At 27.2% G+C, this 72,089-nt stretch overlaps 1 protein-coding gene across 5 annotated transcripts; it reads right to left on the reverse strand.

Moving 5' to 3' along the window:
- Window positions 1–7,837: 7,837 nt before the first annotated feature.
- On the reverse strand, window positions 7,838–42,104 carry LOC135923462 (phosphatidylinositol phosphatase PTPRQ-like). Of its 5 annotated transcripts, XM_065458214.1 has the most exons (19): window positions 41,960–42,104; window positions 41,767–41,922; window positions 30,268–30,393; window positions 30,011–30,152; window positions 29,461–29,744; window positions 28,613–29,170; window positions 28,418–28,509; window positions 25,927–26,137; window positions 25,474–25,574; window positions 25,081–25,339; window positions 24,717–25,028; window positions 22,369–22,530; window positions 22,074–22,283; window positions 20,973–21,085; window positions 17,342–17,615; window positions 14,213–14,351; window positions 12,561–12,753; window positions 12,044–12,168; window positions 7,838–9,049 (listed from the first exon to the last, which is right to left on the reverse strand). In XM_065458214.1, exons 1-19 carry the CDS (start codon window positions 42,021–42,023, stop codon window positions 8,812–8,814), a joined length of 3,759 nt encoding a protein of 1,252 aa, XP_065314286.1. In that variant the 5' UTR covers window positions 42,024–42,104; the 3' UTR covers window positions 7,838–8,811. The 5 variants fall into 5 exon arrangements, with proteins under 5 accessions (XP_065314286.1, XP_065314287.1, XP_065314289.1 ...); XM_065458215.1 differs by lacking the exon at window positions 41,960–42,104 and having other exon boundaries at window positions 7,839–9,049; window positions 30,285–30,393; window positions 41,767–41,909; XM_065458217.1 differs by lacking the exon at window positions 12,044–12,168 and having other exon boundaries at window positions 8,883–9,049.
- Between the last annotated feature and the right edge of the window lie 29,985 nt (window positions 42,105–72,089).

A 72,089-nucleotide genomic window follows, 5' to 3' on the forward strand; every position in this document is an offset into this window, starting at 1 on the left:
TATTATTACTACAAGTGAAAGAGCATTTTCTTCTTAAGAATAAATACTTGAGAAGTTGTGTACTGGCTATTTGCCCTATAGACCTTTTGTCTAAAGAGCTCCAATATACCGGAAATTCGCCTATAAACAATTCCCCTATAAATATTTTGGTTGTCATTTCGATTATAGATTTTTCGATCTAATCAATGAGTGCCGACTGGCGTCAATGATTGCCGAAAAATGCCAATGAAATCCAACATGTACTAAGCCAACGAGCGCTAATGAGTGCCAAATCACTATACTTATTAACAAATCCGCATTTTTATTTATCATTCATTGGCGCTTGTTACCAATTATTAGCACTTACTGGCGCGAGTTAGGACTCATTACGTTTATTAGCATTCATTGGCTTTTGTTGGTCCTCATTGACGATTGTTGGTGGTCCTTAGAAGAGAAAGCTTTAGAAGCACTCCATTCCTGAGATGTAATGTTGTTAAATGGCAAGATTTGAGTCGATTTTTTAAAAAGAATAACAAAATTTTTACCAGTAACCCTCAATATTTCCTAATAGACATCAAAACTTATGCCATCTATAAGCCACATCTTCAGGCATGCTTAATATTTTTCTGGACAAAATATTGAGTTACACGTTTTTACAAATAGGATCTAATCAAGCTGTTTAACATTGTCACTTAGAAGTACTATCCCTAAAATGGATATAATATTTTAAGTCTTCTTAATATACATAGGGAGTTGACACCAAGCGCTGATGAAATCATTGAAAAATTAGCTCAGTTTCAAAGAAGATTGAATTTCACATTATAGAATTATAATATGCTTCTTAATTATACTTTTTACTATTTTTTAATTTACCATATTTTTATTTTCATGAATACTTTGTAAGTTTATATACATGAAATAATTCTTAAGAATATTTTTGTGCATTAATCTATATTTCCAACATTTTTTAAATATCATTTAAATTTTAAATGCTTAAAAAATTTATATATTTTTTTACAAAGTTCATTTTCAAGACATTTCCTTTAAAGATTATATACATGTTATCATTAATTAATATTTGATATAATTGCCAATATTTTAATCACTTTTCCTAATAAATTTCTGAAACTTACGATATTCTTAAATAATCCTAGAATGGTAAAAAAATTTATTCCCATAGCAAATTCCTGCGTATGTACTTATTTTTAAGAAGCACACCTTTGTCTTTATTTTTATCTCATTAATTTTCATAATACAAGTCAAAATTATTTTCTTAATTAGAATTTATTTTGACACCAAATAAATCACAGAATTTATTCTTATGAATTAAATACAAAAATAAAATATTGTTTCATATTGAAATCAGAGCATTTCATAAATTTATGATTTAACTAAAAATGGTGCTTATAAAAAATATATCAAATTTTGCATGAATATTTTTTAGGACAAAAGCTGCAAAAAACCCAGATCAAGTTAGTTTGTTTTTATTTAAAAGAGGGTCAAATAAAAGCAACATAGTTAACGAAGGCTAATATAGTAAATAGATACTGTTAAATAAATAAAATCTCCTTGACAAACCCTTATAACATAATAATATTATGTAAGCCAAATCTCCAGGCTCACATAATATTATTTTGGCTAAAATTTTAATCGGGCTGTTTTTAAAAATCGATCCAAATCTGAAACTTTAATATAAAGTTAATGAATATATCTTCATTTTTTTTCATTAAAAAAACGTTTTTATTTTTAAAAAACGTTAAATTGTTTATATTATTCTAAAAACATAATTGCGATTGGTTTATAACATATAAAACAGATTTATTAATCTAACTATAATATCAATAAATTTTTTAAAAATATATAGTAAAATAATTCAGTTCATCAAAGAAGATTCATATCTTATTTATAATCTTAAATTCGTTTTTCATTTGCCACAATCGTTTCTTAGAGCAACCTTCTTTTTCGTCCTTTTGGTCATAACAATCAACAAAGCCATCGCATAGTTTATCCATGTTAAAGGCCGAATAAATTATTCTATTTTGACTTCTTAATATCTCCGCATTTTCTTCGGTTAAACATGCAAATAAATTTCTATCCATATCAATCAATAAATATTCTTGATCCATTTTCATTGTGTATTTTTGAAGCAAGAGTATTAAGCATACCTTTTATCAAAATAAGAAAAGTATACACAATCTCTCTTTTAATAATTAAGAAATAATACTATATTTTAAGATTATCTCCAAACAGTCTCATAACTAAAATTCACTTAAGGGGCACTGATGGAGGAGGTCTGTTTAGAAATTTGCATATTTAGTTTATATATTTATTTGATTATAACATTTTATTAGATAAATAATCATACATACAATTATAAAGAAAATAAATAAGAAAATCACAAAAAATAGGCCAAAATTACTTGTTTTGAACTGTTAAGATTAATAATACCTAATCAATATTAGAATTAGAATTAATTAATTTTATTCAGTATCAGCATATTATTTATATGTTATTCATGATAGTAAATTTAGACAGATGAATTACAAATGATTAATTTGTGTAATATTGCCTAGAATTAATAATTTATTTTCGGATCATTGTTATTGCCAAATGCATTCGGTGGAAATTAGCCACACTGGAAAAAATACTTTTAATTTGCTTGAAATATGAGGTGAAACATATATTTTTCAAATAAACGAACCTTCGGACGGTCAATATATTTGACATCACCTGATACCGGGGGAAAAGGGCTTCTCTAATATCGAATTGGTTTTAAAATGAGATAAGAATAATCTTGAAGTGGAATCAAGCCCTAGTTTTAGTTAATATTAACAGGTTAATTCTAATCTTGCCATTTAAAAATTTATATATCATGATAAAAATGTTTCAAACGAGTGACCTGTAACATGAAATGTATGTATGAGTGGAGGAGGGGGGGGGGGGGTATAGTAGTTAAAATAAGGAATTTCAAAACAACCAAGTGACGGGTTTTAGATTACAAAGCGCGATGTATTTTTGAGCCACCCAGTATATCCCTATCTTTTTTGAACATATCTCTAGCCTTATCCTATATCTTTGTTTTAGACGAATAATATTTACTTTACAAATTTGAAAATGGTGGAATTGGTATCATACATTTAGAGCAAAACATTGGATCAAGTCTTCGCATAATCTAAAATATGGCTTAGTCCCAGAGTTTACCTTTTTAAACAAACACATGGTAACTTTTTTTAAAAACCAAATGGCCTCCTTTAACCAGGCTATTAACTAGATTGAAAAATAATATACTTTTTGAAATAAAATCCTTATGTGGCAAAAAAAGCAAGTAGAGGTATGCAAGGCTCGGCCAATTAAAAAATTTTGCACAAGTTGCCAGCCCCGATTTGTTAAATAATTTATCCAGCCTGGACCGTTATATTTCTTAAAAAATTTCAAAAAGTCAGATCCAACTCTATATTTAAAAATATCAGGCCATGCTTTCTCGTTAAATTTTGCTAAAAGTCTGTCACGGCCCTAATTTTTTTATACGAATTTTCCGCCCTTCACATTTTTAATATTTATATATCATTTTTTCCCCAACAACTGTTTTATAAGTCATTGTGTTTGATATCTGTTTCTGTATTGTGCTATTTAATTTCTTCTTAATTTACTATTTTAGTTAAATAGCTCTTAAAATACAAAGTAGTTAACGAAATATAATTTATTTATTAATAGTAAATGGAAATAAAAATATTAGCTTGAAATTAAAAAAATATATCAAATTTTATTACCCGGGGTGTATTCAAAAATTTACGAAAAAGGGTTTTGCGATACTCTGCCTGATTTTTTTATATATAAATTGTTGGGTTCGGCCCGAAATTTTTATCCTATTGCCCGGCCTGGCCTAATTTTCTTTTACGATTTACCCAGCCCATTACAACCTCTTATTAAGTCCGGTCAGTTGAATTTGTTTAAAAATTTTCCCAGGTCTGGCCCGTGGGTCGGACTTTGCATATCTTTAATATACACTATCTCTCCTAGCTCAGATAAGTCATTCTTTCAAATGTAAATTCCTTAATTGCTAACAACATCCATCTTAAATAAATTTATTATGAAAACATAAAAACTAGGACGGGACGAATGGGTATGCCTCCCGTCCCATCAAGTAAAACCTATTCAAACTCATCCCTTCCCAGGTATAGCATCTTGTGAGACGTTCCGTTCCGAAAATGAACAGGAGAGACATTTGACTTTTTTACCCCTAAACTAATTTTAAATTTGTGATTAAATTTTACCTGATAAATTTGTATACGGAACATGATAGCTTCTTTTAAAATTATCGTAATCTCAGATCAGGTCTAAAAAACGGGTAGTGTTCAAAAAAGCTATAAGTGATAAAAATAATTTGAATAAAAATGGAAGTTATAAATACAAATCAAATCGAACTATCAATGGTTATTAAGCTTAAATGATATTCAGGTGTTAAAGAGCCCTATTTTTTATTTAGACATGCTCAAAAAATAAGATCGGATAGAGTATCCGGATCCAGATTTGGGACTATTTTTCCTCAAACCTATACCGAACCGAGACCCCAAAATATTTAAGTATATGAACTTTTTATATGAATTTTTGTCATTATATGATTAATATTCAACAAAAATGAAAACCATTAGATTATGTTCAAAATATTCTTTGTTTTTTCTCCCCAATGATATAAGTAATAACTTAATTACCGCTTTAAAATTATTTTTACTAAAAATAGCTATTCAAAGTTTTTCTATCATTTTTACAAAATAAATCTATTATCGATTGATAGTTTCGGTAGGTTAATTTACCGGATCTAAACCGAACGAAGTTTGAGTTAAACATTCTTAAATAAATTTAAAGAAGGTGCTGGTATTATTATTTATACTTTTTATAAGCTAATAAAAGAATTTTATCTTGACTTTCCCCCGACACCCTCTTCTTTAAAATGAGCAGAATATCATTATAAACAATATTTCGTTTTTAAAATGCAACCAGGCCAAAGGTCTTTAAAGATAGACCCGAAAACTATTTAATAATATGGTGAAAAAAAAACTGGGATTTCACATTTAGGAAAAAATATTTACTTTTATTTTGTCGAGGAATTCCAGAACGAATATATAAATAAAAAAATATAATAGTTTTTTAGGGAGAGGGAACATTTAATTTTAAAGTATGGAATTGAATATTTGTATAAAGAAAGGTCAAGTTCGTGTAAAATTTAAGGTTATATAAAATATTTATTTTTTTATACCTTATATCATAATGAGATTTCGATTGTTAACCTTTTTATTTATTTTTTAACTATGTTTAATTTTTAATGTGGATATCAAAGAATGTTTAAAAAATGTATATATGATAAATTAGATTTTGTTAAAAACTAAGATATTTGAAAGAACGTCTAAAAGAGTCTCTAGATATTTTTGAAATGAAAAGATGACATAACCGATATTTAATGATACGTTTATGCTATAACTTTATATTTATATCATTAACTTTGCATATATATTAAATTTTATAGTTGTTAATTATTTAAAAATGCAATTCGTAATGCTTATAGTATTTGTATTTGCCGAAAAAGGCCACTTCGAAACTTATATAGGATCTTCGTTTGATAGCGGTAACATTTTTTTAAAAGATATATAGTTAAATTATATTTGCTAAAATCAAGATGGTTGCATTATTACAATGACCAATGACTGCGTTCTGTTTCAGCCAGGGCAAATACACCAACCAAAAGGAATTTGCTTGTCTTGTGTCTGTGTACAGGAAGGACTAACTTACACTTACTTTTGCAATGGGTAAAACATAATAAAACCTTATTTAAATTATAAAAAACCGGCGAATATTTATTACAGCAATCCAAATATTTTTACTTTATTTTAATTCTTTAGAATAGTATTAATCAAGTCGAATATTCGTTGTATTTTTAATGGGGGAGAGGGAAACCGGGGTAAAATGGTAAATGTTTAGCATATTGCTAGAAAAATAAAAAAACAAAGCGAAACAGAACAGAACAGATTATAAATCTGGTGTAGCTCAATTCATCTAAAAAATATTTAAAGAGCACTATAACTCTAATATTTTATGAATTTTAATCATATAAAATATGATGCTTTCATCGCAGACCAGGGTAAAATAAAATTTTACACAAATTTATTATTTTATTAAACGAAATATTACAATTTGTACTACTTAATATTTTTAATTATGAACTAATCAAAAGAAGGCATGAAAATAAATTAGCACATGTGGAATGTGACTATTTTGGGCACATTGTATATTTTTTTTAAAAGTTAAAAGTTCAAGTTATCAAAAAAAAATTTTTTAAATAATAAATTACAAAAAAATTCATAAAAATTAAATATTTTCTTCGCATTTTTTAAAATTTTGCTATTATAAATAATATGATAATAATGTAGCCTATCTCAAGCGCATAATCAAAGGGGGGGGGGGAGAAGTGGAAATCTCCCGATCGCAAATTTGATGTTCTTGTAAATACATCCGATAATAAAAATTCCCCCACATCCTCAACCCTCCTCTCTCCCAAAAATTAAGGAATTAGAAGTTAGTAACTTTAAAATAATGATTATAATTAAAAAATTTTAGAAAAGGGTATTATATTAAAAAAAGTGAAAACCCAAAATTAAAATTCTAATATAACCAAAGGCCTATAATAAATGGACCCAAAGATCTCCAATAAAATTTATGGGGTGAAAATCCACCTAATAGTGCCCCTCCCCTAGCAAAATGATGGATACGCCTATGCTTATCTTGTTTTTATATTAATCTTAGAAAGTGAAATATTGGAACAAAAACATAAAATCCGATATTTCTAGATATTCAATTTTTAAATTTAATTAAAATATATATGATAAATATTTTAAATTTTTTTCCTGGTAAATTATGTTTATATGGAGTAGAATAAAAATTATATTATATTATTAATATTGAGTCAGTATTTCTTTATATTCACCAAACTTTTTAAATTTTTAGCTTTGAACTAGGAACAGGATCGTTCTTTTATCAAAAAATTCCCATTCCTGCTTTTGCCTTTATTTTTCAAATTTTTATTCTATATTATATGACAACCATTTATTTATATTTAAAATAATTAATTTTTATATGGATATTTTAAAATTTCTTTTTACCGTTTTACTCATAGTTGTTTTATCCCAAAATTATATCGATTAGAGAACTGCAAATCCTGGCTTAAATTTAAAAAATGATTTTGGTTCGAGTTGGGCACAATATTTTAAAAAAAATTCGGGCCGGGCCTGAAAAATTGGGTTCGATGCAGTTCACTAATATCGATTATATAAATCGTTATTGCACAACTTCTATAAGCTATAAACTACTTAATTTTATAACTAGGACTTTTGAAGATGTGTAACAAATTTCATTTATTTATTCTAAATGATTTTTGAAATTTAAAATATTTTTAAAAAATTAATCAAATTTATATGTGGTTAAGGTTATATAATATAATTACTTAATTTGTTACATGTTTTATAATAAAAGAATGAAATTCAACCTTTTTTTCCTTTAGTTTTTGTTTTTAAAATATTTGGTATCAATAAAAGAATATAAATGATTAATTTAAAAAATCCAAAACGTATAAAAACTAGAAACCGAAATATTTATTTAAAAATAACTGGGATGTAACTAAGCCGTTTTAAAATTTCAAACTAAGAACGGAAATGAAACATAACCGTTATAGTTATCGGCTCAACACCTTTGGTATAAGCTTCCTAATTATATAAATGGATAAAATTTTATGCTTTTTTAATTTATTTGTAAACCACTTTCTTATATTATTTGGACATAATTATAGCAAATATTATATTTTACATTACAACATAGATGGCTGTCATTTAACATCCTTTAATAATAACATATGATATAATATAATGTTTTATATATAATAATATAAGTTGTCGTTAATAATTAACATACATTTGAATTTGAGACATTTTATTTAACTTTGAATGGTAGATGTGGAATGATAGGTTTGAGCAAGAATTCAAAATGTAAAATCGTTAGAAAAGATGACGCAATGCATCCCGAGTGTTGCCCACAGTTGGATTGTCAAGCTAATAATTCTACCATTTTCAATACAAAAATGACATTTGGGAAAAATAAAGATAATCGACCTCAAACTAAAATGTCCATCAATTCCATATAATATAAATATTATAATGATTTTATTTTAATATATTATAAATGAAAAATTATGATACACTAATAAAGCGTGGATGCCCTGATTCATTATTATATATGATATAAAAATATTTATTATGAAATGAATATATTATAATATTTACATTCTCTATAAAAACTATAGCACCTAAATGATGACTAAATTTAGTATTGCCATAGCGTTATATAATTATTTTATAATAATTAAAAAATTTTTAATTAACTCTTAGGCTGTATCCTTTTACTCGTTCTTTTTCTTTTTAAAATTCGAAATAGGTGTTCTGAATAATAATATTTAGATTTAAAAAAATAGGAATAAGTAGGCCTTTACGTATTTCAAAATGAAAAAAAAAAATTAATTTAAAAAAACCCAAAAGTGGTATCCAGGCTGCTTTCCTATTCAGAATTAAGAACAAAAATTAGATTGAGCTAGGACGCGGCCTTATTATATATATTATTATACATCAGCGATCTAAGATATAATATAACTAAATAAAAACGAATTTCTTTGTTATAGAATAAAGTAAACGATTATCGACAGATAATTAATAAATAATATAATTGAGCAATTGCAAATGACAGATATAATAACACTAATTTATAAAACTTTTTTTTATCGAATTAATAATATCAAGAGAGTGATCCTCCATATGAACAATGCGGAGAGAATTCTATATTTTTCATGGGAGAGTAGGCTACGGAGGGTCGACGAGACATGTTTACGGATGGAATCATCGAACCATAATCACTCAATTCATAATGCTTAGAGTCTTTACCCAAGTGTGATTCATTAACTTGACTCTCAAACACATAATCTTCAGTTGCTGTGGCCGCTTCTTTTTCGTCTATATTTTCAATATTTGGTTGGCTAATTCGTTTTAATACGTAATAAATTATAACAATCATGGTGTATCTAGAATTTAATTCGGAAAAAAGGGGGAGGGTTAAAATTTTCTAAAAAAATTAGAAACTAAATTACTAATATCCCGTATTTTAAAGTTTGGTATAGCAGATTTTAATAAATGTTTTTTAAATTGAGATGATTTTAAAATTATATATAGGAAAAAAAGAATTACAAAATAAAATAGTTGTAAAATAGATTTATTTTCTTTCTTAAATTTTTTTAACTCATGATTTCAAGTTTTTTAGTTCAGATAATATGTTTAATCCTATTATAAAATAAAAATATATTTTGGGAAAGGGGGGGGGGGTAAAATGTCCGAATCACTCTCCCTCAACCCATTAATGGACTTTTCAGCCGATAAAAATTCTTGATTTTTTAAATTTATTTTAGTCTAAATAAGAAAACATAAAAAAATCATCTAAACCGTTGTATAACTGGAACGTTGACCATTAGGGGTATAAAAATAAAACATATTATTAGAAAAAATCGAAATCCAATATAGAATTACATATTGATATATTTTACATTTATTAGACACAATTTTATGAAATTTTCTAAAACAATCAATATGTATTGGGATATACATATATATCTTGACTGGCTCTGACAAAATTTACACAGTTGTCTTTTGTTATCAATACTCGTAAAATAATATTCATAAAAATTTTCAGTTTTAGTAGGGAAATTGACTAAGAGGTCCTCTAATTGTAACACTATTTTCTTTTATAGGAGAGTTTTCAAGTGTCGTAGTTATTCCCAGCCGAAATGTAAGTACTGATTTTTGTCATCAGCATTAAATCGATTCCATAACTTTTACGAATGTACTAAGGCTACATCAATATAATTGTTACAAACAAACCAAATTATATGAATTTATTAGATTGTGTAATTTTTATTTTTGAGAGATCTTGACACAAGGGCTAAGAGCTTTGCATGTTGATGTAACTGTTCCACCAATTATCATTCTATCTAACTACAGATATTTCATTTATCCTACCAAATCGGTAATCGTAATAGCCCCTTTCCCTTTTTCCATGCCTTAATTGTTTCTAGAAGAGAATGACTTTAGAAATGCAAAATATTTATCGTAAAGTATAAGGTACTTGGAGAACTTTGAGTAAATTTGTAACAATCGTGCCTCCTAATCCAAGATTCAAAGCTCCACCTGAGGAAGCAAAGGTCCATGATTCATATAAACATTTTGCATGAATGTCAGCTTCGATAAGGTATCATATGCTCACCTTTACATAAATTGTGTAAAAATATTCCAAATTGTTGAATTATTTAGTAAATTAAAATATGGGTGGACTCTATAAAGATTATCCACCTTACCATGAGTTGAGTTGTTAGATAAATACAGATCATTTAAATATCGCGAAATACATGATGTATCATTAAAATTTCTAACGATTAGTTAGAAATATCATTGTTATTCGACTAATACAATCTTGCGGTAAGGAATGATATCCAGTCTGCAAAAGAATTCCTATAAAACTTTTCATTTCTGACTTTATTGTGTTAAAACTTGGTCTATTATTTTGTTTGGAATAAATATTTGATTAATTATTAAGTAGTGAATATATTACATTCTTGATCAAAAAATTATTCTATTGGAGTTTTTCCAATCAAATCTTGTTGAAGATTTGATAGTAATTCTTTTCCATTATCAGTAGGTCTAGATGTATATAATGGACCAATTTTTATCTTTTGAAATTATTTCGAAATTTGTTTTCTTGATTTGTCGATATTGAGGACTAAAACAATATTATTGTTTGGTGGATTATCGAGGGGAAGATAAGGTGTGTAGGTATGACCATTTTCATCGAAATCTTTCATAATTACTATAGCCAGCATTAGGAGGTGTGATTACAACATCGGTTTCATCATTAGGAACCCCATTGAAAAATATGGATGGGGCTTCATAAAATGTTAGAAATTATTTTGCCATAATAATATTCTAATATTATTTAAAAATAATAATATAAATATGATGAAAAAATCGTATTTATGTTTGCTAAAAATATAAACAAAAATATATAATAAAATAATATAATGGAAAATTTTATACCCTTATATGGTAAATGATGCATAAATACTACACTAAAGAAATGATTATAAATAGGTGAGTAGAAAAAGTGGTGGGCTAAAATTAATTGGAATGGGTTAAGGTGTCTATAAGAAATAAATTCATGTCTAAAAAAAACAAATGTTTCTTAAAAGGGGTCTAGAACATGTATAATTCTATTCGCCAAATTGTCGAACTTCAATGGCATCCAGCACACTCAAAAATAAATATTTTTAAAAATGTTTTTATGTTATACTACAATTTTCAAGCAATAAGAATCAGAGATTTTCAATGCCAGCCCTATCTGAAATTTTGACGGACAAGACAAAAAAAATAAACGGGTTGTGCCGAGCAAATTTTTTTTTGCATAAATATTTGATGAAATCTGATATTTCGAAGCCTTTGTCCTCGCAGGCAATAAAAATAGTGCGCGAATAGGTACACTTTGTTAAAATAATTTTGCACGTAATAATATGCGCGAATATTTGCTGACACTCACGTCTGTTTATATTGATTATAAAAATTTGCGAAAATAAATTGCGCGAAAGATTATAAATAGTTGTTTATTTTAGCGTTCAGCATACATTTTCTTTTAGACATTATATTTTTAAAAAAAATTGAAAACAGGGCCAGTCAACATTAGTAAAAAATTGAAACTGGGTTGGTATTAACTAAATTACAGGGCCAAGACTGAAAATTTTGCCAATTACAGACCTCCGTTAAGAACCATATATGAAATCATTTCAATTCAAAAAAATTAATATGTGAAAAATCAATAAATAATAATCATGGTACTTTGACCTTTAATGGGTTAAATAAGCCAATGACACTAGCTCACTTAGACTTATAAATATAAGCAATATAGCCAGTTATGAAAAAAATATAATTGAAACCTTTTATTCGAATGGTCAGAAAATGGAGTGATTTGGACGAAGGAAGGAGAAAATAATGTTTCGGATTGAGTGGGAGAAAATGTATTTAAGGCTTGTTCCGCTTCTTTTTCACTATTCATAATATACTTTGAGTAGAGTAACACAGTTTTTAGTGTAAAATAATAGAATTCATTTTGCTAAGGAAATGAGGATTAAATATATCTATCAATAAATTTATAATTTTTTTTATAAATTATTTAAAAATAAATTTTGGTTAAATTTTTATTATTTAAATTTAATGAAAAGACCTGCAGAGATATCGTTTATCTATTCCATTTTCTGATAAGGATTTTTTTAAATGAACATTTTACGGCCCGATTTTTTTATTTTAGTCTTGGCAATGGTTTGCAATTTTATTATTTTTGGAGCCCGACTTTATAAAAAAATTGATTGTGAGATCCCACCTTTAACCGGGTCTGCAGGTCTCTAATAAAATTAATAAAATTATTAAAAAAGCTTATAATTCATATTATTTTACCAAATCAATATTTGAAATGACTTGAAGTGTTTCAGGGTCGGAATCACCCCCGTGAGCATTAGTTCTAGCTTGTTTAAGTGCCTGACTGTTCGAATTCGTGATTCCGTAATAGTAATACTTTTGAAATTCGGCTTCGTCCCAAGGAAGCGTTGCTTTTAATTCCATATTCCTCATCCAGATCAATAACTTTTCTCTAAATATTTAATTTAAAAAATATATAAATTCAATTATTATATACAGTTCAATTTGATGAGAATGTATTATTAAAAATTTATTGACAAATAAATATGACAACTGGGTAAATTCGTTTATAAAATTTGCATACATCTATTTAATAAGGTATTCCTCGATAGTAACTTCTACAATTTAGTGTTTTTTCATTTAAATTATTATAAAATGCGTGATGCCCATCACCCATCAAGTCTAGGTTTCATATTTTTATTTTAAATATAAAGGATACCATCGTTTGAGTGTTAGGGTGAGGTCTGCACTATTTTTTTAAATAAGATAATCGAATTTAAAGTAGTATTCATTGCAGATAATTAATTAATTACAATTCCTTCTTATGCAATTAGTATCCATAAGTAATTTCTAATTCCCCTTTAAAAAAGGAAGTAATTACAATTAATTAGCATGTATTTAGTAATTATAGTTATATTCATAACAAATTTTCTTATTTAATTTATAAATTTATGAAAAAAGATTAATAATTTCAATCAGTCGTTCATATTATTTATTATAATTTGGCGATAATATTGTGAATCTTCAATTTTTATTAAGACCTCGATGACACCTCCGAAACAGAAATTAGTTCATTTTCTAATACAATCTCGCAATCATTGAAAGTTGAACTTAAATTGTCAATATTCAGTAATTTCACAAATTAATCAATGAACATAAATTATTTTGATTTTATACATTATTGTAGGCAAATATGTTCTTATCAAGTATTACTATGGAGTATTTCATCATTAAATGTTTCTTATTTAGATATATTTCGGTAACTTAGTTTGTTATCTTTTTTTCAATCAGTTTATTTTTAAAAATATATAAACATTTTCAATAAATTACTCATCATATTTTCAATTTTCTTTTAAAACAATTTATTAAAAAATACAGTCAAAATTATTTCAAATAGCTTAAATTTTGAAAATTCGGTAGCGTTAAATAATCAAAATAATTAAATATACATTTTTATTGATATTTAAAAACTAATTATCCGAATATCGTATTAATTGTTTATCCGTATTTGAACAAATCAAATAATTTAGTATTCATATTTATTACTATTCAGTCGGAATATTAAAGGCAAATATATTATGTATTTTGAAGGTTTGATTCAATCTAAAAAAAATTTCAAAATAACTTTTTAAAAATCGGGTTTTTTGCAGACATTAGACCTATTTTCTTTAATAGGTAAAAATATATAGGTAGTAGTATCTATAAAATTCTGTTCTTCATAAATAACACACATAGGGAGGTTGTTGTTTATGGTAAGTGTTAAACTAACATATTTAGGCATTTAATTGAATTAATATGAAGAGAAAACTATATAATTTAAAAACCTTTTAAAAGTTTAGTAATACAAGTGTTTAGGCCGAAATAATATTCTCCACCCAATAATTTTAATCATTATAATAATATATATGAACCTTTTTAGATTGATGGAAAAGTATAGGAGAAAGAGTATTAGGATCGTGCACATGAGAGATCCTACAATCACGTATAATTTGCGCATATAGCTTCCGCTTCCAATTATTATGTCCGATTCGTTGCCAACTAACGAATATACTTGATTTAAACATATTAAGAATATTATGTATATAAAAGAGAATTAAAGAAATTATTTTATCGCAAGATGGCAACTTATGACTACTTTCAAGAAAGCAGGACAAAACAGATAACTTCGAACACTTTATATTATTTTGAACAGATACGGCTAGTGAAAAACACCGTGCAGAGCAAATTCAGACGGGTACTATAGTGTTGTTAAATAGCTCGATTTAGCAGATTTCAAATTAAAATTTCAGTCAAAATAATATTACCCAGGTCTCGAGATTTCTTTAATAGTCCAAACTTTCTGCCTATGAGCCAAAATTTAGTGTAATATCTTTTGGCTATAATATTGGGATAGCCGTTTAACAAAATCGATATTAATTTATAGAGTGGATGGAAATTGGAACAAATTTTCTTCGAAAGATTTTTAAATTTATATTAAAACATTTTAAATATTTTTTGTCATATTATTTGTTTAAATATAGAATTCAATAATAAAAGAAATTTGGGTCATTAAGCCCCACCGATTTAACCTAAATAGTTATTTTTTTAAAATAGTTTTTTTTTTAAAAATAGTTTTATTTTTTATTATTGAATTTGAAAATAAAAATTAAATTGATATCAACAATTAAGCTGCAGTATTTCTTCTTTGGATACTCTATTTTTATTTATACATAATAGCTTGAATCATTTATTAACAATAGCCAGCCTTTGAAAATAGCAGTTCATACGGAACGATGTTTACTGAATAGCTAAATAATCTTTATTTTTAAATATTAACTGAAAAACAAGGCCGTTCTGTTTGCTCTCGACTGCAATAAAATATCATGAGATAAAAGTGGTTCGTTCAGGTAAGCTTGCAATTCCTCGATGCAGTTGTCAATAACAACCGCAATAACTCCTTAACTCTTCTGAACCTTAATCTCTTCTAAAAAGCTTTTAATGTTCATTTTTTGTTTTGCGGGTCATTTAGAAGCATTTTACATAATTAAAATATTTTTAATTAGTATCCCCTATGGAGGAAACTAAATAAATATTTTAATATTGAAGGATCTTCCTTTTTTAAAAACTTTTATTATAAAAAGCAGAATTGTATTTTTGAGTGCACAGAATTCGCGTTGAATCTCAAGATTATGAACTTGCGACATGGCTTATCTTGATAATTTTTTTCCTTTTCCTTTCAAGAGATGGATCTGGATATTCTATTTTCCCTAAAAATTGTATTTATTGATTTTTAAAATTTATTTTGTTGTACGGGTTTGCTACCCAATATCCCTTTCCGCTCATAGACGTTCCGTGATTGTTTTTTTATTCGAATTTAAATTGGCAATGTCACAAATTTAAAACAATACTATTCAATAATTCTATCATCAGTCTAAAAGAAAAACTAAAAAGTAGGGATGTACCGATATTTTTTTATCGGATCGGACAGATATTTCACCCATTTTAAAATATCGGTTATGGGCCAATATTGTAAAATTTTCCGATCCGATAAAAAATGGCGTTTTTAACAAAAATAAAATGTTATAAATTTTTAAAAAAAAGTTATATCTAAAATCATTTATTTTTATATATAAAATCGAAATCCATTTTTATGTTTATTTTTTTAATAATAATAATTAATTAATAAACATTCTGCCATATTGTTTTGCGCATTCTGTTTATAAAATTGTGCGATGATCTCTTCAGAATCTGTTTTTAGAGAAGCTGGTGATATTGACAGTTGCCATCGTCGCAAGCTGATCTCTGATAAATTGGAAATTTTGGTATTTCTAAAAAGAAATCTTCGATATATTAATGTTAAATATTTATTTCAAATTTCATATTATATTTGTTTATTACTTATTATGTATATAAATTAATGTTATTACTTATTACATAAAAGTAATTTAACAATAAAAATATTTTATATACTTTTAGAATTGCAATTGAATTGAATATAAACTATAACTGATTCTTATAATATATTTAAATGACATAAATTATGGTATAGTTAGATTTTAGATGTTATACTAATAAAAAGTATATTAAAAATTAAAACCATTGGTATCTTTACAGAATACAATGATATCGGATGGGTAATCGGCCTATATCAATTTAATATCAGGAATATCGGATCGGCCTCCTAATTACCTTCCAAAAATTAAAAATAGGTATACCCCTAGTTAAAAGAGTTTTCAATTTTAAAAAACAACTGTTAACCAAACATTAAAATAAACTGTAGATTGGTAAATGAATAGGTGATAAAGTTTTACACAAAGCTTTTTTTAATGTTGAAATGAAATATTATTATACTAACGGTTGTAAATTTCTGTAACTCTCCCGTTGCTATTCTTATCCAAAAAAAACTATTAAATATTTAGCGTCTATCGTTCTTATAATAAAAATCATTAAAAGGAGACTGATGAATAAATTTTGTTGTATTTGGTTCAAAGGATATAGAAAATGTATAATATTTTTTATAAAATAGTGTATTTTTTTATATTTCAAATATCTCAAAACAGTATATGGTCACCTTAGGAAGCTACAACAATAAAACTTTAAATAAATCTAGTCTTCAAAAAAATTTGAAAATATCATTTGATGTAAACACAAAAAAAATACTAAGGCTTCAAATATAATTTTGGAACACCTCAAGAATTATGATGATAAAGCCTAAGTTCTTCCGGTGGTTCCCACAAGTTAAAGTTGGGAAAGTTTTTCCACATCATATTTGTTTATAGGGTAGTCAACTGATCTTTTTTTAAACAATGGGTAACTATAAAAATTTGTTAAATGTATACCCTAAATTGTGACAGTTAACTGCTCTTATTATATGTAAGGGCAACATGATTGAGATTACCAAGTTTTGGGTTATAATTGAAAAGAATATTATATAAAAATAAATAATATTTGTTTTTCTTATTATTTTCTGCAGTGGATAGGGAAATTTCGTTGGGATTTAGAATTGCATCAAACTCAAAAACATGCATAAAAAAGAGGTTACAAAATAAAAAGTGAGCTACTTTCATAGCAAGCGTTAGAGATCAATTTGTAATGAGAGAAAGGTCCCGTTCTGTAGACTTGGTTGAATGGATCATAGTTGATGGCTCGAATGGCTACGTAATACTTGAGATCGTCCTTCCTTTTGTAGGGCGTCTCCGAACCTACTTGCCACGCAGTATCAAAACAATCCACCGATAAATTATAATTGAAATAAGATAAAGAGCTATTCGATATATACACTGGAATCACTTTATCTAACGAACGATTCACTACGCCTTTTAATTCTTTCATCACCTTAACAATATTAATGTTATTTATAAAGGCAATTAACTAAAAAATCAAATGAACCACTTGTTTAACATATTTAAGCCGTTTTGATTAAATATTTTGCCAAATTATATGTTTTTGAAACTTATTAATAATCAGGACTTCGCCCTAGTCCGACTTTCAGCCGAGATGGCCAACCATCTATATGAAAGGGGATGGTTATCGACCGAAAGTTCCCCTCTGTTCCTATCGCCAACAGAAAATCGGCATTCCCCTAGCCCCTTCAACCTCGCTATGTCAGATTTTAAAAGTATACTTGATATATTTTAAAAAATGAGCTCAAGCTTATTAAATATAATACAGAATAATAGAATTGTTTTAATATTTGTTTTGTTTCGTAACTTTCTTTCTATCTTTTTTCATTGTTAATTCAAAATTTTTACGATTAAATAAAAAATAATAAAGTAAGAAATATATTATATTCCTTAATATTCAAATTAAACTGGCAATTTAAAACATAAAACGTGTTCTGCGTAGAAATTCTGATAATTTTAAAATCATCATCGATTAGGTAAAGTATTCTAAGATTATTGACTGATACATGCTATTTTAAATATTAAAATCCATAAATTTTGCCAATAATTTCTTTGAATTATCTACCAATAGAGTTGAAGCGCTAAAACATACTAAAAATTCGAACTAAATCATAACCGATATCTATATAGATTCCAAATAGGTTTTTGTTTTAAATTCATTCAATAGGAACAATTATAATTTAATACATCGATACTATTTATTAGGGTTGGCATGAGGATTGCACTGATGGAATCTTGTTGTTAAAGGCGTGAGTATCACAATTTGTGTAGACTGAAGGTTTAAAAATTGTAGGAGAGTGGTAGACGTAAATTTAATGGAATATTGGTGATAAGAGTCTAAAATTGGCTAGCATAATGTGTAAATACAAGTGGGAAGATATGAAGAAAACCAGGTTGAAAACAATGGGGACGTCTGTGGATGGACAAAAGGCTGCCTAAGCCCAAGATGGTGATGATATTTGAAGGTAATAAATCTATGGTTGAGAAAATGAAGAGGTGTTATAAAATAAGGTGAAAGTAAATGGATAGATATACAAAGAAATAAGGCGAAATACCAAGAAATTAATAGCAAAAACATGAGAGGCAGGGGTTTGAAAATCAGAGTAGGTGGAAGGGAGCAAAAATATGTTATGGATTACAAAGCAGATGACGAAAAGGAGAAAGGGTGTTAAGTGTAGGTGTCTGAAATTATGGAAGAAAAAATTGTGATCTGAAGACTTGGGAATTGATTGACTTACGAGGTTATGCAATCTATTAGTTGGGAACTAATCCTTAGGATTGGGGAAGAAAGATGAGATCCTTTAGATTGTGAGTCTTAAATTTCAATTAAACTTTACCTATGAAATTTTATTTAAAGAAATACAGAAAAATATAAAATGAAGGAAAAGACATGTGCTATATTATGCATTTTTAGATGGCGCTGTGCGAAGTTACTAGATTGGCCTTGAAAAATTCAGGTGTAGACAGATGGCTGGTATCTGCAGTGATGGTAATGTAAGTGCGAGCATGAACCGCAGTCAGGACAGAGATATTAAATTTTTTGAAGTAAAGGTAGGATTAAATCAAGAATCCCTTATGAGTGCGTTATTATTTTTTCCAGAGGATAGAACAATGCGTGGAGGACTTTCATCGGACTCATGGCAAACAGTGATGCAAAACTAAAGGATCAACTCGTCAATTGAAGATGATAGCTATGGAGTATGAAGGTATAGGGTTATGTAGAAAAGACAGAGGTAATGAATGGTAGAAACATGTGTAGATGGGGAAATCCGGGATTTTTTCTTATGGTGCATGTCGAAAATCGGCTCATAAAGATGCGGTTGGTAAAAGGGAGCCTAGAAAAAGCAAAGGGATATTTAAAATGAATGCTGGTTGATAATTAAGATAATATTTAATTGGATATTGGAAAGAGACAATTTAGACTTAGGACTCATATCGATATCGGGTTTTTTGGTTCATAAAGTTAGCTTTAAAAAAATGAAATCTTAGGGGAAAATTTTTTAATATTTTTGTAATTAATTTCATATTCAATTTAACCACTAATAGATAATGATTAAGTAAGATTTAATAAACATAAACATTAGATAAAAAGTTAAACTTTTTATATTATATTATATGTCATATTTGAATAAGAAGAACAAACAAACACGTGTAAATACAATATTTTCAGAGATGCACCAATATCAATACTTATGATATCAGTATTAGCCGACACCTTAAATTTTCACCGATACCAGTTGATGGATACTCAAAAATGATAATTCATCTTAAAAAAATTTAATGAACATTATGGCTATGAATGTCATATACTGATTGAAAAAAAGAAAGAAGGTGATTAAGCTTTATTTCCTATTTCATTTTTCTCTAAGAAATTATAAATTACAAATAAATAAGAAATGATAGTATTGATAAATTATTCTTTGCTTTTTTTCAATAAGTATTGCTACATTGTTATTTTTGAAATCGGTATTGGGTATCGGTGGCATGGGCCGATATAGTGTTAGTACCAAAGTATCTCTGGTTTATAAATTATTGCCATAATATTCTTGCAAGGAAAATTCAAAATATATAACATAAATAAATTAAAATTTAGACTAATGATTTAATAACTAAAAATATATAAAATTAAAGAATTTAAATTTAGGCCAATAATTTAAAATAAATATAAAGCATTATGAACCGGTTTCAACAGATTCGAAATATTTTTAACAGCTTTGTTTGCTCTTTTTGTAAATTTTTATAATGATTTGGTTATGGTTCATAACGGTCTAAACCCTGACATTAAATGCTAGTTTTATAAAAATTTTAGGAAAATTATTTATTAAAGTATTATTTATCTTTATCGTATTAATCAAGCCAATATTTATTAAAACTTTTAAAAACTAATGTTTTGACCGAGGGAATTTTGTACTTCGCTTCGAACATTATATCCGATAAAATTAGAGAGATTTTTTATTGAATTTTATCAAAAATGCCAAAATTTTATTTTGTAATTTGAATACCTAAAAAATCACAAAAAAATATTCAAGTTCTAATCAAAACTACCACCCATGGTGTTCTTCGAATATTAAACCCTCAGTTTCAAAACAAATTTAAATGTAAAAATTTAAGGAAATATATACCGAAATATAAGTCTGATAAACAAAACATTAATTAACAAGTATACAAAAAAAATTTTTTTTTGGTGTAATTATTTTTCAGTCTTCCATAATTGGAAAAAGAAAACGAGTAATATACCAAAGACCAAGAGTTCATTCTTATTATTTCTTTCTTCTTAATAGTATTGTACCAATATATCGAAGCGAGCTAAAGGTCCATTGGAAAATTGGGGCGTTTTCCATTTCAGAGTGATGTGCGTACGATTGAGGAGAGTGTATTGAGGTATCTCCATCTTGGAAGGTTCTATATCAAAATAATTTGTAAGATGGGTTATGAATAACTAGAGATATGCCAGACGAATCCGAAAGTGACCCACTAGAAGATTTTAAAGATTAAGGTTTATATCTTCATTTAACTATTTAGATAAAGGAATACGTAGTCAACATACCATAAATAAAATATATCTTTAGTTTCTAGGAAATTTTACTACAAGGGGAGGGGGTGCGTTATATTTTAATTATGAAATAAATAATAATCCCAGAACAATTATCCATTAAGATTTATCCTCTTTAAGATAGCTCATAATATAATGGTTGGTTGTCATAAAATCAGGAATTCATGATTTACTGTAAATCTATTATTTTTTTAAATCCATATCCCCCCCCCCTATTTAGTAAAATTTTTAAGACTGATAGCTCCTCACTTATTGAAAAAGAAGAAAAAACCACACATTCCCAATTCTATATTTTCAGGCAAATATTTATACATCCATCCTAAAATTGTTCCCTCAAAATCTTTGTTCTTGGAAATTATGTTTTAATAACAGTAATGGTTGAAGGCGACTTCTGTCAGAGAAATTTGAAATGATATTTTTTTGAAAAAAACAAGAACTTTTAAAACATTAATTTTTGTAATATTATTTCTTATATCATTTATTACATTTTCGCAAATCAATATTATAAATAAAATATAGTCAATAAAAAAAAATTTATACTTTCAAAGTTTAAATCCGGTATCGGATTCGGTCAGGAAGAGAAAAAATGGAGTCCAGAATAGGAGTGAAATATAGTGGCATCTTATCAATTTATCTTATAAGCTATGTTTTCGCTAGCATTTAAAAATACGCATATTAGCGCATTTAATTTTGGAAAAATCTGTAAACAATATAAACAGATGAGAGTGTTTTAGCAAATATGCGCATTAATAAAAAAAACATTTTTTTAGATTGCCTGCGAAGATGAAGCTTATAAAAAAAAGAATTTTGTTTACGTTTATATTTAATAAAAAAAACCTTTAATAGGGGTGTCAAAGATGAATGGAGTGTTAGGGGGTGAGCATCCAACACTGTTGCAAGCAGACACGGTGATGAAATACCTCTGATCACCAATCCAATCCAAGCTTCTGTAAATGAAGTAATTGAAAGGTGTCTCAAATTTTTGAATCCTTCTATTTGATGTTTTACGTTTTATTATCGTGGATAACGATTTAGTTTTGGTTAAATCTACATAATTTTTATACATATAACACAATTATGACAAAAGCAATTTAAAATAATTTTTTTTGATAAATATTATAGGGAATTATACTTTTATCATAATCGCTTTCGATATCGATGATAGAGAGGCTGCTTAAGTTAATTCTGTAAACTACTATAATTCCATTTTTAATTAAGGGTCCATTCCAAGTAAATTTGATAAATGACTCGTTTTTAAAAGCTATTCTGATATTAGAACAGGGGTCTTCAGGCACTATACATTTAATTTATTTAAATAAATATAAATTTACATTTTATTATTATATAAAATAATAATTGCTAATAGTGTCGAATCAAACAGAGTTGCTAAAAGTAGCCCAATGGATACACCCTAGAAGCAAAGGGTCTAAGAATTAGTTCTTAAGAAACAAAACAAATGATTAATAATAGAACCAAATATACAGTATGCCCCGACCATGTGGAACTTGTTCCAAAAATGTTGAGGGGAATTATATTCAGTATCATTTATGTAAAAACTAGATTCATAAAGAATGTTCAGAGATTCAGGCTGGATCAGCATGATTAAAGTAGGTCTAAGTTAATTTAAATCGCGCTTTGAATCACGATTAAAACGATAGTATGAAGATTAGTTCATGCGGTTTGCATAGAAATTTTAATGCTATTTTATATAAAAATATTAACTAATATAATAATTTAAAAAAATTCTTTATAAATTTTATACTTATAAAGTATAAAATTAATACAAATAGGCAAAACTAATATTGATAATTTAATTATATATATGATAAAATACACTTTAATCAATTCAATATTGTTTAACATTTCATAAATTTCTTAGGAAAACAGATGCTAAATTGTAATAAAATGAATGAGTGTTTTTAATTAATAACTATATCCTCCAGAGCATATATTTTAATTAGGGATGTACCGATATTTTATATCGGATCACCCATTTTAAAATATCGGTTATCGGCAAATATTATAAAATTTTCCGATCCGATCAGATACAAAATGGTGTTTTTAACAAAAACAAAATATTATAAAATTTTTAAAAAAAGTTATATCTAAAAACCATTAATTTTTATAAATAAAATCGAAATCCATATTTATGTTTAATTTATTTAATAGTAATAATTAGTTAGTAAACATTCTGCCATATTGTTATTTTTTTGCATTCTGTTAATAAAAGTGTACAATAATCTCTTCAGAATCTGTTTTTAGTTAATTAGTGATATAGTCCCCATCACCTAAGACTGACCTCTAATAAATTGGAAATTTTGCTATTTTTAAAAAGAAATCTTCGATATATTAATATAAATATTTATTTCAAATTTTATAATATATTTGTTTATTACTTATTATGTAAATAGATTAATGTTATTACTTATTATATAAATAAGTGATTTTTTAATAAAAATATTTTATTGCAATTGAATTGAATACAAACCATAACTGATCATTATAATATATTTAAATGACATGTTATGGTATGGTTAAATTATAGATGTTATACTAATAAAAAGTATATTAAAAATTAAAACTATTGGTATCTTTACAGAATAAAAAATTAGATGATATCGGATGGGTAATCGGCCGATATCAATATAATATCAGGAATATCGGATCGGCCTCCAAAAAGTGGTATCGGCACACCCTTAATTTTAAAATAAAACAAAAATTGTGATTTAACCGAAAAACTAGATTTTAAAAAATTTTTTTATAAAAAATCATGATTTTTGCTAACCAGGTATCAACCTTACCCGCCAGGTGTTTTCAGCAAAATAATATCATTACCCAGTGAAAAATATATTCACTGCAGCACCAAAATAATTAAGCCTGGAACTTAGGCAATATGCTTAATACCCTAGGTAATACTGATCTTGCTATGATCTCAAGAATTAGATGTGGTTGGAAAAAGTTGCATGAGTTGGCTTCCATCTTAGCCCATAGACATGTGCCCCATAAAAATAAAGGATACATTTATTCAGATGTTTGCAGGCCATAACATATGGTTAAAAATAGAATGACAAACGGACTGAGGACAAAATAACGATGGTTGAGTTAGAGAAAATATGGCAAATGTAGCGAGATGGGTATGGGTCTAAAACAAATTCAAAGTTTATCGGAGAGCCATTATCTCCTTGCATCTAATAAATATGTTCAAGAGTTACAAATATATACCCCCGGAAATACTTATTACTATATCTATATATAGTGATGCAAAACCGCTCCATTTGAGGCAATTTTTAAAAACGGCTAACTCAATATTTTATCCAGAAAAATATTACGCAAGCCTGAAGATTTTGCACATAGATAGTAAAAAGGTTTGGAGATATAATAGCGAAATCTACTGGCTTAGGCAATATTTTTCTGGCGAGTTAGTTGTTTTTAAAAATCGGCTCAAATTAGATGATTTTTCATCATTATCTCTATATATACCATCTTGAAGGGTAGTAGCCTGTATATTGTTTGTATTTGCACTAGTTTTTCCGGCTATCGAGACGGATCTCATCCATATGAGGTAAGTGGTGTGAGGAGTGAGATTTGACAAAACGGCGAATGTGGCATTGGCGTAAGGGATACCCGCTATAACGGTAATTTGATTTGGTGAATGTTCAGGTGCATACGAGAGCGTGTAGGTGGCCACGGGACCACCTTCGGACTGGCACGTCTCTTTCCACCATTCCACTCTTAAAATACGAGAAGAGATGGCTGTCCAACTCTCGCTATTCAATTTCGGAGATTTGGGTTCTATATATATAAGTTATAAAGAGGAAATAAAATATATGAAACTGAGTGTTACCTTGAGAATATTTGAGCACGCACAAGCCCCACACGATGCCCTGAGATGAGAAGCTGGAGTGTTTGGGTTCGAAAGCAACCCCCGCAAGGAAATTGGTATCAAGAGTGAGATTAAAGGTCATAATTTGTCGGAAATCATTCAATGGGATCAGCTGCGATAGTATCATCAAAATTCGAGTATCATTCCTATCCAATCTGACCCATTTTATGTCCGGACCACAAGTGTAAGGAATGTATTGATGAATTTTACACCAATATATCTATCATTTTTTTTATTTTATATAAAAATATAAGTTTTTCAAAAAAGTTTAATGTTATAAAATTGTAAATAATTAGACTTCTCTTATTTAAAGGTAATGATTTGATAAATATCAATCAAAAAAATAGTAAAAACCGTGTAAGAGCCAATGAGGTTGGTAGATTTAGCATTATTCCATGCTATGCTATATGCTGTTTGTGAGTAATGAATTATTCTGACGTTTTGAGGGTTTGGCACTATAAAAAATTTAATGTAAAATTCAATCATTAATTATTATATATTTAAAACATTATAAACAATAATTTTCTAATTAAAATTGAATAATTTTATTAATATTTATAAATAAAAAATTTTGTATTTTATATATTCGACTCACAAGCATAAATTTAAATTACTAAGGTTTTATAATAAAATTAAAATTTCTTTAAAAATTACACAAAAACATTTTTATGTAATTGAAACTTAAAATGAATTTGAAATTTAAAAAAAAAGATATCTTTTTTTAATTTTCCTAGGCCTACTCTAATGAATAAATTATAATAACCAATAAATAGGTTTTACAAATATATTAAAATAGAAGAGATAAACGTATATCCTTTTGGCAAAAAGGAATTGGAGCAGAATGAGGCCCTTGTCCGATGGTGTTCCCCGAAGTTATGGTAAACTTGTGAGCTTTAATGTCCAATCTTTGCAGTTGCAACGAATAAAAATTATTGGTCAGATTGGACGCAACTAACGTATCCCAATCATACAGGTCGTAGTGAAAATTTGAACCGAATCTATATGCTTCTGGAACCGACTTTTTAAATATTTCATTAGTATTATATTATAGCGTTGAAATTGAAAAGGTAATTGTTAAACATAATTAATGATTCATAACTAGGCCTACTCAAAAAAGAAACGATTCGAGAATTATTAGTTCTGCTCAAATAGAGGAATAAACAATTATTCGATGTATGTATGAAACAATGGAGTTTACTTTCTTAGTATCCTTACCAGAGTTCTACAAGATCAGGTCTGGCCGATCGGCCGAAAGGAGTTTTAAATAAATTAAAACGGGCTCTGCAGGGAAAATATTATAAAGAGGCGGGTAGGTAAAATTTATAACGGGCTGGGCAGGGCAATTCGTACATAAAAAAAATTCGGGCTGGGTAATTAGATAAAAAAAATTCAAACTGAGATTTCATAAAATCTTTATACACATTTTCTAATTATAGGATTATTTTATAATGGCAAAAAGTTAATAAAATAAAAATGATATTCAATTCAAACAGATTATTTTAAAATTCCCCTTCCACTCCCCCACTCCTTATTTTTATATTAAAACATATCCAAAAAGTTAAAAATATTAATATAATGTTATATAAAAAAATTAAAAACTATGGAGATAAATAGTCTATCATTATATATGATGAAGGATGGTATGATAATTGAACATAATTTCATTCTATATTTTTATATAATAAAAATAATTTCATATAATTTTATTCCCTATTTTATAAAAAAAATTATAGGCCAGGATGACCATTTCGTAAATTTTTATGGCAGCCCGGACATTTTTTGATATATTACTTTGAATTTCAAGTTAATATTTTGATTATGTAATACTATTTAAAAAAATATTATAATATGCTTATTTATGTGTATTTTAAGAGCTGTTTAACTAAAATATTAATTTTATAAATAACAGTTAATTAACAAGAAATTAAAAAATAAGTTATTTATGATGTGATCCAATAGCAAATGCTAGAGATACCAAACACAATGATTTATAAAACGGTTGTTACAGAAAAAGATAACTACCCAGGAGAGATATGATATAAGAAGAACCTTAATTGACATTGAGAAAAAAAAATTAGATATTATTATATTATAGTATAGAATCGATATTATAAATCTGATGGATGAAAAATTTGAACTGTGGCGAACTTTTAGTAAATTATTAACGATCCAGATGGATCCTCTTTGCAAATTTTGGGCCATGCCGAACTTTTGGCTATATTTTTTATATTTTAGAAAATTTTGGACCGGACTTAGGGCAATATTTTTTAGAAAATAACAAAAAAAATTAGCGGTCGAACCAAGCAACTTATACAAATTTTTTTAAAGGCCTGCGCCTTGGAGAACTCTGTTCCTTTTGCCATTTTAAAACTTCATATTACCCGCTTTTTTTCTTTATTGATTTTATTAAAATTCAATACCTCAAAACCTTAAAAGGCTTTAACATTTTTTTAATAAATTTACTATAATAACTCCTGATGAAATAATTCGCCTTCATCAATTTAATAAAAATATCCTACAAAAAGATAGGCAATTTGGGAACATTATGAATACAGTATCAAGTAGTCAAAAGGCGCTTAAACCATTGCAAAAGTTTAAAATGAAGAGCAATATAGACTATTATCAAACATTATAAAAGGTTCTATACACACCTGAATAAAAAGAGTTGCCATAAATTGATTTGTTGAGAAGTTTAAAAAAAATTAAAACTCTTAATAAATAAATCTAACACTCTTTAAATTTGACATTAGGTGAAGAATATAATATTTAAAAATAATAGTCAGAATATGTCAATATATTTTCATATAAATTATTTTATAACATTTTAAAAAACGAATCATTCGAATCCTATAGTATATTTTATTAGTCGAACCAATATAAAACGAGTCGAATATTGAACTATTAGATTTTGAATAGTTCTATTAATAATTTGAGATTTGCAATATCTAAAAAACTTATAGAATGAAATATGACATAACTACATATCTTTATTTAAATATTTATATAATATCTTATGTTCAGGATCATTTTAGTTTTCGCATTATTATTTCAAATTGATATATTTGAATATTATATAATAAATTTTTTAACCTTTCAGTATATATATATACATATGCAATTTTTACCTTATTATAAAACAAATATATATATTGCTGGTCCTTATATTAAAACACAATATATAATTATTATAGTTAATAGAAATAAAGTCATTTAAAAATGGGACTTTAAGTTATAAAAATAATGATTTTTTTTAAACTGAAGAGTAAGTTTAAACAGATTTAAAAAACTAATTATATACCTTCCAGTAAAGGGTCAATTTATTGTTGTTTTCGGTGTAAATTCTTGTAAGTTCGAATCCACTTATAGATGTTTCAGGAATATATTGAGGAACTATTATTAAATAGTATATGAAAATAAATGTACAAATTTTTGTTATCCAAAAAACAGATATTAGAAGTAAAAGACTTAGTGCTAGGATGGTGATTGTACTTACCATCTTGAAGTGTCCGTACAGAGAATGTGTTGGGATCACTATAATAACCATTTTGAATGGGTTTTGTTTTTATCTCAATATTATAGGTCAGATAAGGATATAAGTTGGAGATAACGATCGTGTTAGTGTCGTGGTTGAGGGTGAGGATAACATTGTCACCTGATAAAGAGTTGGATGTAGAAGCAGAGACAGAAATGTTAGCCCGATCGATTTTGCGTGATCCATTAAAGATTAGATCAGCAATTTCATTATACCCATCACTGATATTCGCAAAAACGGTGTAATCTAATCTTGCATGCGAGTCATTTTCTTTCCGACTTAAGTGCTTGGTCTCGTTTAGACCTGCCCGTAGAAAGTCGTAGAAGAAGCCATCTCTTCGAGGCGAGAAGTGGAAGGTCCACAATTTCCAAAATGTGGGAAGGGCAGGACTCGTTAGATTGAGGCAAAAGAGTAGGGCTAAAGTATCGGGAAATATACTCACCGCCGATGTAACTTTTATAACTATACTGTTCTCCTTCGCGATCACTGACACCCTTGGGGGGTCAGGCTTAACTATATCTGTTCATCATAAAGCAATATTAAAAGTAAGAGAGACATAAATATTTTAAAAAAATTGAATTTTAAAAACAAAAAAAATTATTATATCAAAGACCTTTATAATTTTAAAAATCCAGGCCGGGAAAAATTCAAAATTTTAGCAGGTTTCTCAGTTATATTGTTGAATAATTTAAAACCAAAAATTCGTATTCAAAAATAAAATATTATACTGCAGAACTCAAAAACAAAACCGCGCCTTGTCTTTTGATTTTTTCCAGCCCCTAAACATGAGTATTCAAAGCTTTACAAACCTTTCGGTGTAACTGTAAAATTTTGAAGGATGAACCCGATCTCATTGTATGATTTAATGGTAAAGTAATAAGTCCAATCCGGGAAAAAGCGTATTTCATGATCGTTGGATGGTCCGTGGATATTTTGGAAAGGCTTGTTCTCAAACCTGCAAAATTGGGTGAGCGTTTTGACAGACGATTTGTCATACTTGACGATGTCCTGGGTTTGAGAGGGAGCTTCTACCCGCCAATTAACCTTCTTACTTCCTTCACTATATTTTTCGTCTCGGTCTGATGGGCACCGGCTAAAATATATAAAAAATTGTCCTAATGGAAAGGGCATAATTCTGTATTGGATATCGATTTTTTAATAATGTATAAAAGAGGCCCGATCGTTCGTTTTTTTTAAAGATAAGTGGGTTCAAGCCGTTATTTTAAAATGGGCAGATCCGATCCGATATATTAAAATTTATAAATGTATATTTATTTTATTCCAAAATATTAGCAAAAATTGGATAGAATTGTTGTCCATAAAAGGTTGTAGTATACCTTCGTTTTTATAAAATATAACCTTTTTTCAGAGATGACGGGATAATGATAAACGGCGTAATATAGAACGTGATGATCATAAGTGTCATTCATTTTCCAATGGCATTCCATTTGAATCCAGTTGTGGCTGAAACATTCGAAATCGTATACCGGAGTGGGAGGGTCTATCAAGATTATACATAGCATAGTTAATTATTATTACATTTGTGAGTTTGTTGATTCGCATTTATATATTATATAAAAAAATTGTTGTAATTCTGTACAATTCATAAGTCTTACTTAAAATCTTAATGTACCGTGCTCCCAGGAAAGATTTTTTGGTGGGTGACTCGTCGCAAACCATTTGATAAAAGCCTGAATCTTCAATTTGAGCATTACTTATATTCATGGTTAGTGACGACGAATCTATAATTATGGATATGTTTACGATTTATAAAAGTTGTAAAATAATACCAGGAAGAAGTATTTAATTTCAAATGCAATCATTTTCAAATAAATTCTATATAAATTATCTTTTAAATATTTAATTCTAATTACAAGAGTAATTTGTAGCTTGCAGAGTTGTTGGGATATTTTTCAAATATATTTAGATATAGATATACCGATAAAAGGGTATCCAGCAGATACCGATATGCTTAAAAATGTATCTAGATAACAATTTTTTGCAATACACTTTCGATAAAACTTATTTATCAAAAAATTTTTAAAGACTTAATGTTAAAATTTGGGATCTATTGTTAAACTCAAATTTTATGGTATATATTTTAGACTTTCATATTCGATTTCTTCAGTCTGAACCCACCCTAAACCCAGTGGCAAAATTTTTTCCTGGCTAAACCCGACTTTTAAATATATATTTCAAACTCTGAGCATTTATTTTATCGTCTATTTTAATGTTATGCATAAAATTAAATATTCATCAATAACTTTGATAATTTGATATAATTTATTACAATTATGAATTACATATACTTAGTGCTGACCGTTTAAAAAAATCACGGGCGCAGAAATTTCTTTCATATTTCATACCTTTTTATTCTAATAATTGGTCAACTTCACTGTTGTAATTTTTTTAATGTCAATCAGGATTTTGATGAATTTTTATTTTCTACTATTTTAAAATCATAATTATATTGACGTTATTATAGAATTCAATCAATCAAAAATCTAAAATTCCAAAAGTTACCATATAATTTTATATATTTTTAAAATGGATGCATCTACATTTAATAATTCTATGTTAGTATCCTAACTCTGGGTAATAAAAAATCCATAGTCTGGAAATTTTTTGCAAAAGAATTAGAGAAATCATTACTGCTCTAAGGTATAAAACTGCAGAGGTTGAATTTGAATTAGAGGAAGATCAAAAAAATGTCTAAGTACAATAGATTTAACATCAGACATGTTAGATCTTGACAGCATTGATCCATACCCGGGTATCCGTTTTCAAATTGGCAATTCCAATGATAATAATAACAATAATTCCACGCGTATGAAAACCTTAAAATTAAATGTCCCAACATGTTAGCATAGTATATTAATTATGCTAGAAAGCATATCTGGATTAAATAAGAATTTAATTAATAATGTTTTGAAAAGAATTGGGAAGCACTTTCTCAAATTATCAAATTATGAATCTGAGCTGGTAGAAAAACGATTAGCATTTCTTTCAAAATTTATAGAAAGTCGAATTTCTTTCAGTACAAAAAGGGCCTACTTTAAACTTGGCGTTAGTGAAATTGAAACAAATAGTAAATGATAGTGATAGTTCTGAAATCATTTCACTTAAGATATGCTAAAAAAACTTGCGTTACGATTTTCGGTGTGTAATATGCAAGTAATAATATATAAGTATATTCTTTTTATTTTTTATTTAAAATTATCTAGGTATTGGCTTCTCTTTTAGATCCAAGATTTCAAAAATTGACAATTATGTCAAAGTATTTAATAGAGCAAAATTGTTCAGCTTCAGAATATGTAATATAACATATTAAACTTATAGAGAATGATGATAATCAGGTAGTATTATAGCTAATGAGGATCAAGATGAATTATTATATTTAAGTTATTTGACAAAATTGACAAATAAACATTCAACAAATATAAATTATGATTCCAAGTTAGGTGACTTAGAACAAGATTGCCACAGTTTTCTTGGAAAACGATCATAAGATATGGACGTATAAATTTTTAGAGAAAAGAAGAGTAAACTTCCCAATCTTTCCAGGCTTGCCAAAAAATTCTTTGCATTCGGGTGACTAGCACACCTAGTGAAAGAATTTTCTCTACCGCTGGATTGATGTTAAATTCAAGGGGATCATTATTATCCCGAAAATTTAAATAAAATAATTTTTATACATGATAATTATAAAATTACGAAATCGATTTTGGATTTATAATGAGTTTTCTATTAAATAAATATTAAAAAATATTTCTTGATATCTGTAGAGTAATGTATATTCGTTTTTTTAAAAAATAATAAGCAATTAAAAAAATTTATGTTATAAAAATTTATAACTGCGCCGATTTACGCTTTTGTTGACGGCGGCTAAAAATCGGCGCGCCGCCGGCCGTCGATAGGATTTTTTGAAAATTGCGCCGGCCGCCGATAGTTTGTCGGCGCACAGGTCATAATTTTTTGTAATATTCAATGCTGCAAAAAAAGGAAGAATAGGAAGGGAAGATATTTTTTGGGCACGCGGGCCTATATTTTAATGCAATATCATAGTATGTACTTCATCCTTTCTGACTTTATGAAATTCTTCTGATCACTGTGGCAAATTACCTTTTTTTAGTAATATTTTTTTAATCATAAGGGAAGGATTAGAAACTTTTGAAAATGGTTTTATTCCATCTCTAAAATCAATAATCATAGAGAAAAATTTGAGTAATGTTTTAAGGGTTTTAAAAAAATCTTTGGGGTTTTGCTATTAAAGGTAAAGAGCCCAATTGATTATTTTCTTTGTCTTATTAGCTTTCAGGAGTTGAATTTCAATTAGAATAGTCCTATTTTTCTTATAATTTAATTATAAATAAAATTATATTATAACAAGAATATAATTTATTTCTACATGTTCCAATATTACATGATGAAATTGGCATTCTTCAGGAGAATTACGAATTGTTCAATCCATAATTTATATTTTAAAAAGAATTACCATATCCATTATAAAATTAATGCCTTATTTGTTTTAATTTCGTTGTAAAAAAATAAAATCGGATTTTAAGAGATATCTCAATCGAACTCGTACAGATATTTAATAAATTTAATAGAAAAACAAAAAATATTATTAAAACAACCGAAAAACAAAAATATATTGAAAATATATCAATTATTATATATAAATACACCCCAAAATAAATCTAAATAACGATAAATGCCTTTTGTAAAATATATCAAGATGTAGTTTTGCCTATCAGGTCAATTCAGCGAAACACTTTTTCATGAATTTCGTTTATTGGGAAGCCAATTCCTCGAATTTTTTTGAAATATTTAACGAAGACAGAATCGCGAATCCAACATCGTGAATTTATTCCGCGAATACATTTTAGCGAACCCTTTCTAACGAATTTTCTACTGCGAATGTAATAGCGCGAAGTCATTATCGCGAAACATAACCGCGAAATAATAAATATATTGCGAGTTCATTAATTTAAAGAAAAACAACATATACAATTTCAATTTATCCACCAAAGTTCCTTAAATGATAAACGCGATATGTTTTAAGGATACTTAGTTACATATTGTCTATGTAAGCATGCAACCTTTATCTAATGTGATAGAAAATAAATCAGCCAATTTCTTTCTGGTCTCTTTCACTTATGGTTGTAAATATGGTGGTGGGGCAGGCAGGGGGTATTTTGGTTCAAGTTTTTACCCCCCCTCCCCTCCTTAGCATAAATTTTAAAAATGTGCTTTATGCTATTAAAAGTAAATTTTAACAAATATTCTGAAATGCTTAGAAATTTTTCCAATTAAGAAATATCAAAAGCTAAGAATTTTTGCAATCTCAGATTATTTTTAAAAATCATAAAAGATTTTGCTAAGTAATTTTTTTAAATTTTCTCCGAATATTTTTTTAATTTTTCCGAGTTATTATGACATAGAGTAATGATTAATTTTAAAAGTCAAAAAATCAAGCTTATGCACTTAAAAATAAAAGAAATAGTAAAAATTTCTGTGCGATATATTATATTTTCTAAGAAATTTATGAGAAAATAAAAATTTTCACTTAGCAAAATCATCTTTTGAGAATTCAGTAAAAATTACTTTAAGTAGTTTTAATTCTGAGTAATTAAGAGAAAAAAATAATATAGGATGTAGCACTAATCTATATGTATTGTAGTTATTGGCTCAAGCTTCAGAATTAGTTCTTGCCAAAGTAGGGCAAACTATGCTTAAGGCTACGTCTTAATATTAGCAGATTCCTATCAAATTTTTAAATTAATATTTTATATCTATGTAATCAGAAGAGATATATATATAAAGATCGTAAAATCATAAAATATTTTGACTTAGGGACACCTTATACTTAGATGTAATTTATTTTTGAATCGCCATTCAAAATTTGATAAAGACAGTTTAATAGCTTATAACTCTGTTTCGGTTAGTGACTGGAATTAATAAATATTAAGTACTTTAGATAATAAATATTGACGCAACAATTTCGCCAATAAGGATCAAGGTTTAAGAATGGACTCAATGATTAATATATTAATAAAGCTTAGGAGGAAAAAATATTTATTCCAATGATAAATTTTATAAACCAAATAGTTTTAATTATATAAATTTATTAAGGCTAAAAGAAAATTAAAACTATCATTGATTCAATCTTGTACATATTTTTTTTAAATATTATTCAATTAATATGATCATAAAATAAATGATTCAAAATAAAATAGTCACTATTGGCAATTATCGCAATATTAATCTCGTGATATTAAATTCGCTAAAATATCTTCACGAAATGTTTTCGCTGTTATGACTTCTCTATAAAATATTCGCTGTAATGTATTCGTTTAAAAGGTTTTGCGATAAAAAAATTCGTGATATTTGTTTCGAATAGTAATCGCTAAAGTGGATTCGCAATAAAAGTTATTAGGAACATATACGTTTTACATTAATTATTTAATTATCAAATCAAATCAAATTTTATTGTTTAACAAACGAAGAAAAACTAGCATCAAAATAAATTTGAACAAAAAATTGTCATATTTTTCATAATAGTTTATCTATATAAATATGTTTTAAAAATAATCTCGATTAATACATAGTGATATTTTAGCCTTATAAAAATTAAGTATCAATCTATTAATATAGAAAATGTTAATTTATCTCAATATAATAAAATAAGATGTTGACCATCTTAACATGGGTTGTTCTTCCTTCTTGGTTGCTGAACCGTCTTCTCTTTGTTATCAAAGAGGATGCAATATCGTTTAGCCAGTTTTAGTTTGGTCTTTTTCTCTTGCTTGGTTCAGTTAAACGTTTGCATGTCATGTCGATGTCAAGCGAATACTGCGACTGTTACCGCTTCTTTGAGGTGATCGTCTTTGGCATCCGTAGCATCAACAATTGTTCTCGCGTCACCTCCTTCGGATTTTTTTCTCCACCCCAGCTAACATCGTTGTTCTTAGAGTGTTCGTTTTATCATACTTGGTACCCTCTACTAGCATCGCGGGAAGTGATTCTGAATCGTTTACCTTGCTTTGCCCTTGGTTAACAACAATTTTATCGTGTAGATCATCGACAACATTGGTATGTCCTGACCTCTTTCACTGGCATTTAGGCATCCAATACGGCCATTAGAATCACTATCAATGTTTTATATGGAATTGAGTTAAGTTATTTCTATGTCAACCGGGTACATTGAGGTGGCTTCTTTTGATAGTGCCATGACTATGTGAGCTCTCTTTATTCTTTATCTCTTCTACTACGATTCTTCTGAGGGTGAATAAACATTCTAATTGCATCGCGTATGATTTCCAGATGCCTCCACTTCATACTTTCCAAATGGAGGAAGTTCGATATGTAATATATCCCTACTCACATCATGTATTGTTTTATTTTCCAATAAACTTATTTTTTTAAATCTTTTGTCAAGTATTTTGTCCGGACTTCATTGGCAACCAATATTAGGAACTTATACGTTTTACTTAATTACTTTATTATAAAAATCATTTATCAAATTTTATTATTTAACAGACGAAGAAAAACTAACAACAAAATAAATTTAAACATAAAATTGTTATATTTTTCACAATCTATATATATGTTTTAAAAACAATGATTAATACAAAGTGATACCTTAGGCGTATAAAACAAAATATCAATCAATATAAAAAATGTTAATTTATCTCATTTAATAAATTAAGATGTTGACCATCTCAACTAGGGGTTGTACCGATACCACTTTTTGGAGGCCGATCTGATATTATTCCTGATATTAAATTAATTTCAATTAGGGGTGTACCATACCACTTTTTGGAGGCCGATCCGATATTCCAGATATTGAATTGATATCGGCCGATAACCGATCCGATATCATATCTAATTTTGTATTTTGTAATGATACCAATGGTTTTAATTTGTAATATACTTTTTATTAGTATAACATCTATAATCTAACTATACCATAACTTATGGCATTTAAATATATTATAATGATCAGTTATAGTTTATATTCAATTCAATTGCAATTCTAAAAGTATATAAAATATTTTTATTGTTAAATTACTTTTATGTAATAAGTAATAACATTAATTTATATAGATAATAAGTAATAAACAAATATATTATGAAATTTGAAATAAATATTTAAAATAATATTTAACATTAATATATCGAAGATTTCTTTTTAGAAATACCAAAATTTCCAATTTATCAGAGATCAGCCTGCGACGATGGCAACTGTCAATATCACCAGCTTCACTAAAAACAGATTCTGAAGAGATCATCGCACAATTTTATAAACAGAATGCGCAAAAATATAACAATATGGCAAAATGTTTATTAATTAATTATTATTATTAAAAATATGGATTTCGATTTTATTTATAAAAATAAATGATTTTAGATATAACCTTTTTAAAAAATTTATAACATTTTATTTTTGTTAAAAAAGCCATTTTATATCGGATCAAATCGGAAAATTTTATAATATTGGCCGATGACCGATATTTTAAAATGAGTGAAATATCGGTCCGATCCGATAAAAAATATCGGTGCATCCCTAATCTCAACAAATGTTTCGCTATAAAATCCATTGCGATAAACGACATTCGAGGTAAGAGTTTCGAGATAATAGTTTCACTGATTGACATGAAACCGTAGCATTATCTAGTAGTGTTGTTAAATGGTTCGTTTTGAGCCACTTTTTTAAAAACGGCTAACTCCATATTTTATCCAGAAAACTATTAGCAAGCCTGAAGATTTTGTTCATAGAAGGAACAAAGTTCTAGACATATATTATCGAAATTTCGATATTATTTTTCTGGTTAAAATATTGAGTTAGCTGTTTTAAAAAATCGGCTCAAAAAGAGCCGTTTAACAACACTAGTATCTAGTCAACAATTCTAGTTGTTTGTAATAGGATCGGGATTGCATCTATATCGAATAGATACAAAATTTGTGAATCAACATAACCCTATAATGAGAAATGACCAGTTAGTCTTATATATTTTATTTGCCAAGTGCGTTTATATCTCAAGATGCCAATTCTTTCTGGAGAAATTCTGACCTAATTTAAAAAAAACGGGCTAATTAGACCCATTTTTTTTAATTTGAGGCATTTAGCAGACAAAAATAATTTTATATTTTCAAATCCTCCGAACAAGGGTCTGCAATGGGCGAATTTTTAACATGCCCAAAATAATTGGCGGACGGTATAACAATTTTTAAACAACGGGCAGGACTAGAAGGGTGGGTTAATATTTTTAATTTTGTTTGTTATTTAATTAGCTAAATCTTTTTTTATTAAAAATTAGTGGCAAAATAATTTAATAAATAAAAACCTTTTTTTAGAAATTAAAATGTTGCTTTTGCATTTTCGTAACTTATTAATAAACAAAAACCTATTCTAAGAAGTGAATAAAGTATTCCTCTTTCTTTTTTGTTAAAAAATTTGAAAAAATATAATAACAACATTTTTCTCAGAAATTGATATTTTTTCTTTTTTTATACTTGCGTTTAATCAAGGCCTGAAAATTTTTAGAAAAGGACTAACTTTTTTTACATTTAGAAGATTATTTCTTATCTGGTTTTATTTAAATTATTGTTTTTTAAAAAAGGCTCATTTTTGTATGACCAGAGCTTTAAACCTTGAAATTTTCATTATCATTCTATATGCATAAAAAAATAGAGATGAGTCATACAACAAATATTAGAATAGACACTATTTAAGTTAATGGGGAATACTATGTAAAATTTGTGAAGAAACCCGATAAAATATTGACAAAATACTTTACCATGAAGCCTCGAGATTTGGCAGAGGTCCAAACCTTTCTGCCATACATGAGCAAAATATCCGGCTTACATAATATTATTTTGGCTAAAATCTTAATCGGGCAGTTTTTAAAAATCGGGTTTATTAACAACACTATCGAGTTGAATCGAATAATGAGGGGTACACCTGGTATTAATAAGTAAACACCAAGCTATCTCAGAAACAGTTTGTAAAATATTTTTTTCGCTTCCCAAATAAAATTATATCTAGTATCTGAGTTGTGGAAATAATAAAATATTTTGTGAAAATACAGAAATAATCCTAATTTTTAATTTAACTCTTTGGTGTGTCTTGTAAGCTTTTATAGAAAGAACGTTTTTCTGTTGGCCTAGGTTTATTCAAATTTAGAAACAGGCTTCGACTAGAAAAATCTGAAAATTTCTTTTTAAATATTTTAATGATAATATAGTATATACATATCATGTTTGTATTATTATATTTATTATTTAAAAATATATTTGAATATTGTTTGTTGGTATGGTATTACAAATATATATAAAATTAAATAAATTAATGCAAAATTATTTTTAATTTTTAAATTTCGGGAAAAGTCATTGAATAATTTTCAGTTTAAATAATATTCAAAAGGAATTTGTATTAAAATATCAAGTAATTTGTAGGAAGGCTATGAACCCGCCCTGAACCAGAGCCCTGATATTTTACTGAAAACCACAAACCTTTTTTAATTTTTTAATCTTATAAAATTTCTTTATTTTATTTTTATTTTAATATAAAAAATTTGAACAGTCTTAAAAAATCTATATTAAAAAAATAAAATGTAAAATATTTATAAAATATAAAAAGCATTAAATATGTATTTTTTATTTTCAATATTAAAAACGTTTTTGTGAAAATTATTTTTCGTGGAAGCGTTTTTTAGTATATCCATTTTATGTATAATTAAAATTCGAACCCTGAACCCACCTAAACCCGAACCTGATTCAGAGATTTTTCACTGAACTCTTTTTAGAAGGAGGATCCACAGTCCTGTTTGTAAGTAATGAATTGATATTTATCATGCCTAATTTTAAAAATGGTTTAAATCAATATTATTTCTAAAAAATCCCTTGATTAAATCGATTTTTATTTTCATTAATTTTTTTTTGCAGATATACCTATTTTTCTCAAGCATATTTTAACTAAAATAGTCATTAAAGATAGGTGGGTTTACATTTTATATGAGCGGACGTGGGTTAAAAAAGGTTTAAATAACAGGCAAACAGGTGAAACACTTTTAAGGTTGAGAGATAAAACATTTTTAAAGGGCGTAAATTTGTTTTTTCAAAATTTTGAGCAAGGGTAAGATCAACATTTTTAAGGCATTGGACATGCAGGCAGGTAAAAAAATTCAAAAATCCTATGGAGACTAATATAAAATTTTTAAACTATGGGAGTGAGTACTTGTGAGGTAGAAATCAGCCTATTACAGATTTCTAGTCCGGACTGCCAGTAATAGACTTATGGTGAGTGGCTCTTTATATTAAAAAAATTCAACATTCCTCATATACATAACGAATAAATCAATACATGTCAAATCAAACACCTTTTGGCAGCCCTCATTCAATTTTAATAAAAAAACAGGAATGTTATATGTATTCTAATTATATCAAAAACGAAATTTTTAGGGCTATTTTCAAAAAAGTATCGGATAGGGCAGATACCTGTATAAAAACCGATCGGATCTTTTATATTGTTTATTTTATTTACATTATTTTAATATTCTCAAAATGGGGTCAAATTAAGGAGTTGCCCAAATTATTAAAAGTCCACATTAGACAGTTTCGATTGCATATTGCAATATTTTTGTTTTAAATATAGTTTATATTAATCTTGTAATTATGGAATTAAATATCATTTGAAATGGATTTTATCTATAAATATTACTGATATTCTAGAGGAATAAAACCTTTGCAGTCCAGGATGCTAGCTTTTACCCTGGCTTCTAACAAAAATATAACTTGCAGTCACTATCATTCCCCTTTTAAATCATCTTTTCTCCATATATAAATATGTCATAACTTAAGTCTTGGAATTAATTTTTAGTAAACTTTGAAAATTTCATAAGTTTCAGAATACTAGCTATTCTAAAATTACATGAATACACATAAATACTAACACAGGATAACTAAATAATCTCTCTAGACTTACAAACAACTTATTAAGAATATTTAATATTCCAAAAATGTAAAAAAATTATATATATTATTCCAAAAATATAAATAATAATATAAATTTTTAATTTTAGTAACAACTCTATTATTATACATTATATGTTGGTACAGCCCTCTGGGCGAGGAATTATTTTTCATGCCAGACAAATTGTAAAAATATTTATACGAGTAGAGCCAAAAGTTTTGAAATGTTTTAAAGCTGATTATTAAGCATAAATTTTTCAAAGATCTGAGTCTTATTTTAACTCTTGTTTTAGAACTTGGTGTAAATCTAGCTCAGTTGAAAATTCTAAAATGAAGGCCCCATTAAGTCTGCTATAAATTTTTTTTTATTCAGTCTGTTCAGAAAAATTATTATGTGCAACAGCCTATAATCATATTTCAAGGTATAGATTTGTCTAATTGGCATGGCCATAAAAATATTTTGCACAAGATGTCTAGCTTTGAAATCTTTTTGGCAGGTCTGAGCTATACCAACTTCTAATTAAAAATACAACTTTAGTTAAAAAAAAATTTTTTATACAATATTATAATTATGTATTCGGTTTTATTTATAAGTCAAATTAAGAAAATTAATTAAAATTTTTTATCATATGATGTTAAGTTTTATGAAATTTTTATATAAATACAATTTGAGAAAAAAAAACCCAAAAAAGAGTTGTTGGTATGATATAAGATCAAAGGAGAATAAAGGGGAGAGTAGCAAGCTTGTTAATAAAAAATGGTATAAAAAACTGATAAACTATAGATTTATATTTTTATTTATCCTATTTATTATACAATATAAAAAATATAATTTTTAGGAAAAAATATTGTATATCACTTTAATAAGATAAAGCAGCTTCTTCCATAGCTATGTCATTAAAATTTATATATAATGTTAAGTTTGCTCATTTCAAAAGAGATCTTACATAAGTAAGCAAAATTAACAGTCTAAATTTTATATAGTTAATAAAGATCAAGTTGCCTTGAAATAGTAAATATAAAATAAAAATATATTTTAGTACTATACCATATAAACAAGATATACATAAACTAAGATATAAAATAAGTAAATGATCTTAGTATATATTTATAATAGTATTTTCTTATAAATAATTTACTGTAGATAGTTGCAAAATGAGTCAAATTTGTCCCTTTATTGTATATTTTAACTTTGTCTATAGTACATCCATTTTTTATCTGTTCTGGCTTTAAACTAACTGATATTTCTACTGATTTTCCAACTTGTAAGTGAATATCGGATTTTGGATATATATCTTAAGAAAATTTAATATTAAAAAAAAAATTAATAACCTGCAATATCAAATAAAGCTTCATGTGATATTCCAATAATTAGTATAAAAATAAATATCTTCATTTTGTACAATAAATTATAATATATCTCAAATTTTTATTAGAGAAGAAATACATATATACATTAAGATGTCATTTTTATATCACTTAAAAAATGTATATAGAAATTGGCACCTAATCGAATAGATATCAATCATTTGTAATTATCCACTTTTATTTTCAATTTCACAACGACACTATTATACAATTTTTCAGAGACATGCGCCTAGAAAACGACTATATGGGGGAGAAGGTCAAAAATTTAGGTACTTAAAATGATTATTATTTGATGGTAAGAACATCGCCCCTTTCGCTATGTGAAATATTACGCTTGGACTCTCTCAAATCACACCCAAGCAGTGTCGTTAGGGGAGGGGGGTGCGCAGGGGCTCGAGCCCCTTAAAAAATTTGAATAGCCCCCTGAAGCAAAAATTTTTTTAAATGGAATCTTAATCCCTTGAACTAAAAATAAATTTTTTTGATTGCCCCCTGAACGATTTCTTTTGTAATTCTATTTAGTAATTAATCGATTTAATTTTATTATTTAAAAATTAATAGGACTGTCTAAATATTTATTAATTGAATACTATTTTAAATATTAGATTAGATTAATACATATAAATTATATTTTCACACTGTCAGCTTGCAATCAAATTTTGTATTAAAAATATAATATCAATTACTAACTAAATATTAATTTAGCTTTAACAGTTGAAGTTTCTGACTTTTATTATTTAAATTATTATTTTACCCTAAAAAAATATAATAATATATTATTTGAAAATTAACAAATTTAATATTGTAATTAGCCGAGTTCAAAATGACTAATCAACTGTATATTTATTTAAAATTTTATTATCATACCTTAAGAATATTTTCAAGGTCCAAATAAGTATGAGATTTCTTTATAAAAAGTAAGTAGACCTACAGCTGCTGAGAGCATATGATAGCATATTTTAGATAAACAATAATGGTCAATGTGTAGTCCTTTATATATCATTTAAAATGGAAGATAATCTTTTAGAAATTTATATTCACCTCAATTACTTATTTTGCTTCCATCATGTCATCTAAAATGAAGCGCTAACCACTATATAGTTTTATGATTTGGATTGGTCGTTTATACTCTCTTCTTCGAGAATTGTTGATTTGGTTTAGACCTATAAATATTTCTTTATTAGTCCATTTAATAAAACATTGTCTAAAATGGTAACAGAGAGTTATAATAGTTTAACCTTTTGTCAATGTAATGCTAAGAATTATATTATTGCATTATCTGATTTTTAAAAACTATTATCAATTGAAGCATATGCATGAATAAATATTTTTTATCACTTGTAATTCTTTAGACGCAAATTTTTTTTATATCAGCAATCGAAAATATTTTATATTGTAATAAATAGATTTTGTATTAAAAAATATTATTTAAATGTCTTGTATTGTTTAATTATTTATATGCCATTTTATTTTGTATGGATAATATAATAAATGACAAAATATGAAATTCAGAACAATTGTTCAGAGTTAACAAATTTTAATTCACTTTTTTTCATATATAAATGCTTTTTTCCAAAAATGTATAAATTATGATGAATAGTTATAGTTTAATTTACATTCTTTCTTTCAAATTATGGTTTAAGATATATGCATATATTTTGAGTGGTCAGGGAGTAGGGGGAGGACTAAGGGGGATATTTTTTATTAGCTTAAAATGATATTCACAAAAAGTGATAAATTTCTGAAGGGGGGGGGGATTTCCCCTTGCCCCCCCCCGGCTACGCCTATGATTTAAAAGGAATAAATTTTATAAATTAGAATCTAACAAACATCCATGCCTCTTTCCTAAGACCTCTTTTGCAATACTAAATAGGCGCTCCTCAGGAGCACTAGAGGGAAGCGAGGTATTGTATTTTATAAAGATATATTTTAACCCTTCAATACTCTGGTGGGGTATATGAAACCCCAGGCATGCTAGAAAATTACATAAAAACGGTTAAATATTATGATCTTCAGTAGCTTCATCAAATATATCTTAGAATCTATTCCAAATTTCATATATTTCGGTTGAGTAGTTTTTAAGATATAAGTATTTTTTGACTGATTGGGGTTTGTGAGACCCCACCAGAGTAAATTTTTATATTCTATATTTTTTTTTATATTTGAATATATGTGTAATTTTTTTTTATATTGAAGAATAAAGATCCATATTATGAATTATCATGATTATATGATAGATAAATTATCCTCATCATCTTTAATCTAGGCTTAAGGAATAAAAATATTTAAATATTTTACCAAGCTTAAGGTTAGATCTATCTTATATCCAAATATCAAATGAAAATAATGAATATTACTTGAGATATATACATTTGAAATTGGGGTCTATTAAACCCCACCCGAGTACTAACGTCATTTTTTTCACCGGAGTATTGAAGGGTTAATTAAGGGAATTTCTTAAAAATAGTAATTTTGGTATCATTATTTTAAAAAAATTGCCCAATATATTATCTTCCTGATGATCAATTTCATGGAATCCAAAAAAATCTTCCAAATCATTTTGAAAGATTTTTTACTTTTTGTTGCTTTTTTAGATTGAAGCTGCTCACTAATTTAAATAGTTTTATTTAAACACAAAAGACATTTTGCCCTTAAATTTATTTGATCATTTGGATTAACATCTTTTAAAAGTTTAAAATATTTTTTGTATGATGGAAATGGAAATTCGATTTCTTCATCTATGATCTCTAAATCCATAATATCTAAAACTATTTTTTGTTATATATCTATAAAATGAATATTAATATGACTTACAAGATTTTCCAAAAAATTTTCAAAATAAAAAGGAAAAACTTTATGTTTAATATATAAAATGATTAGATGAAAAACCAATATAAAACTCGGCTAAACATTTAATAATGGATAAATTTAAATAAAATATAATTTCATTTTTATTGAATTTTAATTAACAAATATTATTAATATTTATAAAATAATTTAATTTATATATTAAATTTAAAGGAGCGGTGGAGCGGCGCTCCTCCAGTCCAGCCCTAAAAGGAGCTAGCTCCCGCTTCCATTCCTCAATTTTAAAAAGGAGGGCTCCAGGTGCTTTAGAAAAAATGTAGCGGCGCTCCTTAACAACTCTGCATTCCCTTTTCTCTTTTCCCTTTTATTTTTTTTCCCTTTTCCCTGTTCCCTTTTGTTCTTCTCCCCTTTCTTTTCTCTTTTTCTTTCCTTCTCCTTTTTCCTTTCCTTTCCTTTCCTTTCCTTCTCTTTTTTTCTTTCTCTTTCTCTTTCCATTTTACTTTTTTTCCCGCTTTTCCTTTTTTTTATCTTTCTCTTTTAACTATCTCTTTTCCTTGGCTTATTTCTTTCCCCTTCACTTTTTCATTTTCTTTTCCCTTTTCCTTTTCCATTTTCTTTCCCCTTTTCTTTACCTTTACCTTTCCTTCTTCTTTTTCATATCTTTTTTCTGCCCTTACCCTTTTTATGTTCTTACCTTTTTCTACACTTATTTTCTTTTACTCCCTTCTTTCCATTGCATTTTTTCTTTCCTTTTCTTTTTTCTCATTCCCTATACTTTTTCTTTCCCTTCTTTCGTTTTTCCTTTCCTCTCCCTCCACCTTTTCCTTTCAATTCCTATTTTCCTCTCTTCCACTAACTTTCCTCTTTTCCTTTTCCTCTACCTTCCATTTTCCTTATCATTTTCCCTCTCTTTCATCTTTTCCTTTCTTTTGCCTTTTCCTTTTTTCCCCTTCTCTTTATTCTTCTTTCCATTTCCATTTTATTTTATCTTTTTCTATTCCTTTCTCCTTTCTCCTTTTCCTTTCCTTTTTTTCCTTTCTCGTTTTCTTCCATCACTTTCCCTATTTTTTCCCTTTACTTTTCATTTCCTTTTTGTCCCCCTTCATTCCTTCCTATCTAGGCACACAGTTAGTAAAAATATAGGACGAGCGATTTGATTTATTTAATTAGTGAGTCTATTATATTCATTCTATATTTAATCTTGATACCATTTTCGGAAACTTTCTCATTTGTTAATATGTTTTTATTTCAATTATCAAATGGATTAAGGCATTAAAATGTTTACTAGTTAATCAATATATATTATTTCTAAACTTTTGAACTACTGCTTTAGAAAACTTTATGCTTAAGACTGTGTCTCAATATAAGAATATTCATATGAAATATATAAAAATATAACTTGATTCAAAATATTAACGAGATCTTAATTATCTTAAACCGAAAATAATAAATAATACTTATAAAGATCGTAGAATCATACAATTCAAAAATATTATAGTGAAAAAGGAATGTAGACATATTTGATTTTTGCATCGCATAATAAATCTGATATTAATAACTCAGGTTAAAGCATGGTTTTTATTTCGCTTATAACTTGTTTCTGTTTATTGACTGGAACTGATTGCATTACATATTGACGCACTAATTTTAATACATAAATTTTGTTCTAGCATGATGTCAATTTTGGCAATTTTTTTTAAATTCTGCCAATAATGCTTTTTTCTTTTAACTATCTACCGAATGAGTTGAAGCACTAAAATATAACAAATACGCATTAATTAATATAAACTTCAGAGGTAATGCTCCTAGAAGTTTGGCTGACATCATGCTTAAAGCCTGATATTCAAGTTTTTATTGGGCTTGTAATTCGATTATTGTAGCTGACAAAATTGATTTAAAACTAGGCACTAAATATTAATACAGACCAGTTATTTATAACTTTTATACTCTCCATTCTGGCATTGGCAATTGGTTACCAGTTAGAAATTAATTTTTTCATATAGATAATTTTTTTTTAGCTTTCACCTCTGGTGGTAAGCTCTTTCAATATCTCTCTCCACTTAATGTCATTCATGCTATCTCTTTTATCTAATTTATACTTCTTCATATTGGTTCTAACTTTATGGCTCCATTGAAGTTTCGGCCTTCCTCTTTTACGTTTACCCATCACTTCCAAACTCAAACTTATTTTCTATATAGTTAGACATGTGCGCCGTCGGTTAAATGCGCCGCCGCCAGTGATTTTGACTACGCCGACGCCGCGCGCCAGAAATATTAAATATTTTTTGAATTATTAAAAAATGCGATTTTATTTTTTAAAATTAATGAATATTATTTGCTATAAATTTGATTTGTAACAATCCATATTCGCACACTTTGGGCAGGTTTGTGACCAACATGATAGATAAAATAAGATTAGGACATTAAATTAGAAAAGGTAATTCTATATTTTATTCTTTTATTTTGATGCTTCAAAAAATTTAAAACTCGTTATATAAAATTTATTTTTATCATAATAGGAAATTTTAATTAATGATTTTTATTTTGTTGCCATTATAACATATATAAAAATACCAGGACTAAAACAATTATGATGGATGCAGCATTGCAATACCTTGCAACAAAATATAGTATATCCTTGCAATCAAAGCCTTCTTTTGCATGGAAACATTTTGGATCCTTTATTAAAAACTGACACAAATAATAAGAGAACCAGTGTTGCTACAGATAAAGTCTTTTGTAATATATGCTTGCAACTAGAACTTGATAAAGATGGTGAGGATGAAAATAATTATTCATTTTCAGAGTAAATTTTTTGATTATTTTAAAAATATTTGTAAATTTTTTAATTAGTTATCCAATCAAATCTTTTTCAAAAAATATCAGCACATCAAATATAATAAAACATTTACTTGACAAACATGATTTATCATGTAAAGAATAAATATCTAAACAAAATTTAAAGTTATTTTTCAAACCCATTGTAAAAGATACAACTGACCCTATAAAAGATAAAAAAATGGATTCTGGTAAGGAATTATGTTCTCATGTGTTGCAAGGATTTAATGCCATTCTCTTCTATAAATAATACTGGAATAGATTTTCTAAAGGTTATTTTTAAAATCATTATAATTTTTTATAGGGCAATCTTAATTTTTAACTGTTAAGATATTTAATTATTTTATAATATCCCACATTTAGAATTTTTTATGGCATAATATTTTTATTATTAACTTTTTATTTTGTAGATATATGGCATTATTTCAGATACCAAAGAATTACCAGATAGGACTACACTTAGCCGGAGTGAATTAGATGATGTGTATTTATCAATGAAAGCATACATATGCCAACAAATTAATATAGGTCCTAAATTTTGTGCTATAACTTTTGATATGTGGACCGATAAATATAGACGGCGAAATTATATCACCTTTACATTTCACAAAATATAATTTTAATATTGTATTTTATACATTGGCGACACATCATGTCACTCAAAAACATACCGCTGAAACTATTCTTTCCAAAATAGAAAAGGTTGAAAATTAATTTGATTTAGGGTCCAAGAAAATTCAAATGGTTACGGATGCAGGACCCAATGTAAAGAAAAGTGTTCGTCTAGGAGAATATGACCATCATTTATGTTTGGGGCATGGATTACATAATCTAGTGACAGTCGATGCAATAAAAAAAGTTAATAAAATAGAAAATCTCATTAAATAAGTGAGAGAAGTTATAGTTGCCTTAAGATTCAAAACAGCGGATTTTGAAAATATAAACGATATAGAAAATAGAAAATGTTTTGAATCGATATCATATACATCGGATATTTTAGATTTGGATGATAATGATCCTTTTTATGAAGATCGTTTGGGGTTTGATGATGATAGTGAAAATCAAAAATCATATGAGAAAAAACATAAAACCTTAAAATTCAATGTGCCTACACGTTGGTATAGTATTTTAATAATGCTGGAAAGTGTGACTGGCAATAGCAAAAACCCTATAAATATTCTATTAAATAGAATGGAGAAACCGTATCTCAAATTATTTAACTCCGATTGAGACTTGGTGCATGAACTTTTAAATTTTCTCAAAACCTTCAAAAAAACTGTTGAATTTTTATCTGTCCAAAAAGGAGTTACTATAAATTTAGTCTTATTATTTCGTAGTGAAATTATGCTTACTAAATTTGATCATAGATTTCCAATAACCGATCTTCAGGTAGTATTTTAAAATACATAAATTATTTTTTATATATTATTTCTCTTTCTTTTATTTTTTTTACTTAGGTGTTAGAAGCACTTTTGGATCCTCGTTTTCAATCAATAAACATAGTAAATGAATATTTAAAGGAAAAAAATATTACTCCGGTTGAATTTTTATGTCAACACGCTATCTCTCTACGGCCTTACACGGACGAATTAAACGAATGTGAAACGACAGAAGTTGCTTCAAAACTCGATTATCTTAAGTCATTGGCTACGAAACATTCATCTATTCAAAACAATAGCCTGGAACAACAACACTATTTAACTAGTTAGAAAAAGAGTGTTATTCATTATTTTCGCCTTATAATTTGGAGATAAAAGATGTCTTAATTTTTTGGAAGATAAGAGCATTAGATCTTCCTAAACTTTCAATATTAGCTAGAAAGGTCCTGTGCGTTCTAGCTAGGAACACACCCAGCGAGCGTGTATTTTCTATAGCTGGACTCACTCTGAAATCTTAATAAAATAATATTTATTCATGATAATTATAACTTAATAAAATCATTAAATTATAGTTATAAACATAATAAAGTATAAATTTTATTTTAAAAGTGTTTCCAATGAATTTATAAATTTAATTAAAAATATTTAAGTTAGAAAAATATTTGACGCCGCCGCGCCGCCGCCGATTTTTGTGGCGGCGTCTAAATCGATTTGCCGCCGGCGATCATTTTAAAAAAAGAAACGCCGCCGCCGAAAACGCTGTCGGCGCACATGTCTATATATAGTTCATAGGTTTCATTGTGTGCCCATACCACATAAGTCTATTCACCATTATCTTAGTCTTAATAGGCACTGCATAACTTCTTAGTATTCTTGTATTTCGCACCTTATCCTTTCTTGATACCCCATCAATCATCCTCAGCATTCTCATCTCCATAGTTTGTAGACTTCTCACGTCTGATTCTTTGGCTGGCCATGTTTTCGAAATTTTTCCCTTCAATTTGTGTGGGATTTTTTTGTTAAAGAGCACTCCGGATAAAGATCTCCACTTTAACCACCCTTGATTAATTTTACTCTTTATCTCTTTCTCTATTGTGCCGTTTGTTTGTGGAGCCCAAATATTTACAGATTTAAATTGCCGATATTTGCCATTCATTCTTTTCTCTGTTTACTTTTATTCCATGCTTTTCAAGGATATTTATCCAACTCACGAATCTTTCTTTCATTTCATCCTTGGATTCGGCAAGTATCACAATATCAACTGCAAATATCATATTCCATGGGACTGTTTGCTGTATAGACTGTGATAATAGATCTATCACTGTTATGAAGAGAAGTAGGCTAAGAACCTACCATTGATGAACTCCCTCGGCTATTGTGAAGCCTGTTGAAGTACCAGTTGTGCTACGGACCATTGTTGTATGGCCCATATACATATCCTGTATTATTCTTATATATTTTCTGTGAACCATTTTGTGGCATAGCGCCCACCAGATAAACTTTCTTGGGATTCTATCGAAGGCATTTTCTAGATCGAGAAAGACCATGTGTAGTTTTTTGTTCTTTTCCCTGTATTTTTCGCTCATTGCCTAATTGCGTGGATTGCAGCATTCGTTGATCTACCAGGCATAAAGCCAAACTGAGTTTCTCCTATTTCGACTATGTCTCTTCCTTTTTTCCATAATTTTTTCATAAAGTTTAAGACAGTGTGGCATTAGATTTATGCTCTTTTAATTTTGACAATTATGTGAATCCCCTTTATTTTTGAAGATAGGAACTAGATAGCTATGCCTCTATCTTTGAGGAATTTCTTCGTTTCCCAGTATTTTATTGTACAGATTTGTTAGGAAATGTATTCCTTTATCTCCTAGTGATTTAAGGCTTTCTATTAAAAATATCATCAGGACCCCTATCTTTGTTGTTTTTCATATGCTTGAGGCATGTGATTATTTCTTGTTCTTTTATTGGTTGTATAAGGTTTTGACATGGGGAGTGTTCATCTAGATGTAGTATGTGGCATTGGTGTACGCAGCGGGGGGGGAGCAGGGGGATAACCCCCCCCCCCCCAAAGCCAAAATACAGATGCCAGACATATTTTTCAAAAATATTATTTTTTATATTTTATTATAATTATTCATATCTATTTCTTTTTAAATTTTTATATTATTACCTTTTTCATTTACTAATTTACTTTATCAATTAATTTCATTTTCAAGTTATCTTTGTGGCGTAATATTTATCTATTATTTTTAAATTTCCCGGTATTATAATTTTCAAATTTCTAGTCATGGATATTAGACTTTTTTTAAAAAACGCTGAAGGGTAAATCATGCCAAAAAGCAAAAAGGTATAGTATGATAATTTAATAAACAAAAGCTGTGAACTGATGATTTCCTCAAAAGAATCAATTCAAAAGGGGGATATGATTCCCATTTCATCAATAATTGATAAAAATAGGGTTAAAATTGCAAAAGAAAATAGAGGCAAGATAAAACCAACTATTGAGGCTATTTTATATTGTGGCTTGCAAGGTCTAGCACTTCGTGGCCACAAGGATTCAGGAAGCTTAAATTTTAATAATAATGATAACGAAGGTAATTTCCGTGGACTTTTAAAATTTAAAGCATTAGGAGATCCTGTATTAATGGAGAGCCTCATTAGTACCAATAAAAATGCTACTTATCTCAGCCCTAGGATATAAAATGAGATAATTGATATTTGCAACAATATCATTTTAGAAAAATTGATTGTTGAAATCAATTCTACCCCATGCTTCTCAATTTTGGCAGATGAGACCACGGACATTGCTGGCATTGAGCAGATGTCGTTGTGTGCGCGATATGTAGATACTCATAAAAACATTATCAAGGAAATGTTTCTCCAATTTATTCCTGTTTCAAGCATAACTGGGTCTGCTTTAGCTGATGTAATATTTGTTAATCTTAAAAAATTAAAAGTAATAATTAATCTTATTATATAATTATTTTAAAAAATATAGCTAAATATAAATATAATACGTGGGCAAGGGTATGATGGAGCACGTGCAATGAGTGGACAATTCAATGGGCATCAGGCATTTATTTAAAAAAAATGCCCAACAGCTATATATGTCCACTGCGCTGCCCATTCACTCAACTTAGCAATATCGGATTCATGTTCTTTACCATTGATATCAAATTGCTTAAGTTTTTAATTATTAAAATAAAATTTTTATATTTATATCAGGTAAAATATCTAGCATCTATGAGATGTTTAGATACCCCAAGCGTCAAAATATTTTGAACAGAATTATATCTGAAACTCCTTGCCCAACAAGGAGAAAAAAATTGCAAAAAGCTTGTCCAACAAGATGGAGTCTTCGACATCAAGCAGTAACAGCTTTTATCGAGTTAGAAGAGCCGATTATTAATGCTCTTACAGAAATATCACAATGGTCTGAAAGAGATATTTCTTCAGAAGCAAGCAAGTTACTGGATTCAATACTTATACCAAATTTTTTTTCGCATTAGAATGTATTAATAAATTATTTAATTATACAACTATTTTATGTAATACTTTTCAAAAACCTGATATTGATTTGATTGAGATGATGAGAATAGCAGAGACAATTTTATTAGAACTCAAAGAAATTAGAGCTAATGCTGATGAGGAATTTCATATTTTATATGTTAATGTTGAATCAAAAGCAGAGCTATACGAGTTCAATATTTGTCTCCCTCGACTTACAGTAAGGCAAACTTATCGTCCAAATATTAATATAGGGTCAATAGAAGAATATTATAAAATAAATGTCTTTATACCTCTTTTGGATACATTTATAACCCAAGTAAATGAAAGGTTTTTAATTTATCAAGAAACACTTATCAATCTGCAGATATTACTTCCGCAAGAGCCCTCTGAACCTTTTTCAGATGGTGATAGAAAAAAAATAAAATATTTGGAAGATTTTTATCATGAAGACATTAATGTATCTCATGATGCTTAATTAGCTGAATGCCAACTATGATATAAAAGATTAACTATGGTTGATATAGTCCCAAAAAATGCTATGATGCTTTGCATCATTTCAAACATCTTTTAGATTATTTTCCCAATATATTAAAATTATTATATATATTAGCAACTCTTCCCATTAGTACTGCAACTAATGAGAGAACATTCTTTTCTTTAAGAAGATTAAAAACGTACCTAAGAAGTACAACTTCTGAAAGTAGGTTGAATGGTCTGGCCCTTTTGAATATTCATAGGCATTTGACGCCAAACACGGATGAGATAATTGAAAAATTAGCTCCCTCCCAACGAAGATTGGATTTTACATAATAAAAATATAATGTTTCTATAATATTTTTTGTGCTATCATTTTTTAATGTCTTATATATTTTTCTTTTACATATATTCATATTTCCAACATTTAGATTTTTTATACTTTATATATAAATTTTAAAAGCTCAAAAAAATTTAAATTTCTATTATGGATTATTTATTTTATAGTCATCATATCCTGGTTATATCCACTTAATATTTTATAATTAAGATTTATTTAAAGTATTAATAATAGTAAATTTCATTAATATGTCAATTTAAAAAATAATCACATTTGTTAGTATATCTTTTAAGGATAATTAATAATATATTTAAATAATATAAATAAATATATAGTAAATTAATATAATAAATTGAGCATATGATTTAAAAGAATTATGAGTTTTCATAGTTTGCCCTTCAGTTTTTCTTCTTCCATCTGAATATTCCTCTCTTGTTCTTAATTGCTTTTCTCATCGCCGATTCTGTGATTAGGGTTTGGTTCTTTTGTTGACTTCCATCTGAATATCCCTCTCTTGTTCTTAATTGCTCTTCTCATCGCCGATTCTGTGATTAGGGGGTATCAGGCATTGAGAATATGAAGCTGAGGTAATAGGATTTTATTATATTGAGGGCTAATCTTTGGCGTAGGTAGTAACCCTCATTGGGATCTTCGGTTCTAGTAGAGATCCGTTTCCCCAGCTCTTTAAAGAAGGCCAGGGCATGAGAGCCGAACGACGTTAGAGTCGTGGCGATTAGTGGTAGGAATGTGTGATTGGCCGGAAGCGATGGTGAATACTTAGCGAGTTTATTCGTTTCGGCGTCTACTAGAGCATCTCTATTTATATTGGAAGGGGCAAGGGGATCGATGCATGAGAAATCCCAGGTTAGGAATTCCCCCCTCTTCCAAGGGATCATGGTAGAGCCATCGAGACGCTTACCATCAGAATTGTAGAGTCCAGTAGGTTCGAGGGTTGATGGGATACCGGCAGATTTTAGGGCCCTGGCAATAGTATCATTGCATTTTGAATGTCTAATGAATCTGCCTCTACAGCGCTTGCAGTGTAAAGAGTGACGGCCTTTGGAGTTGACCGGCGTTTGACAAAGGATGCAGTGATATGGCATTACCATATCACAATTAAGTCTTAGACCGATGGCGTGACGTAGCTCATCATTGCTTAGGAGCTGGTCAAGGTTTCGCGATGGAAAAGCTTCGAGAAATTCATACCCGCTGTCTGCGGAAATGGAGAAGAGTAGAGAATGGTCCTCGGGTTGGCTCCTCGATTTAAGGTATGCAACGGAGTTGCCAACTAGAGGCTTATCCCAGTCCTTCTGCAGTGTCGATGAGGGAGGATCGACTAATGAAAGAGATTTCCATAGATCAATTGCCTGGGGAAGTAAAGGGTCAGGAGTATTTATATGCCGCCGGTTATATTCGTTTAATATTTTTTAAATCAAATTTATTTTTATATATCGGTTTATATATTTAATTTTTTATAATTCATATTAATTTAAATTTGTATATTAGAAATAGTTGTTAGTCCTAATAAATTTATGCTTGATATTTTTAAATAACAATAATTTTATTTAAAAAAATTTTAATTATCCCCCCCACACCAAATTCCTGCGTACGCTACTGGTATGTGGGGATTAAAGCTGAGAAGCATCTGAAAATATTCTTTACATCTATTCATTATTTCTTTTTCCTTTATTATCAATTTCTCATCTTTATTTTTGATTACTTTCGGAGCTCCGTTTATATCCCTAAAATTCTTTTCTCGCTGTTTGGCTAATCTGTATATTTTATTTTTCCCCTCTTTAGTATGTAGTTCTTCGTATATGTCATCATATGCCATTACTTTGGACCTAGCAACCGTCTTTGTAGCTATTCTCTTGGATTTTTTGTATTTTGTCTTATCATCTGGGTTTTTGGATTTGTACCATATTTTATATAGGAATTTTTTTTCCTGTATATTGGTTTGTACCTCTTCATTCCACCACCATAGTTCTTTGTAGTATTTGTTGCCTCCCCTTGTCAAGCCTAGTGTTGATTTGGCAGTTTCTATTATCTGGATGAAAAGTCTGTCCACATTTTATCACTGACTTATGAGGAATCTATTGTTTCAATGTTTGCATTGACTGCAAAGGCATCTGTCATTGATTTTAATCTACCCCATTTGATGCATGTTTCAAGTTTTATCTTGTTTTGAGTGAATATATTTGTGAGGTGTAAATCCATGACTAGTAGCTTGTGTTTCGCCGCATTTTGCAGTCTATTTCATTTTTTAATCTTCTGCGAGAGATAAGCATGTAATCTATCTGGGTTTTCCTTGCACCACTTTCATATGTTATTAAATGACTGTCCTTTTTCTTATAGTAGGTGTTGGTTAAGGCAAGGTCGAAGGCTTGTGAAAATTTCAGTACATGCTCTCCTTCATCATTTTTTTCTCCATATCCAAAACCACCAATGACTTTTGTAGCTGTCTCTTGCTTTTACCACATGCGCATTTAAGTCTCCACCTATTACTAGGTTATCCTTAGGGATTATTACAGCTTCATCATGGATAGCTCTAAAGTCATCCTTCTCCTCTTCTTTGCAACCAGTTTGAAGAGCATATACTGAAAGGATGTGTAGTATTGATTGACCAATGCAGAGTTTATTTTCATTAATATCAGAGATCCTGTTGACTTCTACCACTGAGGAGGTTAGATCTTGACTGAGGATAATGCCGACACTGTTCCTACTTCATACAATTCCATTATAGTTCAATTTATACTCATCTCCAATCATTAGTCTTTTCACCTTTCCATTTCGTCTCTTGTATGCACGCTATGTCAGCTTTTCCCATGTTCAACATTGATGCCAATTCTCACGCTTACTTTTAAGTTTACCAATATACCTTGTCTTCTTTGCTTTGACCTTTATTTACTTTTCACAGGATGGACGTCTACACCCTGCGCGTTGCTTGGAAGGAACGCACTAGCTTTCATATTCATATTTTCGTTTGTATCCTTCATTTGTTTGGTGGACAAGTATCCTAGCACCCGGCTGTCCAGGCCTGTCGGTGACCGGGGTGTCATCTCTAAGCTCCGAATTCATCTTACCATATGTCTTTACACATCAGTCATCGAAGAAAAACCTGAAAATTTTTACGTTTTCATATAGATAATATAGATTAATAATTATATTTTAGGATTTAAATCATTTAATGTAATTAGATTAAATAATTAAAATAAAATAATAAAATTTAATTATATTAAATTTTATCCGCAAGGTGGCGTTTTTTGTTATTCTATAATGTATTATAAAATAATATTAAGCTAATTAATTATGGGTCAATTTTGAAAAATTAGACATTTATAGTGAGTATCATGTATATTTTTATATTAAAAATCTCAAATAAATTATAAGAATTAACTTATTTTACTGGTAAATTATTTTTAAATATGTACTTATTTTATTCGTAATATAATTAAAATAATGGTGAAAAAATATATTTACTGACAAAATCAATTAAAGTACTGGAAAAAAGATATTTACTAGCAAATATAAATTACTTAAAAAAGAATAGTTTATTTATAATTTTATGCTGAACTCCATTATACTGACATATTATTTATTCTGGCAAAATTAAATAAATATAAATATTTAAAATTGCTAATTTCTAATAAAATGTCCACAGCCTTTAAAAATATTTTATATCTTTTAATTAGTCTCATGATATTTTTATTTTACATGATATTTATATCTGATACTTCTAAAATTCCATAAATAATGTATTTTTCTCTCTAAATTATAAGGAAATGGCTTTAAAAAAATAGACAAAATTTATTTCTTCAAATTCAATAGATTATCTGATTAATTAATTACTGTAAATACATAATTAATTAAATATTTAAAAAATAAAATTAAACCAACAAAACAGAATATTTGTAAAATGTTTTAGATTAAATAATCATTACTAAAATGTTAGTTCATTTTAAAACTTAAACTTGGTACTATAGCTGGGTAGGTAGGTTAGCCATCAATAAAAATATAATATTAATCATGTAATGCATACAGTACAGCGATTGTGGTATTTTAAAATCTAATTTATTATATTTGAGAGTTCATACAAACATTAGTAAATTATAAATAACATTTCCTAAGATTAAAATAATGTTTTCTTAAAAGCATGTATTTAAATATATATATAAAATAATCAATAAAGGAAATTCACAATGACAACAAAATTAATAAGTAATTTACGCAATCTATTAATATTCGTGCAATTACATAATATAATTTACCTCATTTTTTCACCTTCGATATTTGTAATGTTTATACCAAAAGGAAGGATATTATATTACATTTTTTATTTATATATAATATTTTATTAGTAAATTAATTTGGAATTATAAATGTGCAAGTATATGTGAATAATACATAAAACCCACTCCACTCTTCGTCATTTTTTGAAATCGATGAAAAAAAAATACAATTTTTATAATTGCGCTTGCTAATATAAAAATAAATATCGATAATCATTTTTAATCAGGTTACCTAAGGCGCGTAGCCGGAGAGAGGAAGGTAGGGACAAATCCTACCCAGAGCCATAAATGTATATTATCAAAATATTATGACGTCGTCACTAAGTAATCGTTAATTTTATGCAATTGGATGACAAAATGATCAAAAAATATGACGAAAAAAAATGATTCTCTCTAGAAGAAAACGATTGATTGAACTCTTTTTATTGAGTAAGAATGTATTTTCAAAATTACGTGATTGTTGAGCTAAAAGCAGAGCTTTTTTGTATAAATCGCTAAAATCGAGGTCTCAGACCCTTTTGGATGATTGTTAAAATCGAATAAAGGAGAGGTCCATGATTCATTAAGCAATCCTTTCAAATCTAAGAGTTATTTCTTAATTTCTTAAAATAATTATGCGTCACTCCTGAAGGGGCACAGGAGGTCTAGCTCCCTGAAAAATTTATAAGAGCCCCCTCAAAATTTTGAATTTTTTTTATTATATCAAATGTAATCTTGATAATGGTAGCAAAATTTTTCCTGAGATTGTAAAGGCTAGTAATGCCCCTGATTATAATATTATAACTTTTAGCACTTACACAAATTAATGGAATTTTCATTAAGAAGAGTAAAATTTATAGGAAATGATACCTCAGAAAATTAATTGAATGGAATATCCCTTCTACATTTACCTACATAGATGCTTGACACATTGATAAATTAACAGGGATCTTGAGTCAACTGGAATGAACCGTTAAACTGCTAGAAACTTATATAAATAGCTGAACCGTGACAGTAACTTACCAATATAATTATTTGAAAAAATGCATCTTTATAAATGAGATTAAACCTGTTTTTACCATAATAAAATAAATAATTCACATTTTATTTATATATTGGTCTTGGTGATAATTATCTTATAAATTTGGAAAATTTGCAAAATAATATTAATAAAATGGTAAGCAAATCTTTGTTAATATTAAAATGAAATAATAAAATTCGATATTTCAGCAAGTTATAACAGAGCTATTTTAGGTGCCATAATTTAATTTATATCAGAGACCTTCATGGGTTGGGCCTGGATTTAAAATTTTTTTTATAATGGGCTTGGGCCCTAAAATTTAAATTTAGATTATTTTAAACAGTTGTTAATTTAAAGAAATATTGCTTTTTTTTCTTCTAATAATATTAAACTTCATTATTGTAAACAAAATGCTAGCCTAAATATATTTAAATATTGTTTATTTTCATTAAATAAAAAAAAAATTAAATTTTTGGATATGGGCTTGGGTCGAGTTTGGAATTTTTTTTAAAACTTATCATGTTCATGGGCTGGGCTTGAGATATTTTTTAGCATTAGATATGAACCAAGCCGGGCTTGGGCCTAAAAATATTTTTTACTGAGACCTGGGCCGGGCTTGGTCAAAATATTAAGGCCCATGAAGGTCTCTGATTTATATCCGATGGAATAATATAATTGAGATCAATATTATATGAGAGAATTAGTGTAAAGTATACCTCGAAAAATATCAAAAAAGTAATTCTATACATATTTAAAACAAACAATATTAATATTAACAGGATCTATAGCATAACTACTGATAATGCCTCCAATATAATTAAGTTACTCTTCTAATGGAATATGAAGATATTTATCTGATGCTATCAAATAATAATTTATTAAATAATCATAATAATATCAACATTGAAACAGATAACAATATATGTAGGATAATAGGATTTTTGTTAGTTGGAGTTCAATGTGTCACACACACTTCTCATTTGGAAAATTAATGATTGTACCAAAATATTATCAGAACTAAAGTTTATTAATTAAGCTAGATCAGTATGCAAAAAAATTCGTAATTCTAACACGCCTAAATCTTGAAAAACCTCTGATTGATTACTGTACTAAATGAAATTCAATTCTATGCTAGAAAGATTGGTGGAATTAAAAAGATATCGTGATGATGGAAATGGATGATAGCATTGATCTATGTGAAGATAAATAAGTAATTATTAAAGATATTCTATGAAACCCACTTTTATACCAACAAAGATTCTTAAAACTGTATAATTAACACTGGGGGATTTTTATGCAGCATGTCTAAATTGTCTAATAGAAACACAAAAGGTACCAATACCCCTTTCTCACCATCTTTTTCACTGTATTAAAGCCAGATAAGCGAATAATTAATTTTTATGTGCAGCATTATACAAGGACCCAGAATATTAAATATTACTGACGAAAGATGAAAAAAATCTATGGTTAAAATACATTTTAATAACATGGAAAGCATTTTTGGTCAATTTTTTAAAAATCATTTAGATACATTTTTATTACTATCCAGATTATTTTAATGGTTATTTTTCATTAATATATTGGAAAATGATTGTTTAGAGATGGAGATCGTACAATCAACCCCTAGCTCCTCCAAAATATTCAGATGATTAATTAGATAAACATTTAATAGCCTGTGAATCAGAATCTAAAAGACCTTCTTCAAATATATATTGGGAACATAACAGAAATATTATTGACTCATTTGAAGGTGTTGAGATCGTTGATAAAAAATCATCGGGATTTTTATATATTGGGAATCCAAAAATTTGAATTCCCTGAATTGTACAAACATGCGCTTACATATAGTTCCCGCAACTCAAATTCTGTTGAAAGGATCTTTTCGGGATTAAAATTTGTCTTATCATTGCAATGAACATATATGAATCCAGATATATTAGAAAATATATTGTTTATACATTCAAATAATAGATTTAGAAATGAATTGTGATTCTATTTCATATGTAATTTTATATATTATTCATGGAATATTTGTAATAAAAAATTAATTTAATCTATTTGATAAGTAAATGGTATATTAGTTATGACAAAAATAATGATAAATAATATTCATAGATCAAATTATATACGATGGTGTTGCTTAAAAAAATAATTTAAAATTTTTTTAGAACTGCAATGAACCTTTATTAACCATTATCAATAGCCAAACCGAACCTTCATAATTTTTTCTTAAAAACCGTAACGGAACCGTAGGCATTATGATTTTTATATATTGAACTGTAATCTAACCAGACCGTTATATAATAAAAATTCGAGTCCCTGAAAATTAGCTAATCACAAAGGAGAGGCACAGTTTCTTTCATAAATAAATATCTTGCCGGTTTATTTATTCTTATAAGAATATTTTTGTGTATTAATCCTATATTTTCAACATTATTTTTTAAATATAATTTATATATTGGATATTTTAAATTAATTTATTTATATTTTAAATGTTCAGAAAAATTTATATTTTTACATAAATTTTTTTTTCAGCACTTATATATTTTGTTGTGATTCATAATAATTAGGTAATAACTCCATTTTTAGCCGATTGCAAAAATGGAGAAACTGGTAAGATGCCGGTTATATCCATTTAATATTTTATAAAAGCATTTTTGTGCATAAATTTAAATTTATAATTTATATTTGATATTATATACAAAAATTGTGAATTTTTTTTAGTCAATAGTCCTGAATCTACGAAATTTTAAATGTTCACTTTTTTTAGATTATTTTAAAAAATAATCCCCCTCTAAAGCAAATTCTTGGCTATGCCCCTGAGCTAGCCAAGGGGTTTAAACCAAGCCTAGAAAATTTAAAATCTCCTGAAGATCAAAAAAAAATAATCTTGATTTTTATTTTGAATATCCTCGCGTTGATCAAAATTTAGAATATTCTCAATGTACTTAACAAGGATATCTTTCGTGAATAAATCTTTTGATTAAATTTAATTAGATTCTAGTTTTAATATAATTTAACCATTTGCGTCTATATGTAGTTGAAAAAATGGAATATGTGGAATTTTTAAGTGGCATGGTTGAAGTAGGTTGTCAATATAATAAATGAAATGCAGACTTAGTAAAACTATGAGATGTTGCATAGGTGGAATAGATAGAAAAAAATGAAGGGAATATTGTCTGATTAGAATGTGTGAAATTCATGGAACTAATGAAGTACATTCTATGCTGGATATATGAAATATAATTGGAATCAATCGAATTAATATCCATAGAAAGAGTAGAAAAAATTAATGAATAGAATTAATAGAACAAATAGATTCAATAGAATGAGTAGAATAAATGGAATGATGACTATCAAAATATTGGAATAATTAAAATGAATGGAATGCGATTGTTATGAATATAATGTTTTATTTTTTAAAAGAGTGGAATCAGAAGGATTAGAATTATATAGTAACTGAAGGATTTGAATCAATAGAATGCTAATAATTTTTACGTTTCATATTTAAAAGTGCAATTGACTGAAGGAGAGGAATCAAAGGATAGATTAAAACTTATGGCAAGGGGAATCAATGAAATAGGTGAAATTTGTATTTTACATGGTTAAAATAAATGGAATCAGTAGAATATTTAAAATTTACTTGTAAATGATTGGCATGAGTGTAATCGGTATAGTATGCCATCTTAAAGATTATCTCAGTCTATTTACTAATGAAGGAGTAGCGTCCTCACGAGAAAAAAAATTGGACACAACAGGCTAATACTTACCCTCAACCTCTAATATATTTGCACTCTAGAGACCTACCTTCTGATAAATATACGGAGGAGCTCCTAATTTTCAAATTATGTAGTTATGTAGAATGAAAGCCTATTTCTACTAAGGAAAAAGAGTAACAAAGATCAATCGATTGATGAAATATTTTGTAAGAATTTATATGATTATTCCGATGATAAAAAAGAAGGTGTTGATCAGTAAGCAATGTCGAATTTTAGTGCCATCAGTTTTGATGGGTTGCTGAAACAATAATGAATTCTCGAATTTAAAATTATTTTTAGTCACCTTTAATCTCAAACTTGTAAGTAGCTAGAGCAAAATAACTGCATTCTGGAAAATTAATATATATAATATAAATGATGAGGTAATTATTTGTGATGACTATTTAAAGCCTCCAGTATTTTTTGATAATTAATTTTTTTCATTTTTATAAAATTAATATTTGCTTAATGCATATAGAATATCGGTATAAAATGTAAAATTGGTCAGTATTATTTATCAGTTAGAAAAATTTAATCAAATAATATCATCATTGTTCAGTAAAAATAAAGTTTGCAGCATAAAAAAATTAAGAATTTTTATAATTAATAATCAATTTGGTCAGTGATTGAGATTATACAGAGTCCTAACAACAATGGCGACGGCATTTAGTTGGAAACAATATATTAATACTCAGGTTTCAACAACCTGTTCATTCATAAACTCATCAGCTAAGAGTCCTAAAAACAATAATTTAGAAGGCTTTGATCAAACAAAAAATTAGCTATGATTACGATATTGCTTTAAATTATTTAAAGATTCCTGGTCATCCCTTGAAGAGGATGACTATATTAATTTTGAATTATTATTTATTAATATATATTTATATAATTGTCGTTTATGGCTCTGTTAAATTTGTATATTAATCATATCATTATTAATTAGCTTATCTTCATTTAAATTTGGAATGAATAATAATTTATATATATATATATATATCATAATAATAAATTTATAATAATTCTTTTAAGATGTATAGGAAACTGGGGATAGTGTTATCCCGGGGAAGATATCTCTTATCAAATAATTTTAAAAAAAATTTACCTTGATATTTTATATTTAAACCAATCATATATGCATTATTTTTCAATGATTCTAAAAATGTTTCACAGAAATTTGCTCATATAAAGTTTTAAATGCTAATTTAAATTTTAACACGTCAAAAGTAACTTTTTATTTTTTTTGGCCTATTTACTTATAATTTTTTTTTTATTCAGGCTAAATATAAATTCTAATTAATAAGTAATTTTAATTTGATCATATATAAAAATATTGACAATATTTATTAAATTTTAAATTAAATGTGAAGACCTGGGTTTTTGCAGACGTATTAACAAATTTTAGAAAAATCTTAAATTTTTATTTTTTTAAATTTTATTTTTAATTAAAAAATAAAAGATTTTTTTCTTAAAAATTAATTTCTATATAGAATGTAAAGAATAAAACTACATTCATATATTTTGGAAAATTTGCTTCGTCTATTTTTTTAACACTTCAATTTTTTATGGACAATATAACCCCGGCCTTCCTTACTTATTTTACCGGTAATATAATTAAAATAAGAATTAATAACTGACAATTAAATAATAATATATATTTTCTGAGAAATTTATTAAAATACTGAAAAAAAAATAGGGAAACCGGGGCTATACATCAGGTGGGTTAAAAAGGTAAACGTCTATAACTATTTTTAATCCTTAGTGATAATTTTTTCAAATTTAGTCAGAAGATGTATTTGTATATATACTATCTACCATATACTCATTTAGTATTGAGATCAATATTCAAAAGATATTGACCAAAAGGGATTGTTTTGCCCATATTCACCAATTATAATTTTTAGTAAGTACTATATTTCAAATTTCTCAATGTTTAAGTTACTGATTAAATCTCGTCTGCGGTTTCTAGCTTATCTAGAAAATATTCTAGAATCATTTAAGCCAATTCACTATCGCTAAGGCTATATGGCAAGGGGTAAAATATTATATTTGCGAAGCAATAATTTCCCAGGGTAACGACCCCCAAAGTATTTTAAGTTGGTTTCGGTATATAGAATCTACCCATTAAATCTTGATAGATTTGTCGATTATATTTGTAATGATCGTTGGATGACGTTATTCCAAATAATACTTAAATAGTTGATGCGTTGGATGACGTTATTCTTAATAATACTCAAAATGTTGATGCGTTGGATGACGTTATTCCTAATAATACTCAAAACATCGATGCGTTGGATGACGTTATTTCTAATACTCAAAACGTTGATGTAAGTTTCCAAACAATGAGTCAATAGCCGACTTATTTTTTTTAATCAAGATAGGACAGCAAACACTTCTGCCATGGGAGAAGGGGACGCTAGATCGTCAATGGGATATAATAGGAGTAGAAAGAGGTAGGAGGAAATAGGCATTGGAGAAGGAGGTATGGTTTTTTAAAGCTAATTTTGATGAATTGCCAAAATATAATTCGGGGGTAGGTCAAAATTTTGTAAATATATTATGACTGGTGACTAAAAAATTGGCAATTATTAATAATTTTATGCACAAAAATTATGTTATAAAATTAAGTGTATATAACCGGCTTATAACCCCGAGGTTAAGGATAGTTTTCGCGAAAAGTTTGGTTAAATATGTATAGTAAAAAATTTGTATAAAAATATAATTGAACATTTAAAAAGAATATATATTCATAAGAATTACTTATTAGAAAATAATGGCACAATTTCTAAAATATAAATTATATTTAAAAATTTTAATACACAAAAATATTCTTAAGAAATATTGCATATAAATTGCCAAGGTATTTATAAAAATATATATGCAATCTCCTTTGTAATTGAACTAATTATTTTTAATGATTTCATAAGTAATGGGTATCATTCTATTTTCTGAAATCACTTCCTATATAATTTCGATTCTTCAAGAAGTCGATGTCCTTTCATTTATGCAATTGCTAATGGATATTGTGGTCAAAATATATAATAATTGTATATCAGGAAAACACTATTTTTCAAGAACTATTAGGAATCTTTCATTTATTTGACTTAAAAAACTTGACTTGTCCAATATTTAAAAAGTGATGAATTAATTTTTCCAGCCTGGGTCTAAAACTACTTTTGGCTACTACTTTAGTAAAGGTGGATTGCAGAGGTCCTCGAGATTTCTGCAAAAATTAAGAGTTTGTCTCTTCTGGCGAAATCTCAAGGATTATGTATATTTTTTGCTTATATTGATTTTAGTTTTTTTTTTCAAAATCGATTGAATCAAGGTTTTTAACAAGATTAAAAAATGGGAATGAGATTATGAGAATTTTTTATAATATTCTTCCACTGCTCCGATAATATTTGAACGACGAGTATCTTGATGCGGGTATAGGTATGCAAATGTCAAATTCATATAGATCTACTTTGACTTTGAACTCAACAATGCAATATTTTATTCTATTTTTATAAATTAAATAATTTGTTAATATGATTTAAGGTAGAGAAATAAAGTTCTCCTATCGAGTATAGTAAGGCGTCTTTTTCTGAAGAGAAGTCGTTACTACCATTTCACTAAGCGAACTTATAATATTAACTCCTCTAATTCCATAAAATCAGTTATTACGTTGTGGAAGCGTTTTAAAATATTCTAATTATCTATATCTTTAAATTAAGAAGCGTGTGGGGGGGGGGGGGGTGTTATTCCTTTGCCCTCTCCCTATGGCTATGCACCTAATTATAATATGGATATTATTTGTTTTGCTATATATTTATATTCATAATTTGACATTATGCTATCTATCCTATATCATTAATAAGTGGTCATTCATGGGTGTTTCTGTTAATTAGGGGTAAATATTAATTATGACGGAATGGAAGGATCTACAAATGTAAATTTATAACATGTTACAAAAAGATACAACTTAAAGATTTTTTATTGCTAATGCTCTCCTTAGAATTTTGATATGTTAATTTTATAGAAATTGAAATAAACTTTTTATTATTATGCATTTATAATTATAATTTAGATTTCTGAGTATTTTTTATGGAAGATCACTTTTTTTATAAATATAGAAAGAATTGCTAAGATTCTTTAATGTGAGGATTTCACTTTTTATTTATAAATTCAATATTAAAGTATACTCATCCGATTTTGAATATCACAATTTGTCTAAACTATAAATTGCAAAAGTATCCCTCTAATTATGCCTAGAGAGGTAGTATTATATTTAGTTACAATAAATATTGATCAATTATCGTTAAGTAATATTCTATAAAAAGTGGGGTATCAATATTGAAATTCTTCTATATTGTTGTATTTAAACTTTTATAATGATCATTTAAAAGCATTTTTTTTAAATTTATCAAATCAACCCTGGATTATACAATACTATTACATTAAACGAGTTAATTTATATATTATATGCTGTATATTAATTATAAGATCTGTTTTATTAATATAAAACATTAACTTACTGACTAGCATGTTTTATTATCTCATAATAATCGAAGCTTTTAAGATTATGATAAGTATAAGTGCGATAAGTACTTGAAAATATGATTGTCTATTATTACTCATTTATTTTATATAATATGATTCTATTAACTCTTATAATATTAATGAATAAATCCTTATATTTTATTTTATCATAAATAATATTGTATAATATTCCGTCCAAACATTTAATTTAACTGTTAAATTTTTAAATATAACAACCTATTACTGGTTGTGCATAATTGCACTTCTTACACTACATTATATCTCTCTTTTTTAAAAAAATATAGCATAAAACTAAAATAAAAATATAATACTACTTATGTTAAATAAATATTTTTAATCATATTATAAAAAAAATAAAATATGCTCCGTTAGTAATAGCTCTCAAATATGGCCTAATTTGACTCTTTTTTTAAAAAAAAATATCATTCTTTATATTATATCCCATATCATATTTGCATTCGACGTTATGGAATGTAAATTAATTTTTTCCAAATATAGATTTCTGAATATTAACGGTCAACATTTCGATTAATCCTATTATAATTTCTAAAATAATTGATTGAATAAATATTCTTTACCCATTTATAGTTTTTAATATAATAATAAATTCTAGTGGAGCTATTAGCCAAGAAGTCAATTTTATTTAAGATTGAATTTTAATTTTAAGAGATAAGCTATAAAAAAAATTAAGATCTTGAAATTTCAAATATTTTCTTACCAATTATGTAAAACTAAAATTTTAACTTTAAACAATGTTTCACTTTTCACAAAATTGAATATTCTTATATTGAAATAATGTCTATTTATAAACATTTTTATATAATTGTTATATTATATTTTTTAAATTCAATGTTAAAAGTTGAAAATTAGGATTAAACTTGATTTGACACATTATTCGTTCACATTGTTATATAATAATATTCTTGAGTAGAATGTATTATTATGATTGTTTCATTGCTATGATTTAACATTGCACAAAATGAACAATAAAATATAGAATATAAAAATAATCGGATAAAATTGGAATTCTTATGCAAAAATATTTGAATCTAATAAACTTCAAATAAATGTCATAATTAATCATCATCGTATTATAATATATTTTTATATTTTAAGGCGTCACCTTAGTCAGCCCCTAGTTAAATATCTTATAATTTTTACGGAAAAATATTATATAAATGAATTAATTAAATTGATTTTTAAGGTTGATTTTGAAAAAATATTCAACAAAACTTATTCTCAATTTTTAGTCAAATCACATTAATTAATAATCTTGCAATTACTGGTGTGTATAAAGTAACATAAATGATAATGTGTAAATAAACTTTATAAAATACAAAAACCTATTGACCTGATGATTTACATAGGTTTGATTTTATATTAGATCATTGAAAATATTTTTTTATTTGAGCGAGCCCTTATTTCGAGAACACCTTAATCACCGAAGCTCTTTAGTATCTTGTAAATAATAAGCTCCAGCATCCCATTTTATAGGTTTATATTTCATGTTTATTATATAAAGTGGCGGTTCAATATCTAATTCAAATATTTCTTATGAATTTTATATTAATTAAAATAAAAATATTTATATATTATCATAATTTTTTTCATTATAAATTTTCTTAAAAAGCTTATGATTAATTTTAATTAATATTCGTATTATTATATATTTTTTCATTTTGTTATAATAAGCTAAATCTATACTATTATTACTATATATTTTACTATAATATTACTATTATATACTTTTAAATAAGCTGACAATATTTTATATTTTTCTTAAATTTTTTTAGTTAAATATTTATTATATATATAATAATATGCATTATTTAATAATTTTAATATATATTTATGAATCCAGCCAGAAATTTTAATTCAATATTTTTGACATTTAAAAATTTGCCCATAAGAAATTTCACTATTATAAAAGATTATATGAGGCATATAGGATTAGAAATGCTATACAGAATCTACTAGTCTATATATTTCATTTTTTATAATAAGACATTATAAATATATAATATAAATAAATTAGTAATACTAGTACTAATAAATACGTATATGTATATTGGGAGGTATAAGCTTTACGATTTTATAATACCATGTGGTTTCCGTTTAAAATTTAATAATGTATTGTTTTTTGACATTTTTTATTACCAAAAAACCAATTTTATTTGTTTTTTCGAGTGTTTTTATGTGATTATTTGCTAATAATTTATTAACATGTAATATTCAGCGCGTATAAATATAAAATTTTAATTGTAAATTTTTTTCTCTTTACAAAATGTTCAAATAAAAAGTATAAACGAATATAAATTAATATACTAAAATAGTTCCTCGTTTGTTAAAAGTTGGTTTTAATTTTAGAGAAAAACAACTTATAAAATTATAATAAAATTACGGCTTTTGATGTGAAAGTATAAAAAACATTTTTAAAATTTATTGTTTGATTTCCCAAATTTCATGTTTTTTTTACATAACGGTTTTTATAAAAATTCAATGATATTGAAACTGATTCATCAAAATTGTTTTTCACAATTCACATTTCCAGTTTCACACTTATTATATTTCTAAAATGATTTTTTATAAAAATTAATCAATTTTTAAGAATGTTATTAATTAATTTTTTTTTAAATTTAAATATATTATTACAATATTAAATACATTAATCATTATTTTTTAGCTTTAAATTTTTAATATTAAAATAATGGCAATTATATATTATAATGAATATGAATTTAAAAAAATATACTTATAAGCTGGTAGGTGAGAATATAAAAATTCTAGGCTTAATATAAAAAAATGGCAACTTGATGTTTAGTTCTCTCTCCAAGAAATAGCTATAAAGCATTACATAAAATGTATATTATCCTAGATGTCAATGATAATAGATAGGTATATAAACATTAAGGGCATACGATAAAAAAAATTGTGTGTTTTTATGGTGATTGGAGCTATTTGGAAACCGGGGCTAAATGATAGGCGGGGTAAAAAGGCAAACAGTTATAATTTTTCTAAACTTAGAGCGAATTGTGTAAAATCTAGTCAAAAGATATATCACGTGATACTGATCAAAAACGATATTTTTGCTTATGCTTTGAGGCAAGATTACTCTTTCGAATTCTATTAAATTTATAGAATATATTCCTCAATATTTAAGCTACCGAATAAACTTAACCAAGGTTTTTATAATTTATCTAAAAATATTTGAAAGAGCTATTTAAGAGAGTTCACTACCCCTGGGGTCTTACAAGGGGTAATTGACAAATTTGTGAAGCAAGAAAATTTCCAGGACAATGACCTCACAAAATATAGTAGGTTTTTGAACACCAAACTTTGATATTTTACAAATTCTGATTATATTTGTAATGAAAGCTAGAGACCGTGGCGTATTTGAGAGAATCGTGGTCCTGGATAGAACGGAAACCAAATTTTTCCATTAATTTTGATAACTCCTTTTTTATGCTTATCTTGGATTTTTATTTCCTTTTTTGATAATCTTAGATTTGCCTTTTTTTGCTAATTTAAATTTGTATTTCGCTTTTTTCCAATTTTGGATTTGCATTTCTTTTTTTGTTAATTTTTTTCTTTCTTTTGCTAATTTAAAATTTTCTCCTTTGAACGAGACCTTAAATAAAATCCTATAAAACTATTTATGACTTTAGTCCTAATGACCTAAAGCACTTATGTAACTCTAGAAACGTCAAAAGGGTCTAGCGGACTCATAATCTATATCTAATCATAACATTGATCAGTGGCGTACCTAGGATTTTACTTTTATCGGGGGGGGGGGGTGATTAATTTAGTTTTTTCTAAATATGTTTTTTACTTTTGGATGTATTTTTGCTCAAAACATATTATATCCAGACCTGTGCACTGCCCCGCCACAGCTTAACTTTTTTAGACATTTCACTGTGCCGTCGACCCATCGATTTTTTTAATCGGCGGAGGCTTGGCGCATATCTATAAATATCTTTGAATAGAACACAAAAACTTGTGCAAAAATATTTATAATAAATTAAAAGTTATACTAGTATTAATATCATTTATGTTTTTTATAATGTAAGCTAAAATATGACCTATTAGAACACCACACATGTTGAAGCTGACGTGTTGGCATTCTAGAATCGCAAAGAGCTTGAATCGCCCAATTTAGAAATACTTTCTAGGAAAATAATTTGTCTTACTGAACATATTTTCTCTGTTGCTGGTTTGATATCGAATTCAAAAAATCTTCAATATCTCCAAACAATTTTGATAAAATTATATTTATACATGATAATTACAATGATATTTCTGATATGAATTTATAAATCAATTTGTATATCTAAATTTATATTTTTGTAATATGCATTTATGAATCCATCCATTATAATATTCCCTTTTTTAAATAATGTGCAACCAATATTATCAAATAACATGGCTTTTACTTAATCTTACAAAGCGCTATCCATATTAATGGTAGGGAGCCCGGTTTTATTTATTTTGTAGTCTAATAACATAGCTTTCTAATGGTACTTAGTTTAATCGTGTAAAATGTGAGAAAATTTTATTGCAAAAGAGCAAAACACGTGCCATATTACCCCTGTCTCCCAGATTACAATTAGTTGACCTTCGTAGCACAAGTGAAATTTTATAGACCCCACGTTTTTATAACGTAAAATCCATTAGAAATTATCATTCGAAATTCAGTAGCTTAATATTTTTAGGTAAAGTAAATATGTGAAAAATAATTATATTTATTACTCCGTAGTTTATAAATATGTTTGAGGTTTCCATTCCTACCTATATTAGTATTATTTTATGCAATTAGTTAGTGTCAATGCTATTTTTTTTTGAATTTTAATTCATTTTTGAGAGCTTCTTTATTTCAAAAATATAATTGTTCTTTAAATATATTCCAACATGTTTGAGACCCTATAAATTTAAGACAGTTTTGCCGTTAACTTTTGAGTCAATTATAATTTATTTTGTATAAACTCTATGGAAAAACGAATATTAAAAGTAATTCAAATATTAATAACAAAGTTTTCTAAAATTCATAGAACATACTGAAATACATTTTCAGTAAAATTTATTTTTTTTAATTTAAAAACAAGTTTAAAAATAATTTAAAATTAAAAAAATAACCCATTAAGGAAAAAACATATTTACGCTAA

The sequence above is a fragment of the Gordionus sp. m RMFG-2023 genome, chromosome 2 (assembly GCF_954871325.1).
Source record: "Gordionus sp. m RMFG-2023 chromosome 2, tfGorSpeb1-WG-v2, whole genome shotgun sequence".
NCBI lineage: Eukaryota > Metazoa > Nematomorpha > Gordioida > Chordodea > Parachordodidae > Gordionus > Gordionus sp. m RMFG-2023.

Excerpts from the sequence above, each read along its gene's own strand:
- LOC135923462 (XM_065458214.1), bottom strand. The coding sequence starts at position 42,023 with ATGAAGATATTTATTTTTATACTAATTATTGGAATATCACATGAAGCT. Across the intron at positions 25,575-25,926 it reads TTTTTGCCAAAAGGATATAC|TGCCAAACCCTCAAAACGTC; the intron begins GTTTATCTCTTC and ends AATTTTTTATAG. Across the intron at positions 9,050-12,043 it reads TCTGACCATTCGAATAAAAG|CCAACCAAATATTGAAAATA; the intron begins GTTTCAATTATA and ends AAAACGAATTAG.